Source organism: Microcaecilia unicolor, chromosome 7, assembly GCF_901765095.1.
Source record: "Microcaecilia unicolor chromosome 7, aMicUni1.1, whole genome shotgun sequence".
Lineage (NCBI taxonomy): Eukaryota > Metazoa > Chordata > Amphibia > Gymnophiona > Siphonopidae > Microcaecilia > Microcaecilia unicolor.
In genome coordinates, this window is record NC_044037.1 from 289,254,178 (window position 1) to 289,326,266 (window position 72,089).

Sequence of the window (72,089 nt, forward strand, 5' to 3'; positions counted from 1 at the left end):
CAATGTAACTATTTAATGACTAAAGAACTTTAAAAAAAAACCTTCTAAACACAGATTGATAATAGTGGAATTAGTGAATTAATGCTGTGGTAGAAGCCAAGAAAATAAGATACATTTACAGTTCATTTGGCTAGGCAACAGCCTACTCTGTCACCCATCATCATTATTTTATTTATTATTTCTGACATTTATATCCCACATTATCTCAAACAAGTTTCAGTTCAATGTGGCTTACAATAACAGTATAGGATACACAACAAGAATAATGCATAAGAAAGTAATTTTGTTGCAAGAATCCAATTTTACAATACAGTATCATAAACATACTGGGATACCTAGAGCGGGGTAAGCAAATGTGGCCAGCTGTCCTGCATTCGAAAGGCCGGCTTTGCACTGAATAATAAATGAGCATCTCTTCATTCACATTAAGCCAGTCCGGTGCATTTAAATGAAGCTTTAAAACACATCACCTCTTTTTCAGCATGCATGACCCAAAACGTCCTTCAAAGCTGCATTTAAAACTGGCTAGTCAAGATTTATACTGTCGGGCATCCAGTATAAAAGTAATTGGGTGTCTGAAAATTAAAATAACCACCAGAGCAAGCAGCCGCTTAAGTCCATTATGAGGAAGCGGATGGCGTCTTGTGGGGCCAGATGTTGTATAAAAGTGTCCAAATGGACTCCCAAATATTTGCAAATACATAACTTGCCAATCAAATATTGTTTATTTAAAAAAAAGCACCATTTCCTTTTCCTTGTAAGCTTTTTTTTGTCCCTGGCTGAAAATGGACGTGCGGCAAAATAAAAATTGTTGAGGAAGGCTGAAGCAGTGGCGTTCCGAGGGGCGCTGACACCCGGGCGGATCGCCGATGCACCCCGCCCCCCGGGTGCAGCGCCCCCCCCCCATGCAGCATGACCCCCCCTACGAAGGGACACCCCCCCACCCCGGCGAAAGACCCCCCCCCCCGGGTGCATGCCGCTGGGGGGGGGTGCCGTGCACCGTCAGCGTTGTTGTTTCCATGCTCCCTCTGCCCCGGAACAGGTTACATGCACCCGGGCGGACCGCCCCACCGCCCCCCCTTGGTACGCCACTGGGCTGAAGAGGCTGGGGCTCTTCAGCTTGGAGAGGAGGCGGTTGAGGGGAGATATGATAGAGGTCTATAATATAATGGAGTGGAATGGAATGGGTTGCCGGATAAGGTGGTTGGGGCAGTTGGCTTAGCAAGTTTAAAAAAAAGGTTAGACGGCTTCCTGCAGGAAAAAGGACATAGAATGGCGCCATTTTTCAGGGAAGAATCACTATTAGGAAATCAAAAAGTATAAAAGTATGGAAAAGTGAACGAGCAGTATTTGCAACGCTAGTCCCTGAGGAAGCCACAGAACGGTGAAACGGTGGCACCGTAGGACTAAAAGCTAAGTGTGCACTTTACCTGATGGACGCTTTCCTTGATATTTAGTGATTCCAGTCAAAAATCAAAATGTATTTTTTCTGATCAAAATCAAAATGTATTTTTTTCTGATTTAAGCACTTTAGCACTTTAAATTAAGCACTTTTATAAAAGAGAAGAGTGTAAAATTCCTATGATAGAAACATGTCAGCGGCTAACATTGTGTCCGTTGCTAACCTAGGACTTAAGGTCCGATAGGTTTCTGAGGGATTCTCTTCACAAAAAAAAATATTTATTTGAGCTATACAGCCACGTGTACAGTGTCTTTGCTTGTTTTGTATTAGTTTACCGGTATAGTAGACACTGGTTTTACTGCATTTATTTGAGGAGTGTTGGGCACAAATTTTCTCTGCTCCGCCCTACCTCCACCTCAAAATATAAATACTTTAGCTAATGAGGATCCTCAAGCTCAGTCAGCTGAAGACTTCTCTGAAGGTGGCCAGAACTCTCTTTTACCAAGCTTGCAGGCAGCAGCAATGACCCTAAGCCACTGATGCCAGCACCCCACACGTACTTAGCTGTCGATGGCTCAAGGATGCTGTTGCCAGAGCTTGGTAGAAGGGAGTTCTGGCCGCCTGTGGAGGAGGTCCTTAGCTGGGGATGTCTGGGAATCCTCACCAGCTATACAGCAAGGGGTTAGGACTGGTGTTAGACCTGCTTGGGCCCAGGCCAGAAAATAAAGGAGGGCTCCCCTCCCCGATTCCCTCTCCTCTTTGCCTCCCTTCCAATTTCCCACCTGCCATTACTATCACACCAACAGACCCTCACCAAATACAGATCAACGGATCACAAATTAGAAATAAAGATATTTAGACAAAAATTGAAAAGGAACCCCAAAAAGTTAAACATAGCATTACTGCAACACTGTAGACATAAACAGAGATGCATTTCCTTTTCTACAGAACACAATACAAAGACATTTCCTATGCACATTTCCAAAAGCTAACATATTCCATTTAAAACATTCAAAATAAAATGCTTTGTTTCTTCCTTTGTTGTCTGGACATTTTATTTTTCCATCTTGCTGGTTCCAATTTCTCTTTTCTGCTTTCCTCTCTGTCGTCTGCTAATTCTTCTTCAAGCGGCTGCAGCCCATTTGTCTTTTTTCCTCTCTCCTGTCTGTTCCCTCACTATTCCTGCCTCTGACATATTGATCATTCCTTTGTAGCTCTTTTCTGCCTCTCTCTCACCCTTCTTCGTCTCCTTTTACTTTTCAACTACCTATCAAATTTCCATCTCTTCTTTCACCCACTAGCTCTCCCATTCCCCATCTTACTCCTCCCCATCTCTACTTTCTCTTTTATCTTTAATCTACTTCCCATTACCATATTTCTACCCTCAGTAATCACTATCACTTATTAATTTCCTTGCCACCACCCTCCTCCCCCTCTTGGCCTCTCCCACAGGGTTCCACCATTCCCATCGGCTTCCTCCCTCTACCCTGCTAACCAGCATCTGATGTCCTCCCCCACCCCACCCTGGTACCTTATATTTTCCTGCCCCTTCTCTCTTCATTCCTGTCCTCTCCCCCATGGCCAAGCATTTCCCCCCCTCACCACCTACTGTGTACCTCTCCCATCCTCTCATCCACCCCCATGTCCTCTTCCCTCTCTCATTCCCACTGTCCACCATCTCTCCTCTCCCTCTCCTTTGTGATCTGGGTCCAACATCTCTATCCCTTCCATACAACAGTCTCTACTTCCTCCTCTCTAACCATTATGTCCAACATTTCTCTCTCCCTCTCCCTGTGTGTTCTGGTCCAACATCTCTCGCCCTTCCCATGCAGCATCTCTCCCTTTCCGCCCCTTTGCCATCATATCTAACATTTCTCCCTTCCCTCCACCCCTATGCCCACCATTTCTCCCTCCTCTCCACCCCTATGTTCAAAATTTCTCCCCCTCTCACCATCTATCCCCTCTCTATACAGCATGTCTCCCTCCCCTCCACCTCATATGCAGCCAAGACTTCTCCCTTCCTCACCCCTCCACCCCTTTGCTGCATCTCTCCCTTCTTCCCCGTGCAGCATCTCCCCCACCCACCATGCCTCATCTTTCCATCTTCCCTCCTCCCTGTGCAGCATCCTTCCTTCCATCTTCCCTCCCCCCTGTGCAGCTGCTGTCCCAGTCTTTCCTCCCCCGTGCAACATCTTTTCCCCATCATCCCTTCCCCCGTGCAGCAACTTTCACCCCATCTTCCCTCACCCTCCTTGTTGGCCCGCCCAGCAGCGATTCCGGTCGCAGGCTCGGCTCGCAGCTGGGCGGGCCGCTCAACAATCTCCTTGCAGCTACTAAGCGCTAACCCGGAAGCCTCTTCTCTATTTTCTCATTCCATGGTAAATCTTCTACCATTCTATCTTCCGGCTCCCTATGCTTGTATTGTAAAAGAAGATCCCAGTTAGCAAATTAACTTGCCAAACTGTGGGTCGGGGCCACAGATGGGGCCATAAAAGTGCTCTCAATATGTGCAGACAAAACACAGTGGAGACAACAAACAGTCAATGGTGCACCGAAATCCTTAAGGGGCCCTTTTACTAAGCATTTACTGTGTGGGTAGCATGCACCAAATCAACCCTACCACCGGGGCAGCGCGGGCACCCAGCTTTTAATGTTAGCGTACAGCCATTTACTGCCCCTTTTAACAAAACGGCCTTTTTACCTGCCACGGTAAAAAATAGCCCAGTGCACGCTAATTTCATGTGTCCACACTAGTGTAGGCCACTTTTTGCCACAGCTTAGTAAAAAGGGCCCCTTAATGAGTAGTTTAAAGGAAAACACAACTACTTGACATGGGTCGTGTTTCGGCTCAATAGGGCTTCCTCAGAAGTCTATATAAAAACATTACATATGTACATAAATAACTGCAAACATTGTATGAAATAATACAGAAATATCACACAACTGGAGAACTAATATATATATACTAGTAAAAAAAAGTCCCATTTCTGACACAAATGAAACGGGTGCTAGCAAGGTTTTCCTCGGAGTGTGTATGTTTGAGGGAGTGTGTGTGAAAGTGACTGTGTGTGAGAGAGAGAGTGAATGTGCAAGTGTGTGTGTGTGTGACAGAGAGAGAGTGAGACTGGGTGCGAGTGTGTCTGTGAGAGAGAGTGTGTGTGTGTGTGTGAGAATGAGAGTGTGTGCCATGGGCCCCCCTCCCTCCCTCCCTCTGAGTTCCAGGGTCGTCCCCCTCCCTCCCTCCCAGTTCCAGGGTCGTCCGTCCCCTCCCTCCATCCCTCAATGATAAATGAAGCCCTATGAAATGGTCACAACAATAAAGCAATATAAAATTACACATAATTAAAAATATAAAAGAATTAAAACTCTAAATCCGAAATACCTAAGGGTCTCTTTTACAGTGCTGCGCTACCGATTCCCGGTGCAGCAAATGAGGTAGCCCATTCAAATTCTATGGGCTTCCTCTCATTTGCCACGTGGGAATCGGTAGCACGCCTTGGTAAAAGAGGCCCTGAGAGAGAGAAAGAGATGTTAAAAATCAAATAATTCACAGCAATTCTCACAAACATTGACTCAAATGAAAACAGTATGAATCAATCTACTACAACACAAAAAATAAACGCTAACTTATAAAAGGTGAATTAAAACATTAAATAAAGAAATGATCCCTTTCCATAGGAGCATCATTATTCTGCACCTCCAGGGGGCTCACACAATTTTATTTGGCTTCAATCATGGGGTCACAGCCACAAAAAAAATTGGGAAGCACTAGTCTAACAGCTATTTGTATGAAAAATCCATTGTGCATCCAGAAACAAATTCTAAAGTACAGCAGGAAAAAAATGTTCTTTGTTAGTTATTTGTATTTTGACTGAGTTCCACCTTCCTTCTCTGTGATGGTGAAGGTTCTTCTAAACCCCCTTCTCTTAAGGAATGATGGGGCCCTGCGGTAGTTGGACGTGTGTATTGGATGCGCGCTGGACCATTTGTCCGCCGCGTCTGGAAAACCTGTTCAATAAGGCATACCACAACGATATAGCCTAACTACCAGACAACGCATCTCAAGCCTGAACTAGATAAAACCCAACTCTCTATACTTGACTACCAAAGTTTACTCTACCACGAATGAACTTTAAATCGGCCTGCAAATTCCTTAATCTACACTTCCCCAGCTGCAAAGGACTAAAATACAGACTAACACACGCATCCAGCTTTTCTTACATGAGCACGCAACTGTGGAATGCATTACCAGTTAGCTTAAAAACAAATTATGAAGCAATCAGTTTCCGCAAATCTCTGAAGACTTATCTATTCAACATAGCATACCACACCGAGCAATAACTTAATGATTACACAATACCACTTCAACTACACTCTTAACACTCTCTCACTATACCCGTATGCTTAATTCTATATTGTTATCCATGTACTCCTTGCAACCCTAATGTATCACTTACTCCAGAATGGCGAATGCCATAACGGAACTTTGTAAGCTAATTCGATATTGTCATCCATGTATTTCATGTAACACCAATTGTTTCTTTGACTCTGGAATGGCGAATGCCATAACGGACTATTGTAAGCCACAAATAAATAATAAAAAAGGGTATTTTGTTTTCGGCTGGGAAATGGACATGCGGCAAAATTAAAACCAGCGTGTGTCTATTTACGGCCTGAGCTCTTAACACCATCCATTGACTTAGCGGTAAGGGCTCACGCGTTACCCGCGCTTAACTATCCAGTGCATGTCAACTGCCGATTACCACCAAGAACGCCCCTGCAGTAGAAAATAAGAAATTATTTTCTACTGCGGGTTTTCAGCACGCGCCAAACTTGGAATTACCGCCAGGCAAATGCGCTAGCTAGGCGGTAATGCCAATTTGACGCATGTGCCCTTATGTGCTTTTGTAAAAGGGTCCCTTCCATCTTAAGTAGAGAGGTGTGGTAGCCGTGTTAGTCCACTCTTAAAGGTTATCAATAGAAATCAAACAAAATAAAACATGGAAAAGAAAATAAGATGATACCTTTTTTATTGGACATAACTTAATACATTTCTTGATTAGCTTTCGAAGGTTGACCTTCTTCGTCAGATCGGAAATGAAGAAGGGCAACCTTCGAAAGCTAATCAAGAAATGTATTAAGTTATGTCCAATAAAAAAAGTATCATCTTATTTTCTTTTCCATGTATTATTTTGTTTGATTTCTATTGATAACCTAAAAGTGTCTCAAAATAGACCTCAGTAACATCTCTTTGGAAACTTAAACGTATACAACCTTATTTCCCTAGAGAAGTATTCCGCAACTTAGCCTTGATTACTGCAATGGAATTTATGGGGGGTGCACAGATATGCTCCTAAAAAAGCTACAAACTGCCCAGAACACAGCGGCCAGGCTCATCTTTGGTAAATCGAGATTCGATAGTTCAAGACCACTGCGTGAGAAGCTGCACTGGCTTCCTGGGGGAGTATGAGGTCTGACAATTTTGATAAAAACATTGTTCTTCATTATTAAACGGCTTTGAAATGTGTGGTATGGTTATTGTTAAGCAATGTGACTAATAAAAATGACTTTAAACATAAATTTGTTTGAAAATGGACGTGCGGCAACGCATGTCCATTTTGGGTCTGAGACCTTACCGCCATCTATTGACATAGCGGTAAAGTCTCATGCAGTAACTGGGAGGTAATGGTCTACGTGTACCAAATGCCACTTGGCATGAGTAGCTGATGCGCGCCAGAAAATATTTTTCAGGCGCGCGTAGTGGATGCGCACCAAAAGTGAAATTACTGCAAGAGCCGCACGGTAGCTGGGCAGTAACTCCATTTTGGTGCGCATTGGGGGCAAGCAAATGCTTACGCGGCTTAGTAAAAGAGCCCCTTAACCCTCCATTGCCTCAGGCACTAACTTAGGGGCCCTTTTACTAAGTTGTGTAAGCGTCTACGTGCCCCCAACCTACGCCAAAATGGAGTTACTGCCCAGCTACCGCGTGGCCCTTGTGGTAATTTCATTTTTGGCACGAGTCCGCCACGCACGCCCCCAAAATATTTTTTTTCTGGCGCGCGTTAGCTACTCATGCCAAGTGGCATTTGATGCACGTAGGTCATTACTGCCCAGATTCTTTACTGCTAGGTCAATGGCTGGCGGTAAGATCTCAGACCGAAAATGGACGCGCGGCAATTTTCAATTTGCCGCACATCCATTTTCAATTTGCCACACGTCCATTTTTGGCATTTTTTTGCAGGTGCGCTGAAAAATGATTCTGCGCATGCCCAAAACACGCGTCTACACTACCGCAGGCCATTTTTCAGTGCACCTTAGAAAAAGGACCCCTTAGGGCCCTGTTTATTAAGGCGCACTAACATTTTTAGCATGCGCACTAAAAATGCTAGCGCGCCTATAGTGTGGCTTAGCGAACAGGGCCCTGATTGTGAGCCCTCCAGGGACAGGGAAATACCCAGTGTACCCAAATGTAACTCACCTTGAACTACTACTGGAAACATAGAAACATGACGGCAGATAAAGGCCATATGACCTATCCAATCTGCCCATCCTCTGCTTCTCCTGCTAACCTACAAATGCACTCGATCTGCAGCCCCTCCCTACCTCTCTACCCTCATCTCCCCCTACGTTCCTACCCGTAACCTCCGCTCTCAAGACAAATCCCTCCTTTCAATACCCTTCTCCACCATCGCCAACTCCAGGCTCCGCCCTTTCTGCCTCGCCTTACCCCATGCTTGGAATAAACTCCCTGAGCCCATACGCCAGGCCCCCTCCCTGCCCATCTTCAAATCCTTGCTCAAAGCCCACCTCTTCAATGTCGCCTTCAGCACCTAACCACCATACCTCTATTCAGGAAATCTAGACTGCCCCAACTTGACATTTTGTCCTTTAGATTGTAAGCTCCTTTGAGCAGGGACTGTCCTTCTTTGCCAAATTGTACAGTGCTGCGTAATCCTAGTAGCGCTCTAGAAATGTTAAGTGGTAGTAGTAGTAGTAGTGTAACCCCTAATTCTTCCTGTTTCTAAGGTGATCCCACATGCTTTCTATGTTTGTGCAGCGCTGCGTACGCCTTGTAGCGCTATAGAAATGCTAAATAGTAGTAGTAGTAGTAGTAGTCTCTTGTAATCAGAGGTGATATTGTGATGTCATAATGCCTCAGTCCACCAATAAGAGCCAACCTCATCAGTGATGTCACAATGGCTTGATTGTCCTATACTTGGCTAACTTTTATTACATAGCTCTTTGAGCAGGGACTGTCTTTCTTCTATGTTTGTGCAGCGCTGCGTACGCCTTGTAGCGCTATAGAAATGCTACATAGTAGTAGTAGTAGTTATCCCATGCCTTTTTAAATTCTGGAACAGTGTGAGCAAAGGTGTGAGCAAAATCTAAATAAATAATAATAATCAGTACATTCCTATTTTCCTCCCAGGACCATCTTTTTTCTATAACGTCATTAGTACGTGTCAAGTTGTCTGCATGTGTCTTAGTTCTTCTCTTTCGCTTCTGTTTTATTTTCTTTTATGAGCTGTTTTATATTCATGTTTATCAGGATGTTTCTTGATTATGGACGTTGGAATTTTAATTAGCTTAGCTATGGGCAGAATATAAATGTGGCTAAATACACAAAACAATAACCTGGCACTATATCAAAATAAGCCCAGTACCCTGAAGCTCAGTGGAGGAAAATGGCCCACGCTGTATTCTAACCTCGGAAGTCACACTGAATTTCAAGACTGCCAGGAGGACATGAGAGACATTTTCCCCCCAAGCCTGACCGCACTTAACTGAGGGCAGTCTGATGAGTTATATTATGGGCAGGAGAATGGATGCCAGCAGTCAGTGATCAATATGCCAAGCATCCAACCTGAAAGGAGAATATTTTCATCTGTCTTTAAATGCTCCACTGAGATTTTAATTTGAAAACTGCTCCCTCTTCTCTCTCCCATCCCAGTTTGTGCATCTTTTCCCCAAGGACAGTTTAAAAAAACCAAAAACACTTCTTGGGAGTTGGGAAAGGTTTGTTTTTGCTTGCTTTTCATAGTAACATAGTAGATGACGGCAGAAAAAGACCCGCACGGTCCATCTAGTCTGCCCAACAAGATAAACTCATATGTGTATACCTTACCTTGATTTGTACCTGTCTTTTTCAGGGCACAGACCGTATAAATCTGCCCAGCAGTATTCCCCGCCTCCCAACCACCAGTCCCACCTCCATCACAGACCGTATAAGTCTGCCCTTGATTTGTACCTGTCTTTTTCAGGGCATAGACCGTATAAGTCTGCCCAGCAGTATTCCCCGCCTCCCAACCACCGGTCCCGCCTCCCATCTCCATCTCAGACCGTATAATCTGCCCAGCAGTATTCCCTGCCTCCCAACCACCAGACCCGCCTCCCATCATTGGCTCTGGTACAGACCGTATAAGTCTGCCATCTACTATCCTCGCCTCGCAACCACCAACCCCTCTTCCCCCCACCTGCTCCTCAATCCAATTTTGGCTAAGCTTCTGAGGATCTATTTCTTCTGCACAGGATTCCTTTATGTATATCCCACGCATGTTTCAATTCCGTTACCGTTTTCATCTCCACCACCTCCCGCGGGAGGGCATTCCAAGCATCTACCACCCTCTCTGTGAAAAAATACTTCCTGACATCTTTCCTGAGTCTGCCCCCCTTCAATCTCATTTCATGTCCTCTCGTTCTACCACCTTCCCATCTCCGGAAAAGATTCGTTTGCGGATTAATACCTTTCATTTTGTTGTTGTCATCTCGTTTTAAATACAAAAAGACGGGAATATTATTGATGTATAAGACGAAGCCACTTTTGTAGGGCTCCTCAGCTGTAATGAATCTGTACACCCTGTGGTTTTCCACTGTTAATATTTGCTACTGTATGTCCTGTGGATTCATTCAATAAAGCTTCCTGTTAAAAATTTTAACCCAACCCAAAACCACTTTTCATTGTAGAAGTTAAAGAAATTGCCAGGTACAGGTCATGTGTAATATTTTATTTATTTTTTTATTTATTTATTGCATTTCTATCCCACATTATCCCACCTCTTTGCAGGCTCAATGTGGCTTACAATACATCATGGATAGTGGAAATGAGAAGAGGTTAAGCATTTGGAGTTACAGCAGGGTTTGTGTTGGATGGTAATGGAAAGCATAAAAGTAGGAGACAGAAGGCATTGATTTACATTCATGGTATAAGTGTGAGTTTCACATGACTTGGTCTTTGTGATAAGTCTTGTCGAAGAGATGGGTCTTTAGTAGTTTCCGGAAGTTGGTTAGTTCATGGACCGCTTTCAGGTTCCGTGGTAATGCGTTCCAGAGCTGTGCGCTCATATAAGAATATAATACTGATACCAAAATGTATGTAAGGCTGATATTGAGACACTGGGAGGAAATATCGCCTCTGGTACTTACAGCAATAAGACAGGCAACATTAAAAAAAATAAATACATTTGTAGTTAAAATAGGCACAATTTTTCACACCTCCTTTGATTCTGATTTGTGTTTTCAAGCTTGATAAGAAGTGTTGGAAGTCTGTGAAAGCTCCTCTTGCTCATTCCCGTTATTACAAATGCTGAAAGGTGTGGTCCAGCTATGCTGATCCTTATCCAAAATCGGTGGAAAGTCAGCCAGGTAGCTCAGGGCATTTTGATTCCCATGCCAGATGTCATAGTTTTCACACATTGGCGACACCTAGTGGCTGGATGTAGGTACAAACTTTTACCCGTACAACCTTATATTTTAACACTTAAAACTTTACTCCTGGGGGAAAATTCTGCACACAATTTTTGAAAATTCTGTGCACAATATTTAAAAATTCTGCATCATTTATTTGTAGTGTTTTTGCACTGAATTTTCCTATCGTAAGGCCTGAAATTCGCTCCTGCCTTTTCCCTCCTCAGACACCGGCCACCCCAGTTCCATCTCTCACTCCAGCTGCAGTTCTCTTTCCCTCAAACTCCCAGCAAGACCTATAATTCTGCCCCTAAAGTCTTCTCCTTCATGCAATGCCCCCACCTCTCATTCTTTCTTTTCCTCTCCATCCTGTGCAGAAGGAATGGATCCACAGAAACTTAGCTGAAATTGGGTGGCAGGGGGAAGAGGGGTTGGTGGTTGAGAGGCTAGGATAGGGGAGGGCAGACTTATACAGGGTCTGTGCCAGAGCTGGTGATGGGAGGCGGGACTGGTGGTTGGGAGGCAGGAAATACTGCTAGACAGACTTATACGGTCTGTGCCCTGAAAAAGACAGGTATAAATCAAGGTAAGGTATACACATATGAGTTTATCGTGGGCAGACTAGATGGACCGTGCAGGTCTTTTTCTGCCATCATCTACTATGTTACTATGTTACTATGTATCTTTCCCATGGTACACCCTCAAACTTGATTTTTCCCCAACACCATGGCACACTCTCAGCTTTCTCTTCCCCCACCCCCAAAATCTCCCTGTGGTACACTCTCAGTTTTTCCTGCTCCCTCCCATCCTTGGTATCCCCCACCCCTGTGACACAAACTCACCTTGCTCTGCCCTCCCACCCACCAACCTCCTGGCACAGTCATCTTGCTCTGCCCTCTTCCCACTTCCTCCTCCTCCTGCCACATGGTCTCTGCAGGTGAGGGGGAGAGAACAGCTGATGCCGGAAGCTTCACAGAATTCTATATGTTCTGCGGGGTGGGGGGGTGGGGTATTCTGTGCAAATTCTGTTGCTGCGCAGTCACGTCGAATTTCCCCAGGAGTCAAAATAATGATGGAAACATTAGAATTCTGTGAAGCTGCTTGCATCAGCTGTTCTCTTCCCCTCCCCTGCAGAGACCATGAGGCAGAAGGAAGAGGGTGGGGAGAGGGCAGAGCAAGATGGAGACAAAATAGCAGAGCTCCATGCCCTCCCCTCCCTCATCCATTTTCTACTACTACTATTTAACATTTCTAAAGCGCTACCAGGGTTGCGCAGCGCTGTACAATTAACAAAGAAGGACAGTCCCTGCTCAAAGGAGCTTACAATCTAAAGGACAAAAAGTGCAGTCAATCAAGATTGAGGCAGTCTAGATTTCCTGAATAGAGGTATAATGGTTAGGTGCCGAAAGCGACATTGAAGAGGTGGGCTTTGAGCAAGGATTTGAAGATGGGCAGGGAGGGGGTTTGGCTTATGGGCTCAGGGAGTTCATTCCAAGCATAGGGTGAGGCGAGGCAGAAAGGGCGGAGCCTGGAGTTGGCAGTGGTGGAGAAGGGTACTGAGAGGAGGGATTTGTCCTGTGAGCGGAGGTTCTGAACGGATTGAAGGGGGGATAGATGGTTAAGTGGGAGGCCAGTGAGGAGTAGGTTGCAGTAGTCAAGGCGAGAGGTAATGAGAGAGTGGATGAGAGTTCGGGTGGTGTGCTCAGAGAGGAAAGGGCGAATTTTGCTAATGTTATAGAGAAAGAAGCGACAGGTCTTGGCTGTCTGCTGGATATGGGCAGAGAAGGAGAGGGAGGAGTCGAAGATGACTCCGAGGTTGCGGGCAAATGAGACGGGGAGGATGAGGGTGTTATCGACTGAAATAGAGAGTGGAGGGAGAGGAGACAGCAGCAATAGCAGTGGTGGTAATAGCAGCAACAGTCAGCTTAGGACTCTGTGTAGTATGAGCAGTGCTTTTTTTGTGCCGATACGCAATGGTTCTCCTCCTCCCCTCCCCTCCCATTATTTCCAGTGATTCTCCGCCTCTCTCCTGCCCTCCCATCGACGTGCAGTGATTTTTCCGTCCCTCCCCTGCCCTCACCTCTCCCATATCCAGCGATTCTTCGTCCCCCAGCGTCCTCCTTCACTGACTGCCAGCCAGCATCGGACTCAGAAGCGAACGGTGCAGGCAGCGATTGGCTGGCAGCGTCGTAGCTTCCCTCTGCAAGTCCCGCCCACAACTTCCTGTTTACGCATAGGTGGGACATGCAGAGGGAAGCTACGACGCTGCCAGCCAATCGCTGCCTGCACCGTTCGCATCTGAGTCCGACGCTGGCTGGCAGGCAGTGAAGGAGGACGCTGGGGGACGAAGAATCGCTGGATATGGGAGAGGTGAGGGCAGGGGAGGGACGGAAAAATCGCTGCACGTCGATGGGAGGGCAGGAGAGAGGCGGAGAATCACTGGAAATAATGGGAGGGAAGGGCAGGAGAGAGAGAATTGCTGGACATGGGATGGGATGGGAGGGCAAGGGAGAGAGAATTGCTGGACATGGGAAGGGCAGGGGAGAGAGAATTGCTGGACATTTGATGGGAGGGAAGGGCAAGGGAGAGAGAATTGCTGGACATGGGAAGGGCAGGGGAGAGAGAATTGCTGGACATGGGATGAGATGGGAGGGAAGGGCAAGGGAGAATTGCTGGACATGGGAAGGGCAGGGGAGAGAGAATTGCTGGACATGGGATGGGAGGGAAGGGCAAGGGAGAGAGAATTGCTGGACATGGGATGGGAGGGAAGGACAGGGGAGAGAGAATTGCTGGACAAGGAGGGGAGGGCAAGGGAGAGAGAATTGCTGGACAAGGGATGGGAGGGAAAGGCAAGGGAGAGAGAATTGCTGGACATGGGATGGGAGGGCAAGGGAGAGAGAATTGCTGGACATGGGAAGGGCAGGGGAGAGAGAATTGCTGGACATGGGATGGGAGGGAAGGGCAAGGGAGAGAGAATTGCTGGACATGGGATGGGATGGGAGAGAGAATTGCTGGACATGGGAAGGGCAGGGGAGAGAGAATTGCTGGACATGGGATGAGATGGGAGGGAAGGGCAAGGGAGATTGCTGGACATGGAAAGGGCAGGGGAGAGAGAATTGCTGGACATGGGATGGGAGGGAAGGGCAAGGGAGAGAGAATTGCTGGACATGGGATGGGAGGGAAGGACAGGGGAGAGAGAGAATTGCTGGACAAGGGATGGGAGGGAAAGGCAAGGGAGAGAGAATTGCTGGACATGGGATGGGAGGGCAAGGGAGAGAGAATTGCTGGACATGGGAAGGGCAGGGGAGAGAGAATTGCTGGACATTTGATGGGAGGGAAAGGCAAGGGAGAGAGAATTGCTGGACTTGGGAAGGGCAGGGGAGAGAGAATTGCTGGACATGGGATGGGAGGGAAGGGCAAGGGAGAGAGAATTGCTGGACATGGGATGAGATGGGAGGGAAGGGCAAGGGAGAATTGCTGGACATGGGAAGGGCAGGGGAGAGAGAATTGCTGGACATGGGATGGGAGGGAAGGGCAAGGGAGAGAGAATTGCTGGACATGGGATGGGAGGGAAGGACAGGGGAGAGAGAATTGCTGGACAAGGGATGGGAGGGAAAGGCAAGGCAAGGGAGAGAGAATTGCTGGACATGGGATGGGAGGGAAAGGCAAGGGAGAGAGAATTGCTGGACATGGGAAGGGCAGGGGAGAGAGAATTGCTGGACATGGGATGGGAGGGAAGGGCAAGGGAGAGAGAATTGCTGGACATGGGAAGAGCAGGGGAGAGAGAATTGCTGGACATGGGATGAGATGGGAGGGAAGGGCAAGGGAGAATTGCTGGACATGGGAAGGGCAGGGGAGAGAGAATTGCTGGACATGGGATGGGAGGGAAGGGCAGGGGAGAGAGAATTGCTGGACATGGGATGGGAGGGAAGGGCAGGGGAGAGAGAATTGCTGGACATGGGAAGGGCAGGGGAGAGAGAATTGCTGGACATGGGATGAGATGGGAGGGAAGGGCAAGGGAGAATTGCTGGACATGGGATGGGAGGGAAAGGCAAGGGAGAGAGAATTGCTGGACATGGGATGGGAGGGCAAGGGAGAGAGAATTGCTGGACATGGGATGGGAGGGAAGGGCAAGGGAGAGAGAATTGCTGGACATGGGATGGGAGGGAAGGACAGGGGAGAGAGAATTGCTGGACAAGGGATGGGAGGGAAAGGCAAGGGAGAGAGAATTGCTGGACATGGGATGGGAGGGCAAGGGAGAGAGAATTGCTGGACATGGGAAGGGCAGGGGAGAGAGAATTGCTGGACATGGGATGGGAGGGAAGGGCAAGGGAGAGAGAATTGCTGGACATGGGAAGGGCAGGGGAGAGAGAATTGCTGGACATGGGATAAGATGGGAGGGAAGGGCAAGGGAGAATTGCTGGACATGGGAAGGGCAGGGGAGAGAGAATTGCTGGACATGGGATGGGAGGGAAGGGCAAGGGAAAGAGAATTGCTGGACATGGGATGGGAGGGAAGGGCAGGGGAGAGAGAATTGCTGGACATGGGATGGGAGGGAAGGGCAGGGGAGAGAGAATTGCTGGACATTGATGGGAGGGCAGGGATGAGATAATTGCTGGACTTGGAGGGGAGGGCAGGGAAGAGAGAATTGCTGGACATGGATGAGAGGGGAGAGAGGAGAAATGCTAGAAATGGATGGAGAGGAGAGCAGGAGATAGAGGAGAATTGCTGGACATGGATGGACGGAGGAGTTGGCTAGGAGAGAGGAGAAATGCTGACTTGGATGGAGGAGAGGGGAGAGAGAATTATTGCTTTATATGGATACAGAGGAGGGAAGAGAGAGGAGAAGTGCTGGACATGAATGGAGGGGAGGAAAGAAAAAAGAAGATGCACATGGATGGAGATGAGGGAAAGGGAAGAGGAAAAAAAACTGCACATGGATGGAGAAAATAGGCAAAAGCTGGATCCATGTTATACCTCCTCCAGTCAATTCCATGGAGGAGGACCCAGCTTTACTTATGGATGCAGGGCAACAAAAGAAGAAGAAAGGAGGAAAGTAAAGAAATAAATGGAAAGGAAGCTCTGGAAATGGAGTTAAGAGAACAGATAGCAGCAGAATCAGAGACTGGGACCAATATGGATAGAAAAACAAAGTCACCAGACAACAAAGGTAGAAAAAATCATTTTATTTTCATTTTAGTGTTTGGAATTTGTCTTATTTTGCACTGGGTATACTGGAGCTGTAACAGCTTACAGAAATTATTTATAATGAAAAAAAATCACATTATTTTTTCTCCTATACTAGTATAATATTTTCAATGATGCCTGTTTATATGCGCCATGGCTGGTATAAGGGGTGTGGCTAATGTGGGTGTGGCTATAATAGGGGCGGTGCCATGTGTGGTGACCCCGCCCACAATGAGTACCGGCACCATTTTTTCTACAAAAAAAGCACTGAGTATGAGTGTGCTCGGACTCCAGTGTTCTGTATGGGTTTCCAGTCTAACAGGAAGTGTATGTAGGAGGAAGGGGCAGGGCTTGTGAACAGTCGCTAACTGATAGGCCCCATGCTGACTTCCACTGCTGAAAATAGGTCACAGGAGAGGTCCAAGGGAGGAGGAGCAGGTTTGAATATAGCGATAAGAGTGGAATGCTTTTTATTAAAGCTAGTCATCATTTTTTTTTAAAGAAAGAAATGGGAAGTTAGACTAATGGGAGGAGCTGAATCTGGACAGTAATGGTTATGTGCACAAGGGGGCCTGCGCTGGGCTGTGCGGCAAGTGAAGCACTTGCCGCTCGGCCATTTCAGGGGGGGGGGGGGGAGCAGTAACTGGGCAGAGCGCGGAACTGCCTGATTACCGCTGGGTACACACCGGCGCTACAAAAATAATTATATTTTGGGCTTACCGCTGCTAAAGGGGCCCTAAGCTCCCTTGGTGGGGGGGAGAGGGAAGTTATCAATGTGAACTACCCCAATCTATCCACCCTATCAGATTAACTGTTCACTCGTCCTCTAGATTGTTCACTTGTCTTTAGTTTGTTCTCTTGTCTTTTAGATTGTAAGCTCTTTGAGCAGGGACTGTCCTTCTATGTTTGAATTGTACAGCGCTGCGTAACCCTAGTAGCGCTTTAGAAATGGTTGTTGTTGTTGTTGTTGTTAAGATGGGTTATTTTATCACATTGTTAACGCCCCCATCCCCACCCCCTTAGTATTAGTGGCATAGCCAGACCTATTTTGGGTGAGCCCAGAGTTAACTTGAGTGGGCCCTGTAGCTCAGAATGTCTCCTGACTCCCCCCCCCCCATCTATACCTATATGTATCTATATTTATAAAGTACAGTTTTTATTTAAACCTTTCTCTCCACCTCTGCATCCAACATTCTCTCTCTTCCCTCTCATCCCCTCTGCCCCTGGCCCAACATATTTGCAACTCTCTCCCCACCACCCACAAACTAGCAACTCCCCCTCTCTCTGAGCCCTCCGTCCCTCCCTGGTGTATCTCCGAGGAGTTGCTGAAGGCAGCAACAGTTCATATTCTGTGTCCCATAGGCTTCTTTGTGCCATATCCTGCCAATGAGGAAACAGGAAGTGATGTCAGTGAGGGCAGGATGTGGCAGAGAAAAGTCTATGGGCCTTGGAGGTACCCTGGGGAGAGGGGGGGGGGGGATGGTTTCAGAGAGAGGGGTTGATGGTGGAGGAGAGGAGTGATGCATTGCTGCTGGGTAGGCCTGAGCCAGGAATGGGTGGGTCTCTTAGTTGTTCTGTCTGTTTGTCTGTCCTTTTTAGATTGTGAGCTCTTTGAGCAGGGACTGTCTTTTCATGTATGGTGTACAGCGCTGCGTATGCCTTGTAGCGCTATAGAAGTGATAAGTAGTAGTAGTAATGTAGAAGCCTGCCCTTGCAGATCAGCAACGCGGCCGCGAAGGCTTCTGTTTCTGTGAGTCTGACGTCCTGCGCGTACGTGCAGGACGTCAGACTCACAGAAACAGAAGCCTTCGCGGCCGCGTTGCTGATCTGCAAGGGCAGGCTTCTAGATGGAATGTTGCTAGTGGAGGAGTAGCCTAGTGGAATGTGGGATGTTGTTACTATTTGAGATTCTGGAATGTTGCTATTACTTCAGATTCTACATGGAATGTTGCTACTATTGGAGATTCTGTTGCTACTGATTGAGATTCTACATGGAATGTTGCTATTCCACTAGCAACATTCCATTTTTAGATTGTGAGCTCTTTGAGCAGGGACTGGCTCTTCATGTATGGTGTACAGCGCTGCGTATGCCTTGTAGCGCTATAGAAGTGATAAGTAGTAGTAGTAATGTAGAAGCCTGCCCTTGCAGATCAGCAACGCGGCCGCGAAGGCTTCTGTTTCTGTGAGTCTGACGTCCTGCACGTACGCGCAGGACGTCAGACTCACAGAAACAGAAGCCTGCGCGGCTGCGTTGCTGATCTGCAAGGGCAGGCTTCTAGATGGAATGTTGCTAGTGGAGGAGTAGCCTAGTGGAATGTGGGATGTTGTTACTATTGAGATTCTGGAATGTTGCTATTACTTCAGATTCTACATGGAATGTTGCTACTATTGGAGATTCTGTTGCTACTGTTGAGATTCTACATGGAATGTTGCTATTCCACTAGCAACATTCCATTTTTAGATTGTGAGCTCTTTGAGCAGGGACTGGCTCTTCATGTATGGTGTACAGCGCTGCGTATGCCTTGTAGCGCTATAGAAGTGATAAGTAGTAGTAGTAATGTAGAAGCCTGCCCTTGCAGATCAGCAACGCGGCCGCGAAGGCTTCTGTTTCTGTGAGTCTGACGTCCTGCGCGTACGTGCAGGACGTCAGACTCACAGAAACAGAAGCCTGCGCGGCTGCGTTGCTGATCTGCAAGGGCAGGCTTCTAGATGGAATGTTGCTAGTGGAGGAGTAGCCTAGTGGAATGTGGGATGTTGTTACTATTTGAGATTCTGGAATGTTGCTATTACTTCAGATTCTACATGGAATGTTGCTACTATTGGAGATTCTGTTGCTACTGTTTGAGATTCTACATGGAATGTTGCTATTCCACTAGCAACATTCCATTTTTAGATTGTGAGCTCTTTGAGCAGGGACTGGCTCTTCATGTATGGTGTACAGCGCTGCGTATGCCTTGTAGCGCTATAGAAGTGATAAGTAGTAGTAGTAGTCTGTGTCCACTCAGGTCCACCCATAGCTACACCACTCACCAGTATCCTGGGATCCAGTATCTCATCAGGTCCCGTGGCTTTGTCCACATTCAATTTTGCAGTGGTTCATAAACACCTTCTTCATGAAGTATCAATGCCATCCCCGTACATAACTCTGTCAAACATCAAATGTACTTCAGTGGATAAGAGAACTCTCATAGTTCAAATTAATGGCCAGCACAGGGTATTGTAAAAAAAACAACATAGGGGATAATTTTTAGCATTTGGTAACTGCCACCTGTTGCTGCTATCTGTTTAGTTTAGGCCCTACTAATTATCTGCAGGGCCACGGAGAGGGGGGGGGGCAAGATTCCCCACAGGCCCGGTCTCCAAGGGGGGCCCAGCGCCGGGGTCTGTCTCTCTCCTGGGGGTCTGTCTTTCTCCTGCTCCTGATGGGACCCTGGTGATAGTGTCCAGATAGAAGCAGGAGAGAGAAAACTCCATCTCCACGTCCCCCTTAGAGGCTGGGGAGGAACAGAAACAGGGCTTTGGGGTCTCTGGTTTGGCTGGGGGGTCCCTAGCTTCATCACGTGCCTCCTAGTCGTAGTATTTTTGGAAAGACTAAACAAGCGATTCACGTCTACCCGTTCCACTCCACTCATTATTTTATAGACCTCTATCATATCTCCCCTCAGCCGTCTTTTCTCCAAGCTAAAGAGTCCCAGCCACTTCAGCCTTTGCTCATAGGGAAGTCGTCCCATTCCCTTTATCATTTTTGTTGCCCTTCTCTGTACCTTTTCTAATTCTACTATATTTTTAACATTGCTTTTGACTTGTAACCACTCGCCTCCACCTACCCTCCTCTCCTCCTTCCCGTCCACATTCATTGATTTGATTTGCTTACTTTATTTATTTTTTGTCTATTAGATTGTAAGCTCTTTGAGCAGGGACTGTCTTTCTTCTATGTTTGTGCAGCGCTGCGTATGCCTTGTAGTGCTATAGAAGTGATAAATAGTAGTAGTAGTAGTCTCTTTTAACCAGAGCTAATATTGTGATGTCATAATGCCTCAGGCCACCAATAAGAACCAACCTCATCAGTGATGTCACAATGGCTTGATTGTCCTATACTTGGCTCACTTTTATTACATAGCTCTTTGAGCAGGGACTGTCTTTCTTCTATGTTTGTGCAGCGCTGCGTACGCCTTGTAGCGCTATAGAAATGCTAAATAGTAGTAGTAATAGTCCTGGATATGTGTATATTTTATAGGTATCCCCCGTGGGGCTCAATCTAGAGGTCGAGTAGATGACGTTGGTGTGAGCAAAGGCTTTGTGATTGGTTTCCCATCTTTATCACATGATTGGGGAGGAGGAATAATAAAATGTAGGGAGAACGCCGCCGCCATTTCAAAGCAATTTGTGCGAAGGGCTGAAATCCCTGTCTTTACTGTTGCAGGGGGGTGTTCCTTGAATCAGCTCCAGGGCGAAACATAGTCCATGTTGGATTAAGTCATCCCCTGATTGATCGTTGTGGTCTTCATCTTGAGATGAGTTTTTTTTGTTAAACTAACTTTATTGAAGTGTTAAAAAGAACAATATATTTATCCATACATATAAAAGAAGTTGAAAAAGTGTTGGAAAAATTTAATATGAAAGATGAAAATATTTGTACCGTTAGACCGATGAGGAGGTGGGTGTACAAATCTTACTGATTGAAAAGTCTTAGGGGCCCTTTTACTAAGCCGCGTAGGCGCCTATGCGTGCCCAATGTGCATCAATTTGGAGTTACCACCTGGCTACTGCGTGGTAATTTCATTTTTACACGCGTCTGCTATGCGCGCCAGAAAAAATATTTTATATTCTGGCGCGTGACGAAAATCGGTCGGTAAATCTGACTTGACGCATGTAGGCGATTACCACACGGTTAACGCGAGAAACCTTACCGCTAAGTCAATGGCTGACGGTAAGGTCTGAGACCCAAAATGGATGCTCGCCAATTTTATTTTGGCTGCATGTCCATTTTCGACAATAATAAAAAAAGGGCCTTTTTTTTTACAGGCACGCTGACAAATGGATCTGTGCATGCCCAAAACACGCGCCTACACTAGCGCAGCCCATTTTTCGGCGCACCTTAGTAAAAGGACTCCTTAGTTCAGTAAGTGACACCCAGGGCCGGTCAAACCCGGTAAGCAGGGTAAGCACCGCAGGGGGGCGCCTGCCTTCAAGGGCGCTGCTGCGGCGCTGCGCCACCATACTGCGCCACCCTTGGGGGTTTAAATCTTTTATTTACCTCCGTCCCAGCGGCCGTGTCATTTCAAAGCCCTGCCCCTCTCTAGCCTTCCCTCCCTTCGTGAGTTACGTTCCCGCAGTCCCGCCTTCTGATGTCATTTCCTCGAGGGCGGGACTCTGAGGGAACGAACTCATGAAGGGAGGGAAGGCTAGAGACGGGCAGGGCTTTGAAATGACGTGGCCGCTGGGACGGAGGTAAATTAAAAAAAACTTAAACCACACAGGGTGGCAAGAAGAAAAAGGGGATGTTGGGGGAAGAGAGGGCGGGCAGGTGGCCATAAATGGGAGGGGGATGGGGCGAAGGAGAATCGCTGGACAGGGGCAGGGTGGGAGAAGAGAGAAAGGAGATGCTGTGGGGGGGGGGCCGCCTACTCATAGTCTGCAGGGGGGCACCAGAGACCCTAGGACCGGCCCTGGTGACACAGCTGAGGTCTGTGGTAAATTTCATATGTATGGGAGGTAGTTTGTACATGGGATTAACAAGAACCTCCTAAAAGATTGTTGCTATTGGTGTTTGGTATTTTATGGGTATAGCATATCTGAGTATTGCTACTAAAATAATGAAGAAAATATATTTCCTCCATACTGTAATTGGTTTTCATGTATAATTGGCATGTAATGTGAGCATATCCTGTATGGACATCCCTGCTAGAGACTGGGCCTGGGAATCCACATTATACCCAATTGACTAATTCTCTCAGCTCTAACCCTCGTCGTCTCTTCACCACCCTTAACTCCCTCCTCAAAGTGCCCTCTGCTCCCCCCCCCCCCACTCTCTCCTCAATCACTGGCTGACTACTTCCGCGACAAGGTGCAGAAGATCAGCTTCGAATTCACCACCAAGCCTCCTCCTCCCCTTCACCCTTTAACCCACTCCCTCAACCAACCAACCCAGGCCTCCTTCTCCTCTTTCCCTGATATCACAGAGGAGGAAACCGCCCACCTTCTCTCCTCCTCGAAATGCACCATCTGTTCTTCTGACCCCATCCCCACCAGCCTACTTAACACCATCTCCCCTACTGTCACACCCTCCCATCTGTCATATCCTCAACTTCTCTCTCTCCACTGCAACTGTCCCTGACACCTTCAAGCATGCTGTAGTCACACCCCTCCTCAAAAAAACTTCACTTGACCCTACCTGTCCCTTCAATTACCGCCCCATTTCCCTCCTGCCCTTCCTCTTCAAGATACTTGAACATGCCGTTCACAGTCGTTGCCTTGATTTTCTCTCCTCTCATGCCATCCTTGATCCACTTCAATCCAGCTTTCGCCCTCTACACTCGACAGAAACGGCACTATCTAAAGTCTGTAATGACCTGTTTCTTGCCAAATCCAAAGGTCATTACTCCATCCTCATCCTCCTCGACCTATCCGCCGCTTTTGACACTGTCAACCACAACTTACTTCTTGCCACACTGTCCTCATTTGGGTTCCAGGGCTCTGTCCTCTCCTGGTTCTCCTCTTACCTCTCCCACCATACCTTCAGAGTACCATACCGCCAACTCCAGGCTCTGCCCTTTCTGCCTCGCCTCACCCTATGCTTGGAATAAACTCCCTGAGCCCATACGTCAAGACTCCTCCCTGCCCATCTTTAAATCCTTACTCAAAGCCCACCTCTTTGATGTCACCTTCGGCACATAACCATTATACCTCCACTGAGGAAATCTAGACTACCCCAACTTGACATTTCGTCCTTTAGATTGTAATAACTTTGAGCAGGGACTGTCCTTCTTTGTTAAACTGTACAGCACTGCGTAACCCTGGTAGCGCTCTAGAAATGTTAAGTAGTAGTAGTAGTAATAGAGCTAAGTTCTTAATCACTTGCTAAATACCATCACTGTACTTGCAGCAAGGAATTATTGGGGAGGGGGGAAATGATAAAAAGGGGCAAACCACCAGGTAGTTGTTAATGAAGGCTGTTGGCACCATAGCCCAATAGATCAGTGGCGTAGCCAAGGGTAGGCCCAGGAGGAGGACTGGAGAAGTGGCCTAGTGGTTAGGGTGGTGGACTTTGGTCCTGGGGAACTGAGGAACTGAGTTTGATTCCCATGTCAGGCACAGGCAGCTCCTTGTGACTCTGGCCAAGTCACTTAGCCCTCCATTGCCCCATGTAAGCCACATTGAGCCTGCCATGAGTGGGAAAGCGCAGGGTACAAACGTAACAAAAAAAGTCCTTCAAAACAGCATATAAATGGACCATTTTGGACTCTCTTACCTTTCCCCTTTTTCCCTTGTTCTTTCTATCCTCTCTGACTTCCACAATATATTGTAATTGTATAACTACTGGACTGGCGATAGCCTTTTCGGTTTATTGTAAGCCACATTGAGCCTGCAAACATGTGGGAAAATGTGGGGTATAAATGTGATAAATAAATAAGTGATTCTACTGGTCAGTGGCGTAGGAAGGGGGGGGCGGTGGGGCAGTCTGCCTCAGGTGCACGCCGCTGGGGGGGTGTCGGCTCCGCTGGTTCCCTGCTCCCTCTGCCCTGGAACAGGTTACTTCCTGTTCCGGGGCAGAGAGAGCAGGGAACCAGGGGAGCCGATGCAGCTCCCACTGACATGTCCTCGAGGTGGTTCAGCCTTCCCGCCCATCCCTCACTGCTTTCCCTCATCGCTTTCCCTTGTAAGTACGCGCTCCGGGGGTGTGCGCTCCGGAGGGGGAGGGTGCGCCGTGCTGCACCCAGGGGGGGGTGGGTGCGCAGGGGCGACCTGCCCCGGGTGTCAGCTGTCCTCGCTACAGCACTGCTACTGGTTGCTAAAAATCCTACTGGGGCAAATAATCAAACCTGGGCACCCCGGGGTAAATTTCATGGATATTTTTACCCACAGGGTTTGCACCAATAATCAGAGAGAAATGACATTGGTAGTTTTGCTTAGATTATTGCTCAAGAAAAATTAGACACAGATTTGCAGGTACTTTCTGTGTGCATTTTTTTTTTTTTTATAGTCAAAGCTATGTTTATTGTTCTGTTCTCTTCCCTTCCCCTACCCCCAGGATTGCCCCTGGAAAATACAGAGACAAGTATGTTCATTGCTTGTTAAATGTACATGTGTTTATGTGTATATAGGGATAGGCATAATCAAAGAGCCCAATAAGCAGGGGGAATTTCATGGGCACAGATGCTATTGATTATTGCTTTCCTTATGATCCAACCTTATTGGTTATTTAAAAAAAAAAAATCAGACTTAGACATTTGCATGCTTTCTTGTTCTGTGATTTTCAAAGCAAATCAAGCTACATCATAAAAGTCAGTTTCACTGTACTTTATAGAGAATAGAACAAAATCAAGCCATCAGAAACACACACTTGCATTTTAATATTCACAGACTGAAAAAAAAAGGGGAAATACAGAATGCTTCTTTGTGTTTCTGGCTTCTGAGTTATTCAACCAAAGCTCGCAAGGTCACTGAAAAGGACAGGCTTTAACTGAGTACAGGGAGTTGCTTGTAGTCACGTAAGAACAGGGTGATAGAGCTGGCGTGGGTCCAACTGCAGAACAGCCTTGCAGTATGTGGGATGGATTCCCGATGCCCAGATATTCCTTCAAACCCTTTCCTCCATGTCTCATTTAGTCTTCGCTCCATCCTTTGACCCTCCTTTCAGTGTTTCTGGCTTAGCTGTAGAGAGGTGCGGTAGCCGTGTTAGTCCACTCTTAAAGGTTATCAACAGAAATCAAACAAAATAAAACACGGAAAAGAAAATAAGATGATACCTTTTTTATTGGACATAACTTAATACATTTCTTAATTAGCTTTCGAAGGTTGCCCTTCTTCCTCAGATCGGAAATAAGCAAATGAGGTAGCAGATAGTATATATGAGAGAAACATCAAAGCATTACTTTGACAGTCTGACAGAGTGGGAGGGTGGGGGTGGGTAGGAGGTACGCATGGGGACATCAAAGCATTTCATTGATATTCTAACAGGATGGGTGTTGGTAGGTGAGAGGAGGGTGATAAACAGAGAAATAAACAGAGAAATACAGCTTTATGGTTTATAATGGGTTAGAAAACCCAGATCCTTATTAAGTCCTGTCTCTTGGGTGTTAAAATATGTGAATCAGCTCTGATCACCTTCCTTTTCATCCCACTGCCTCCATCTTCTGCAACCAACTTAGGTGTCAGCTCTGTGGGTGCCATGGATGCTTGAGCACCCCCCAGTATTAAGCAAACTCTATTATAGTGACCAGGGAACATTCACTATGATAAGTTTAGCACTCTTGATCATTTTGAAAAGTTGGCTCCTTTCCTGAGCCTGCTTGCCTCGGGACACGGTAGGGAAGCACAAATTTCTTGAATCATGTTGTGAAACCCCGAGCAGGGGTCGGGGGGGGGGGGGGGGGTCAGGTGTGGCCGGAGAAAATAATACAGCCAGACAAAAGGGTGGAATGCCAAAAATAAGTGTTTATTTACAGGAACAGAAATTCCTGGGCCTGTTTCTTCACAGGGTTGAGACGTAGCGAGGGTAAACCTCTGCAGTTCAGGAACACCGTTATAAGCAGGGGCGTAGCTACGTGGGGTCACGGGGGCATGGGCCCCCACAGATTACGCCTTGGCCCCCTCTACATTTGACCCCCACCACCCGCCTGCCCACCTGCCCCGCTGCCGCATCAGGTACCTTGTTTGCTGGCGGGGGTCCCCAATCCCCACCAGCCAAAGAGTCTTCTTCAGCGCCGGTCGACTCCAGCGCCTTCGTTGTGTGATCATCTGTTTCTGACGCCTTACGTCCTGCACGGGGATACATTCACGGTGCAAGACGTAAGGCATCAGAAACAGATGATCACACAACGAAGGTGCCAGAGTCGACCGGCACTGAAGAAGACTCTTTGGCTGGTGGGGTTTGGGGACGCCCGCCAGCAAATAAGGTACCTGATGTGGGAGCGGCGGCAGGGGGGAGGGTTGCGGTTGCGGCAGCAGGAGGGTCCAAAGTGGCGGGCAGCCAGCGGCGGGAGGGGGGGTTATGGTTGAGGCAGCGGGAGGGTCCAAAGTGGCAGGCGGCAGGAGGAGGCGGCTAAACAGTGCCCCCCACCTCGGGCTGTGGCCCCCCTCCCGACGAGTTCTGGCTACACCCCTGGTTATAAGTATTTATTTTCACGTACCCTCGGACCTGTTTCTTCACAGAGCACCAGGCATAGAATGGGGAAACCCCCTGCGGTTTGGGCACACAGCAGTAAGCCGCCTCTGGCAGTAGTTTCAAACACAGTCCGCGGCTGAGGGGTTGGCCTGCCCCAAACACAGCCTTTCAGTTCTATTTTACGTCTCACGTCTGGCAGGGCCGTGCCGATGCGGTAAGCGAGGTAAGCGCCGCAGGGGGGCGCCCACCTCTGGAGGGCGCCGCCGCGGTGCTTACCCTCGCCCCGGCGCCCCAGCCCAATCGTGGACTTCGGACTTCCCTGCTGCCCTCACAAGCGTAGCGCTTTTGCGAGGCAGCTCGGGCTCTCCCTCCTTCCTTCCTTGGTTCCCGCTCTGGCTCCCCGATCAGCAGCCCCCCCCCCTGCGTGTTTTAACCTTTACGCGATGTCAATCAATGAAGAACGCACAACAGACTCGTTTCCAGCTTCTCTCTTCACACAGTGTCCCGCCTTCAGCGTCAGCGATGATGCATTTCCTGTTCCCGCGAGGGCGGGACACTGTGTGAAGACAGAAGCTGGAAGCGAGTCTGTTGTACGTTCTTCATTGATTGACATCGCTGCCACGTCGGAGAGTAAAGGTTAGAACACGCGGGGGGGGGGGGGCTGCTGATCGGGGAGCCAGAGCGGGAACCAAGGAAGGAAGGAGGGAGAGCCAGAGCTGCCTCGCAAAAACGCTGCAGCCTGCCAAATGTAGGGGGGAGGGCAGGGGAGAGGAGAATTGTTGGCCATGTATGGATGCAGGGCAGGTAGAGAGAAGAAATCACTGGACAGGAGGGGAGAGGGCAGGGGAGAGAATTGCTGACATGGATGGAGGGGAGGGCAGGGAAGAGAGGAGAATTGCTGGGCATAGATCGAGGGGGACAGGGGAGAGAGGAAATTATCTGGAGATAGATGGAGGAGAGGGCAGGGGAGAACGGAGAGTTCCTGGACATGGATGGATGGATGGAGGGGAGGGCAAGGGAGAGAGGAGAATTCTGGACATGGATGATGGGAGATGGGAAGATGGGATCCGGAGATGGGAAGGCGGTAGAACAAGAGGACATGAAATGAGATTGAAGGGGGGCAGCCTCGAAAAAGATGTCAGGAAGTATTTTTTCACGGAGAGGGTGGTGGATGCTTGGAATGCCCTCCCGCGGGAGGTGGTGGAGATGAAAACGGTAACGGAATTCAAACATGCGTGGGATATGCATAAAGGAATCCTGTGCAGCAGGAATGGATCCTCAGAAGCTTAGCTGAAATTGGGTGGCGGAGCAGGTGGGGGAAAGAGGGGTTGGTGGTTGGGAGGCTAGGATAGGGGAGGGCAGACTTATACGGTCTGTACCAGAGCCGGTGATGGGAGACGGGACTGGTGGTTGGGAGGCGGGAAATACTGCTGGGCAGACTTATACGGTCTGTGCCCTGAAAAAGACAGGTACAAATTCAAGATAAACTCATATCTTGGGCAGACTAGATGGACCATGCAGGTCTTTTTCTGCCGTCATCTACTATGTTACTATGGATGGATGAATGGGGATAGGGGAGAGAGGAAATTTTCTGGAGATGGATGGAGGAGAGGGCAGGGGAGAACGGAGAGTTCCTGGACATGGATGGATGGATGGAGGGGAGGGCAAGGGAGAGAGGAGAATTCTGGACATGGATGGATGAATGGGGACAGGGGAGAGAGGAAATTTGCAGGATATGGGTGGATGGATGGAGGAGAGGGAAGGGGAGAATGGAGAGTTGTTGGACATGGATGGATGGAGGGGAGGGACGTCAGGAAGGAGATGCACATGGATGGAGGGGAGGGAAGAGAGGAGAAATGCTGGACATGGATGGAGTGGAGGGCAGGGAAGAGAGGAGAAATGTTGGACAAGGATGGGGGGGAAGGAAAGATAAAGGAAGGAGATGCACACGGATGGAGTGGAAGGGAGAGAGGAGAAATGCTGGACATGGATGGAGGGGAGAGAAGACAAAGGTTGTAGATGCACATGGATGGAGGGGAGGGGAGTGAGGAGAAATGCTTTATATGGATGGAGGGGAAATTGCTGAATTTAAAGGCTGGATTGGAACACTTTGAGGGCAGATGTTGAAACTGGAGAAAGGATAGGGTGGTAGACAGGACGCATAAGGACACAGAAAGATGGTGGACATGGTGAGAGAAAAAAATATCAAATGGAAAGAAGACACTGGGACCAAAGCTAATAGAAAAACTAAATGCTCTGACAGCAAAGGTAGAAAACATTTTTTATTCAAAATTTATTAATTGGAATATGTCAGCTTTTGGAAATGTACATCTGTGATATTTTGCATGTAAGTTTCAATGTTTCTAGTATTGCTGCATGCTGAGTCTGACTTCTTGTATTTTGCCTTCATATCTGTTAAGCCATGTGTTTTTCATGTGTGATCAAGATGCAGTATTCTGCTAGCGTGAAGTATTTGCAGCCCTTTTTGTTTTATTTTGGTTTCACTAGGTTGTGTACTGGTGTTTTAGAGCCCGGTGTAATTATAGTGCTGCCTTTCCATGCATAAGGTTGTAGCTCGTCCTGTCCTTGGAATTAGTGCTGTTATGGTTTGGTAAGGCTATGAGTGTGTTTTGCACAAGTTTGTATATAGTGTTTTGCAGTGGAGAGATTGTGTGTTGGCCTTACTGAGGTGGCACCAAAACACCAGAAAGGGTGTAGAGCCTAAATCATGACACACTACCTCTTGAAGGATCTACATATGGTCGTTAATAAAAGGAGCTCATTGTGAACACTAGCCACCCTAAAAGGGTGTTTTTTGGCTCTACACGTATCATGATATTATGATCCCTTGTTTCATATTGTTGACGGTCTGCATGTTCCGTATGGTGGTATATTGGTGTATTAGGGTCTTCCCAGTGTAATATTTATGGTACAGTAAGGTTCTGAGTGTGTTTTTGCACAAAGTTGTGCATAGTGTTTTGCAGTTGAGCGATTGTGTTTAGTATATGCTTTGAGCAACCACTTTATTCTTTGACATATGATACATATCTAATATCTAAATTTAATAAAAGGTATTAACTGTGACTTTTATTTTTACTTATTTTTTTTCTGTGTGTTGTCAAACACTTATGGAGGTAAGCTCCGCCCCTGGCCCACCCCTAACCCCGCCCCCTTTAGCCTCCCCAAACAGTTGGGCCACCGACCGCCTATGGCAGGCATGGATGGGAGGGCAGAGAGGCATGGATGGGAGGGCAGCAGCAGGGCCCAGGGAGAGGACAAATTGCTGGAAGGGGAGGGGAGAGAGGAGGATTGCTAGCTATGGATGGAGGAGGGAAGGGCAGAGAGGGACAAGGATGGACATGGGGGCCCAGGGAGAGGACAAATTGCTGGAAATGGAGGGGAGGGGAGAGAGGAGGATTGCTGGCTATGGATGGAGGAGGGAAGGGCAGAGAGGGACAAGGATGGACATGGGGACCCAGGGAGAGGACAAATTGCTGGAAATGGAGGGGAGGGGAGAGAGGAGGGTTGCTGGCTATGGATGGAGGAGGGAAGGGCAGAGAGGGTCAAGAATGGACATGGATGGGAGGGCAGGACCCAGGGGGAGAGAAGAAATTGCTGGAAATGGATATAGAGCAAGAAATGAAGAAGAAAGGAGGAAAGTAAAGAAATAAATGAAAAGGAAGCCCTGGAAATGGAGTTAAGAGGACAGATAGCAGCAGACTCAGATACTGGGCCAGCATGATCGGAAAAAGAAAGTCACCAGACAACAAAGGTAGAAAAAATCATTTTATTTTCATTTTAGCGTTTGGAATATGTCCACTTTGAGAATTTACATCTGCTATCTTATTTTGCAATGTATAGCAATTTGTTTCTAAGAATATTGCTGACAATTCCTGTCAATGTGGCAAGTGGTGAGCGATCATTTTCACCGGGGGGGGGGGGGGTGATCATTTTCACGGGGGGGGGGGGCGCCAACTGATAGTCTGCAGGGGGGCGCCAGAGACCCTAGGCATGGCCCTGACGTCTGGCTTGGACCAGACCTCCAGCAAACTTGCAAAAGTTCAATCAGTTAACAACGGCTTACCTCAACCTGATCACAGCATTGGGGTGCCTTCAGTCAATTCAGTCACCCCAAGAAAAATGTCAGGAAGTATTTCTTCACAGAGAGAGTGGTGGATGCTTGGAATGCCCTCCCATGGGAGGTGGTGGAGATGAAAACGGTAACGGAATTCAAACATGCGTGGGATAAACATAAAGGAATCCTGTTCAGAAGGAATAGATCCTCAGGAGCTTAACCAAGATTGGATAGCAGAGCCGGTAGTGGGAGGCGGGGCTGGAGGTTAGTAGGCGGGGATAGTGCGGGCAGACTTATACGGTCTGTGCCAGAGCCGGTGGTTGGGAGGCGGGGCTGGTGGTTGGGAGGCGGGGATAGTGCTGGGCAGACTTATACGGTCTGTGCCCTGAAGAGCATAGGTACAAATCAAAGTAGGGTATACACAAAAAGTAGCATACATGAGTTGTCTTGTTGGGCAGACTGGATGGACCGTGCAGGTCTTTTTCTGCCGTCATCTACTATGTTACTATGTTACTATATGCTGGGCCTTTTTCTCCTTCTCCCCTGGGCCTCTTTAACTTCTTCCTGGACCTGCCTTTTGAGCAAGGAGGTTAGATTGAGAACAGGAGATGGTACGAGGCTATCTAGCCCATTATATGAGTTGAAGCCAGAAGGCATAGCTTGCTGGCAAGTAGGCGGAGTCACAAGTACACCCAAAACAATAGCAAACGCTATTCAAAGCAATAGTAAAAGATTATTAGAAATAATGGACTGCCTATGCATGGTCCATCTGTAAAAAGTCAAAAGCTGTTCCACTTGGATAGGCAGTGCCTTAAAAGCTGGAGGACAAAAGATTTTAAAAAAAACTTTTAATTTATTTGAAAGCGTCACATACATAGATAAAAATATCATAAAATCAAAACTGAATATCACTAAAACAGCTTTAAAAATTATTGTATCTGGTGGAAACAGCACTAATAAAGGCTGAATTCTGTGCTCCTTTTTCTACACTGTTATATACAATCTAATATAATAAAACTCACCCTCAACGTTCTGAGGACATGGACGTCACTTCCGTAATGAAGGGTTCGTGGTGGTGAAGCCACCGAAAGCACCATGTCGCTGGGCCCCGCCCTCGCGTCAAACGTGATGACGTCGAGGGCGGAGCAATGGCATCACACATCGAGGGCGGGGCAATGGGGTCAGTGGCTTCACAACCAAGAAGCTGATCAAGGTGCGTTCATGAGGTGCGGACCTATGGCGTCAGTGGCTTCAGAACGACGAACCGGTGGGTAGGGAGGGAGGGGTGTTGGGGAGGAAAACCTTGCTAGCGCCTGTTTCATTTGATCCAGAAACGGGCCTTTTTACTAGTATAGTAATATACAGGGCTTTTTTTGAGGGGGTACTTGGGGGTACTGAGTAGCGGCACCTTTTCCATTGTCTGCTAAAATTGACCCATGGTCCCCAAGTTTTAATGAAAGAGCTCAGGCTCTACACACCAATTCTGCCTTGTTAGATTCTGTGACTGGTTGCAGGCATAGGAGCCAACTTTTCAAAATTATTGGGGGTGCTAAGCCCAATGGAAATGACCCCTCCCTGGACATATACAAGGAATTTTCTCAATATTGGGGGTGCTCAAGCACCTACAGCACCCACAGAGTCAGCTCCAGTGGTTGCAGGGGGCCTGGCTATTGTGGGGTGGGTCCCTCAGTGATCATTCCACCCCAGAAGAGTGGCCCGGTATTTGAGTACCAGTACATTTTTCGCTAGAAAAAATGCACTGGTAATATATGGCCAAATTTCAGTGAGGATATCCTGTTTGCTGCTGAGGTCATCTTAACTGTTGTAATCTGCCTTGGGAAGCCTGGCATTATAAAGATTGGAAGTAAAATTAAACTCTCCTTTCATTGGGGCATATGGAATCACATCTTCACCTCATCTCTTTTGTACAAATGGAGCATTCTGTTTCGAGCATGTTTCAGGGACAAGTGGTTTTCATAAGTCAAAATAATAAAAGAAAATATTTTCTTTCATGTAGATCTCTCATTTGTTTAAACATAATTAAATGGTCTATAAGCCCCTAATGCAGCCCACTGCTTTTCTTATATTTTGTCCTTGACTTATACTATGCCAAAACTGGAAATACAGTGAGACAGAATAGTAGAATTCAGTAACATCCAAAACTGAATAATTAGCATTATAATTGTTTTTGTTTTTGGGTAATAACTGAGTAGAGAGGAGTGGTAGCCGTGCCAGTCCACTTTTAAAGGTAATCAATAGAAATAAAACAAAATAAAACATGGAAAAGAAAATAAGATGATTCCTTTTTTATTGGACATAACTTAATACATTTCTTGATTAGCTTTCGAAGGTTGCCCTTCTTCGTCAGATCGGAAATAAGCAAATGTTGGTAGATGACAGTATATATAAGTGAAACATCAAAGCATTTCAGTGACAGTCTAACAGGATGTACAGCGCTGCGTATGCCTTGTAGCGCTATAGAAATGCTAAATAGTAGTAGTAGTAGTAGGATGGGGGTGGATAGGTGAGAGACAGGAAGTGGGTGAGGGACAGGGAGATATGCATGGAGACAGGAGGGTGAGAAAACAGTACAATTTTATGGTTTATAATGGGCTAGAAAACCCAGATCTTTGTTAAGTCCTGTCTGGTGGGTGTCAAAATATTTAATCATTCTGACTTCAAAGGTCTTACGTTCCTGTACTACTGGTACAGTGTTCTGGTTTTGTAAAGTGCTGCCCCAGCTTTTGTGTTAGTCCACTTTAAAGGTAATCAATAGAAATAAAACAAAATAAAACATGGAAAAGAAAATAAGATGATTCCTTTTTTATTGGACATAACTTAATACATTTCTTGATTAGCTTTCGAAGGTTGCCCTTCTTCGTCAGATCGGAAATAAGCAAATGTTGGTAGATGACAGTATATATAACTGAAACATCAAAGCATTTCAGTGATAATCTAACAGGATGGGGGTGGATAGGTAGAGACAGGAAGAGTCTGGCCTTCCGACAGCCACCCAACTTAAAACACAAGCTAATTAGAATGAAAAATGCTAGTACCAATTAGGATGTCACCTCTGTGGGGCAGCACTTTACAAAACCAGAACACTGTACCAGTGATTTCATGGTAAGAATCCTGAAAGGGAACTTTAAAACAATACAGGAACGTAAGACCTTTGAAGTCAGAATGATTAAATATTTTGACACCCACCAGACAGGACTTAACAAAGATCTGGGTTTTCTAGCCCATTATAAACCATAAAATTGTATTGTTTTGTCACCCTCCTGTCTCCATGCATATCTCCCTGTCCCTCACCCACTTCCTGTCTCTCACCTATCCACCCCCATCCTGTTAGACTGTCACTGAAATGCTTTGATGTTTCACTTACAGTGGGGGAAATAAGTATTTGATCCCTTGCTGATTTTGTAAGTTTGCCCACTGACAAAGACATGAGCAGCCCATAATTGAAGGGTAGGTTATTGGTAACAGTGAGAGATAGCACATCACAAATTAAATCCGGAAAATCACATTGTGGAAAGTATATGAATTTATTTGCATTCTGCAGAGGGAAATAAGTATTTAATCCCTCTGGCAAACAAGACCTAATACTTGGTGGCAAAACCCTTGTTGGCAAGCACAGCGGTCAGACGTCTTCTGTAGTTGATGATGAGGTTTGCACACATGTCAGGAGGAATTTTGGTCCACTCCTCTTTGCAGATCATCTCTAAATCATTAAGAGTTCTGGGCTGTCGCTTGGCAACTCGCAGCTTCAGCTCCCTCCATAAGTTTTCAATGGGATTAAGGTCTGGTGACTGGCTAGGCCACTCCATGACCCTAATGTGCTTCTTCCTGAGCCACTCCTTTGTTGCCTTGGCTGTATGTTTTGGGTCATTGTCATGCTGGAAGACCCAGCCATGACCCATTTTTAAGGCCCTGGCGGAGGGAAGGAGGTTGTCACTCAGAATTGTACGGTACATGGCCCCATCCATTCTCCCATTGATGCGGTGAAGTAGTCCTGTGCCCTTAGCAGAGAAACACCCCCAAAACATAACATTTCCACCTTCATGCTTGACAGTGGGGACGGTGTTCTTTGGGTCATAGGCAGCATTTCTCTTCCTCCAAACACGGCGAGTTGAGTTCATGCCAAAGAGCTCAATTTTTGTCTCATCTGACCACAGCACCTTCTCCCAATCACTCTCGGCATCATCCAGGTGTTCACTGGCAAACTTCAGACGGGCCGTCACATGTGCCTTCCGGAGCAGGGGGACCTTGCGGGCACTGCAGGATTGCAATCCGTTATGTCGTAATGTGTTACCAATGGTTTTCGTGGTGACAGTGGTCCCAGCTGCCTTGAGATCATTGACAAGTTCCCCCCTTGTAGTTGTAGGCTGATTTCTAACCTTCCTCATGATCAAGGATACCCCACGAGGTGAGATTTTGCGTGGAGCCCCAGATCTTTGTCGATTGACAGTCATTTTGTACTTCTTCCATTTTCTTACTATGGCACCAACAGTTGTCTCCTTCTCGCCCAGCGTCTTACTGATGGTTTTGTAGCCCATTCCAGCCTTGTGCAGGTGTATGATCTTGTCCCTGACATCCTTAGACAGCTCCTTGCTCTTGGCCATTTTGTAGAGGTTAGAGTCTGACTGATTCACTGAGTCTGTGGACAGGTGTCTTTCATACAGGTGACCATTGCCGACAGCTGTCTGTCATGCAGGTAACGAGTTGATTTGGAGCATCTACCTGGTCTGTAGGGGCCAGATCTCTTACTGGTTGGTGGGGGATCAAATACTTATTTCCCTCTGCAGAATGCAAATAAATTCATATACTTTCCACAATGTAATTTTCCGGATTTAATTTGTGATGTGCTATCTCTCACTGTTACCAATAACCTACCCTTCAATTATGGGCTGCTCATGTCTTTGTCAGTGGGCAAACTTACAAAATCAGCAAGGGATCAAATACTTATTTCCCCCACTGTATATATACTGTCATCTACCAACATTTGCTTATTTCCGATCTGACGAAGAAGGGCAACCTTCGAAAGCTAATCAATAAAAAAGGGTAATAACTGAGAAAATGCTGTTGAAAACTGACTTGAAGAAGTAATAAACATATATCACAGAACTGAGAAAATGTTGGCACATTTAGACTGGCTCTGGACATCTGCAGGAAGGTAGCTCTGCCCTCATTATTTAATATCTTTCTTTTAAATAGTAGCAATAAACAATATTACATGCATTTTTATAATATACCACTGCATTCCACAAAACAAAAGGAGCAAGTTCCCACAAACCATCTTTCTTTTTCGATCTAGGCACAAGAAAAAAAAAGATTTTAAATGCTCTCAGGTTTCAACCTAATTCATGTTTAATGTGGGATATAGGGGCCATAAATAAGTAAGTAAATAAATAGATAGACAGAAACTCCGAATGTTGAGCATCCGATTCTCATAACATGATGTCTGTTTTAGTGGTCCTTTACCAGGAGGAAAAGAAATCTCTGCATGAATATAATACATGCTAGGGTGTCCCTATATCAGCCCCTCCAAATAACACACTGATTATGATTTATAACAAACTACTCTACCTATGAAACGTTATTCCGTTATTATACTTCCTCTGTGTACACCCCTATGCTGCACAAGCCGGCATGGTTGAAAATGTAAGCGAGATTAAATAAAAATGCTGCAAACAATAAAGAACGACACCGTGGATGCAGCAGCTCATAGGTTTGTTTTGAGTGAACGCAGAATGACGGCCGCAAGGGGAAGGGAAACAGAGACTAACCTCAATGGCTTCAACTTTTTGACTTCATATCATCAGTGTTGGACATTGTTTGATGCTTGCAACGTTGTCACGTTAAAAGTTTATGGTGTGCTGCACGAAGACACGTGGGAACCCCTTTAAGATTGAGAAGGGGTTTTTTTAAAGCCAATGATGAAGAACAGAATATTGTGATAATTTTTAGCTCTATAGATCTGTTGATCTGGAGCTCTTTGAGACTTTTTCCTTCCTTTAATGTGCATCCCTGTCAGTCGGACATATTTCTGAAACGTAGTGGGTCATTATTTTGTTTTTTTGGGTTTAGATTTTTTGCCTTAATTGATCCCACACCCTGTTTGGAATTGATTTGTACTAGATATATTGACTCCAGAAACGGGCTGGCTCTGAAATCCTCCACTAGATGGCATAATATTTCTTTCTAAGCAATTTCTACGCTTTTTTAAATTCCTGCACAAAAGCTATACTCTATCTGAATGCTTGACTTTGGTCACCCATACAAAACACAGACAGACCCTGACCAAATACAGAATAATAACCACTGACTAGAAATAGGAAGAGACAGCAAGAAAAATGATCTGGAAACCCCTAGAAGCCAGATTCTGCAGGCAATGCAATACTGGAGAAGTAGAAACAGAAATGCATTTCTTATTGCACTGTGCAAAACACAAAGATATCAGAAGTACACATTTCTTAAAATGAATAAAATCAAAGATTTCCCAAAAATGAATGAGCAGGAAAAATTGTGAAATCCTGGGGGAAAGGGGAGAATCATCAGTTACAGCAGCAAAATATCTCCTACCACCAGGTAAGAAATGTGACTTGACTAGGGACAATGCAGGCCAGGACCAGAACCTGGGAATCGTTCTTACATAAGTAATGCCACACTGGGAAAAGACCAAGGGTCCATCGAGCCCAGCATCCTGTCAACGACAGCGGCCAATCCAGGCCAAGGGCACCTGGCGAGCTTCCCAAACGTACAAACATTCTATACATGTTATTCCTGGAATTGTGGATTTTTTCCCAAGTCCATTTAGTAGCGGTTTATGGACTTGTCCTTTAGGAAACCGTCTAACCCCCTTTTAAACTCTGCCAAACTAACCGCCTTCATCACGTTCTCCGGCAACAAATTCCAGAGTTTAATTACGCGCTGAATGAAGAAAAATTTTCTCCGATTTGTTTTAAATTTACTACACTGTAGTTTCATCGCATGCCCCCTAGTCCTAGTATTTTTGGAAAGCGTGAACAGAAGCTTCACATCCACCTGTTCCACTCCACTCATTATTTTATATACCTCTATCATGTCTCCCCTCAGCCGTCTCTTCTCCAAGCTGTATAGCCCTAGCCTCCTTAGTCTTTCTTCATAGAGAAGTCGTCCCATCCCCGCTATCATTTTTGTCGCCCTTCGCTGCACCTTGTTATTGACTACTCTGTATAAAACTTAGTTTCACTGTTGTTACTGTTTCTTTGCAAATTATCCCCTTCTGTTATATACCAATAAATGTCCCCCCAGGCCCCACCGGCAGAAGAGGTCTTCCTCCAACGCTGCTCTTCACTCTGCCGCACGGCCTGCCAAGTGGCTGCTTTTCTTCTCAGGCTGTGCATGCTCGGTTTGGAAACTGAGCACGCGCGACGTGAGAGAAAAAGCAGCTGCAGAGGCAGGCCATGCGGCAGAGTGAAGAGCAACGTTGGAGGAAGACCTCTTCGGCTGGCGGGGCCTCGGGATCCCCGCCAGCCAAGGTATTTGCAGTTGCGGCAGGGGGGGGGGGCGATGATGATCCTGTGGGGTGGGTGGCCCTGGCTCAGTCTCTCCACGGCCCTGTGGTGAGTCATCCCAAAAGGTGAGTTCTACCACTCCAAAGAGTGAGATTTAAGGATGTAGCGTGTTTGTGAAGACTGTCGTTTGCTGCTTGGAGAGTGAGTGGCTAGAGGGTGTGGCAGGAGAGTTTGTAGTGGCTCTGCTGTGTGTGACCGCATTGTTTGTCGGTGGTGGGAGAGTGAGTGTCAGCTTCTGTTTGTTGCTGCTGTGTTTCACCAAGTTGGTAGGGAGAGGTGAGCACTGGTGTCACTGCATTGCACCTGTAGTGTGGGGAAATGGAGGCACTCAATGCGCAGGTGGCTTACATGTTGGAGGAAGAGGGAAGGCACCACAGGAGGTACTCACGCCCCAGAGTTTTCAGGCCCCGTAGCAGTTTCCTAGACCTCACTGACCTGCAGTGTCTCACTATTTGTTCATTCCATAAACTGGCGAACGCCACTACTGTACTATGTACACATTGAGCCTGAAAATAGGTGGGAAAATGTGGGGTATAAACGCAACAAATAAAATAAATAAATAGGTACCGCTTTGCTAGGGCTGCCATTCAGCACCTTTGTGACCAGCTCCAACCCCTCCTGCAGCCACAGGACCCATAGGAACAACCCCATCCCTGTGCACCTAAAGATCACTATGTTTTCTGGCCACTGGGAGTTTCCAGTCTGTCCTATCTGTGAACAGGGGTCTCACCCAGGCTTCCATTTCTAACTGCCTCACCCAGTTCCTTGATGCCTTCCTTACCCACACCTCTGAGTACATCACCTACCCCACCACCCCCCAGGCCCTGCAGAACAACATGGCTGACTTCTACACCGTAGCTCGCTTCCCCTCGGTCATAGGTGCCATTGCACACATGTCGCACTCAGACCCCCCCCCCCCCCCGGGTACGAGAGGCCACTTATAGGAACAGGAAAGCATTCCACTCACTCAATATGCAAGTTGTGTGTGACGCCCAGGGGGAGATTTTAGACGTATGTGCCCGATACCCATGTTCCACCCATGACGCCTATATATTGCAGCACTCAGGAATCTTCCGCAGGTTTGACCGAGGGGAGATCACCGGCAGATGGCTCCTAGGTAAGTGCAGCATGGATGTGGCCAAACTATACCTCCTCCACCGGGCAACCCTCAGCACTGTCTCCCTCCAGCTCACTACACAACCCACTATTCCCCCCCCCCCCCACCTCCACAAGGTACCCACTCCAAACAATACGCACTCATATTTCTCATCCTGCTTCTCCACAAAGGTGACAGAGGCTACCGACAGCAGAGTTGGCTCATGACCCCCATAGTGCACCCACAAACAGGGTCAGAGGAGAACTACAACAGTAGACATTGGACCACACGTGGCATCATCGAGTGCACCTTCGGACAACTTAAGAACAGGTTCCGATGTCTGGAACATTCTGGAGGAGAGCTCCTGCACAGACCCCAAAAGGTGGCAAAGATATTCCTGGCCTGCTGCATGCTACATAATTTGGCAATGCGCAGAGGACAGGCCCTCCCAGAAGAGCCACAGCCACCACAGCAGCAGACCCCAGATGAACAGGATGAGGAGCCCCCTCTACCTCCCGCCCACAGAGCAGAGCAGAGTGCACACCAGCTGGGGTTCAGAGCCAGGCAAAGACTGATTGAGACAAGTTTTGTGTGAGAGTAAGTTGATATTTATTTCTATCACATAGTACTTTCACACCACCACCCCCATCACCCGCTCTGTGCATATTCCCCTCCCTCCAACCCTCACCCCCCACCCCCCAGCATGTCCCATCACTTTCCCCGCCCCCTCCCCTGGCCCCATCCCCTCCTACCCCTCCCACCATGTTCCGTTGCAGCTGGTGCTGCAGGGGAACTCTGTTGAGAGTCCTCCTCTGATGAGCTCCCACTCTCCTCCTCTGTGTCCAACAGGCAGCCTGCTGCCTCAGCTGCCCTGTGGAAGTCCGGCCATCTTGCAGTCTGTGGCTTGCCCTGCAACCTGGGTACAGGACCCAGAAGGGGAGCTGGTGTGGTGGCCGCTGGACCAGTGGCTGGGGAGGCTGAGGATCTCAAGCTCCTCTTCTTTGTGGGTGGTTGCTGTGCAGTAGTTGAAGCAGGGGCGTAGCCAGACACCTAAGTTTGGGTGGGCCTGGACCCAAGGTGGGTGGGCAGAACTCCGCCTTGTCCTACAAGTGATTTGGTTTCTCCCTCTCTCGCCTGCATGCCATATGGTCTTTCAAACATCCCCTCTCCCCCATATACCTTTTCAATAGCAGATTTTCACCGGCAGCAAACAGTTGTTGGGAGTTTTTGGCTGGTGAGGCTTGGGGTCCCTGCCAGCCACATTATAGGTGTGCTGCTACTTGGTGGGCCTGAACCTAAGGGTGACCAGCCCACCCTTGGCTACGCCACTGAGTTGAAGTAGATGCCACTTGTTGCTGCATCAGGGCTGTACTAGGTGCGTTCAGGTCATGGCATAGGCCCTCAATGCTGTGCTCCAGCTGTTGGAGCTGCTGTACCACTTCACGTTGGGCCTGTACCGCTTCCCGTTGCAACTGGAGTGCTTCCCGTTGCAGCTCCAATTTCTGGCGCCGGTAATCTTCCATGTGCACATTGTGGCCCAGCAATTGTGTGGATCAAGCTGCTAGTTTAGTGGGGTTTTAAAAAGGCTTGGATAGCTTCCTAAAAGAAATGACCTTAAGCCATTATTAAGATGGACTTGGGGAAAATCCACTGCTTATTTCTTGGATAAGCAGCATAAAATGTATTGTACTGTTTTGCAGTGGCGTTCCTGGCCTGGATGGCACCCGGGGCGGAGCGCAGATGCGCCCCCCCCCCAGGGTGCAGCGCGCCCCCCCCCGCTATATGACACCTCCCCCCTCCGGCAAAATGACACCCCCCCGGGTGCATGCCCCTGGGGGGGGGGGGGTGCTGCGGCGCGCGCCTGCTCCTCCGAGTCCGCTAAACTTCGTTCGTTCGCTGCAGCTCCCTCTGCCCCGGAACAGGAAGTAACCTGTTCCGGGGCAGAGGGAGCTGCAGCGAACGAACGAAGTTTAGCGAACTCGGAGGAGCAGGCGCGTGCCGCGGCACCCCCCCAGCGGCGTGCACCCGGGGCGGACCGCCCCCCACCCCCTTGGTACGCCACTGCTGTTTTGAGATCTTGCCAGGTACTTGTGACCTGGCTTGGTCACTGTTGGAAACAGGATGCAGGGCTCGATGGACCTTCAATCTGTCCCAGTATGGCAACCCTTATGTACTTAGCTCTGTGGAACTTCAGCCAACACAGATCTCCAGCTAAGCACCGTTTCTGGGTTGTAGAGTTTTCCTGCTACAACTAATTGCATTATTCTTTCCGTACATTCCCAACACAAAGTTTAGTAAATCAGGCCCCAAAACAGAATTATACTCAAAATGATGGACATTTTGAGCTTGGCCCTCAGAAATCAAAAAGCAACAGGTTCTAGATGATTTACTACACCTACATAATAAACATGCGAAAAACTTCCCCGCACTGAAATCTGGACCCAGTACAGATCCTGGAACGTGCTCCATTTTCCAACCTCACCCGGATACTGCTGAAATGAACTTTCCCATTCCTATCTGAAGGCTGTTCAGGAGCTATAATTGTGTTTGCATTCTGAACATCCTCTTATACAAACAGAAGTGTTTGCTGAGCTATTATAGATAGAGGATAAAGGAAGGATATCCAGACAAAACTCATTTGCCTTACACAGTGGCTCAAGTCTAGGTCCTGGATTCGAGGGCAAGTTGGAGCCAAGTAAGTTCTCAATGTTTCTACAAGTCTCAGCCCAGAAGATTACTACGGCTGTTATTCATGTTGGCATCCTAGTAAAACTTATTTTCTATAGGGTTTCGATGGCGTATTTTTGTACCTTCAGAGGGGGTGACTCTTTAGAAGCCCTGCACCTTCCCTCTGAAGCAATCAATCTCCAAATTTATATTTCCCCGAGGAAATGTATGCAAGGTTTCATGACCAATAGCTTCTTTTGTGGGTAGATTTGTCTGGGAACGTAACTGATACGTGAGTAGGATTTTTGCTTCTCGAGAGGTTGGATGGGTCTTCAGCTTGATGGTGCACCCAGCACTACTTTCTTTTCCCTTTCAAAGTGTGTTAGGGTGGGGTGGGAGGACTGTTTTCCATTTATTTCGTTCTGGTCTTCGTTGTGTTTCACTATTGGACATGGTGGTACTTTCATCATCGTGCTTTCCAACAGGTGGATGCAGTCAAGGTAGAAACATCACCAGAAATTTCCCGAGCAGATTTCCATCTGACATTCTCAAATTGTACAGACTAAGGGCCCTGTTTACAAAGGTGCGCTAAAACTTTACGCACACCAAGCGTATAGATGCCCATAGGAGTATTATGGGCATCTACACGGTTAACACACACTAAATTTGTAAACAGTGTTCTAATTAGCTTAAAAATAATACAGTTGTAATATGCTTTCTAATTTACTCACGTAAATGCACTTTTATTTTTTCATTTCCTAAATTGACTATATTCATTCATCTGTAGATTTATTTCCCATTATTGATAATGTAATGCATTTTGATCTAGCAGTACAATGTACAATTTAGGTCAGTATTAGAGGCTAGGATAGTTTTCTTGTTATAGTTGGGATTATTATTATTAATTGTGCAGAATACAGATTAACATTTTTTCTGTCTGTTCTTTATCCTTAAGTTTATTGCAGTTTTAACATATTTTTCCTATCAGTGTAAACATGTATTTTCTTTTAGATCACTAGGATGATTCTATATCGAGCCCTGTGCTTTCATTTTACTATCACCCTATCCCTCATGGCTTCAGGAAGCTCTGCATATATACCTTTAACCACGGAACAGCTGTATTCAAAAATTGCAAACCTCCACATGGTACCTGCAGACAAAATTTCTCAACTCTTAAATGTGCCAAGGGGTGATGTTTATGAAGGTAAGCTAATCGTTGGGATTCACGTGAAGAGAGAGGGGCCCCTACCTAGTGGGTTGAGAATTATATAGAGGCATCTCCTTCAGTCTGAAGAAGAGTTAACACAGCCCCAGCCCCACGGAGTAGAATCATGATCGCTGCACGGCCACTGAAACATCAGGCTAGAAATAGTATTTTAAGGTTAAGTTTCATAATCCATTGCTTTTGGTGGCCATAGTTTAAGATGAGAAAATGTGGCTAATAGGTACACAGTGGCCTAAAGGGGGAGATGGTTGAGGGGTACAGACAGGGACTTGCACTGTGCATGGTGTACTTTTCATTCCTAAGAACATAAGAATAGTCATACTGGATCAGACCAATGGTCCATCTAGCTCAGTATCCTGCTTCCAACAGTGGTCAATCCAGGTCACAAGTACCTGGCAGAAACCCAAATAGTAGCAAAATTCCATGTAGAACCCCAAAGAGTAGAAACATTCCATGTAGAATCTCAAATAGTAACAACATTCCATATAGAACTCTAAATAGTAGCAACATTCCATGTAGAATCTGAAATAGTAACAACATTCCATGTAGAACGCCAAAGAGTAGGAAGAGTCCATTCAGAATCTCAAAATAGCAACATTTCATGCCACCAATCCCGGGGCAAGCAGTGGCTTCCCTATGTCTAACTCAGTAACAGACTATGGACTTTCCTCCAGGAATTTGTCCAAATCTAGATATGCTGACCACTGTTATCACATCCCCCAGCCGCGAGTTCCCAAGCTTAACTATTATTTTGAGTGAAAAAGTATTTCCAAAAAGTATTCCTAATGTCACTAGCCAGTAGGAATGGGGAACATAGCAGTAGTGAATATTAACCGTGTCTTGTCTTCACTTGCATTTCCCTCTCTTATGTTTTTTTCACTCACAATATAACCTGTTTCATAAACAGATCAAAACCTACTTATTTAAAATATTTGTGTCAATAGAATATATAGCTTAGGGATATTTTGTCTCTGTTAGGTTATATTTTGTTATTCTGGAAATGTCCACTCTTCAATGTGTGATCTGCATTGAACCGAAAGCTATATGGCAGAATATAAATTTATGGTTAATGCTAATGTTAATAAACACACACCCTTCTCTCTGATATAGAAGGCGTAACAATCCAGATATATTTTTAGCCCTCTCTCTTCCAAATAGGGAACAATTTTATAACACGGTGTGCTACAATCGTGTGTCCAGAGGTTGTGCAGTGGTTGCCTATTATGTAAACTGCCCTGAAAGATAATTCTCTAGGACAGTATTTTAAGGTAATAAATAGACATAAAACAAAACATAGAAAAGAAAATAAGATGTAACCTTTTTTACTGGACATTTTTGATTAGCTTTTGAAGGCAATACCTTCGTCTTCAGATCAGAAGTCAGCAAATGTTTTATTCTATTTCTAGCTAGTCAGTTTATTTCTTGTTAGTCTCACTCACACACACAAGGATTGACTGGGGCTGCACATACTGCAACGGGACATGTTTGTCCACTCCTACCCTAGCTGAGATAATATTTAACCATCTCTCTGACCTCACGTGTAACTTTCTTCAAATCAATCATCTTACTTTCTAATTCTTCCTACTTTCTTATTCATCTAAATGTCACAACTTTGCCTTATCCTTCACTACCAATTATAATGTTCTAGTACATATTGAGGGGCATAATCGAACAGAAACGCCTATCTCCATGGGCGTTTATCTCCGAGAACGGGTCCGTGAAGGGGCGGACCCAAGCGTATTTTCGAAACAATTAGACGTCCATGTTTTATTCGCCAAGTTGTGAGCTGGGCGTTTTTGCTTTTCAGCGATAATGGACAATGAAATCGCCCAGCTCAAAAACGAATAAATCCAAGGCATTTGTTCGTGGGAGGGGCCAGGAGTCGTAGTGCACTGGTCCCCCTAACATGCCAGGACACCAACCAGGCACCCTAGGGGGCACTTTTACAAAAACAGAACAAAAGGTAAAAGAGCTCCCAGGTGCATAGCACCCTTCCCTTGTGTGTAGAGCCCCCCAAATCCCCCTCAAAACCCACTGCCCACAAGTCTACACCATTACTATAGCCCTAAGGAGTGAAGGGGGGCACCTACATGTGGGTACAGTGGGTTCGGGGGGGGTTGGACGACTAAGCATTAAGCAGCACAATTGTAACAGGTAGGGGGGGGATGGGCCTGGGTCCACCTGCCTGAAGTCCACTGCACCCCCTAACAACTGCTCCAGGGACCTGCATACTGCTGCCAGGGAGGTGGGTATGACATTTGAGGGTGAAAATAAAAAGTTGTGAAACATCATTTTTTGTGGTGGGAGGGGGTTTATGACCACTGGGGGAGTCAGGGGAGGTCATCCCCGATTCCCTCCAGTGGTCATCTGGTCATTTAGGGCACTTTTTGGGGCCTTATTCGTGAAAAAACAGGGTCCAGGAAAAGTGCCCTAAATTCTAGCTAAAAACGCATACTTTTGTCCCATTATCTGTGAAATGCGCCCATCTCTGTTCGGCAGATAACCACGCCCCAGTTCCGCCTTCGCCACACCTCTGACACGCCCCCATCAACTTTGTCCGCATCCGCGACGGAGTGCAGTTGAAAACGTCCAAAATCGGCTTTCGATTATACCGCTTTAATCGTTTTTGTGAGATAAACGCCCATCTCCCGATTTAGGTCGGAACTTGGGCGTTTTTCTCGTTCGATTATAAGCTGGATTGTGTTGTCATTGCAAGTACTATACCATAAATCACAATTGGGAAACACCCAAACCTAAATATTATAAATTCTATAAATCAAAATAGTTTGGAGAACTCACTAAAAAGAAGATGTGTCACCCCTTTGACTCTGAAATCATCAATCAAGATAGATCATCTATAATTACCAAAAGAACCTCAAACCACCTCCTGGAAACCAACTGCTCATAGAGCTTGATTCACCATTCAAATGAGGAGTAAATTACTATCACTGGTTCTGGTAGGGAGATGCGGAGAAAAACACCAGCTGAAAAAACTCAAACTAAATTGAGAAAACCAGCTGGTCCAAAAACTCCTCACCCCCTCCACTAACAAGAGTCAAAAGCGGTGCACCTCCCCCTATAAATCAGCACCCCACTAGTACTCCCCCATAGAAACCTAAGCATAAACACCTATCTTGTGATTGTTATTATATTATAATGCTCTTCCATAAGGAAACATGCCTTCTACTTGGTCTCCTGTTAATTTAAACAGTCCAACAATCACTTATCTGATTATTTGTGAATTCAGGACTCATAGGCGACATGCAGTTCTAGCTGATGGAAGTCCAGTGGAGCCGCTGCTTAAATGTTCAGTTCAGTTCAATAGTTAGAACATCCTTCATGTCCTACTTTCAGTTCCATGTCATATTAACAATACTGTATCTTGTTTTTCATTCCATATTACCAATACTGTAATACTGTAACAAGATACAGTATTGGTAATATGGAATGAAAAACAAGATACAGTATTGTTAATATGACATGGAACTGAAAGTAGGACATGAAGGATGTTCTAACTATTGAACTGAACTGAACATTTAAGCAGCGGCTCCACTGGACTTCCATCAGCTAGAACTGCATGTCGCCTATGAGTCCTGAATTCACAAATAATCAGATAAGTGATTGTTGGACTGTTTAAATTAACAGGAGACCAAGTAGAAGGCATGTTTCCTTATGGAAGAGCATTATAATATAATAACAATCACAAGATAGGTGTTTATGCTTAGGTTTCTATGGGGGAGTACTAGTGGGGTGCTGATTTATAGGGGGAGGTGCACCGCTTTTGACTCTTGTTAGTGGAGGGGGTGAGGAGTTTTTGGACCAGCTGGTTTTCTCAATTTAGTTTGAGTTTTTTCAGCTGGTGTTTTTCTCCGCATCTCCCTACCAGAACCAGTGATAGTAATTTACTCCTCATTTGAATGGTGAATCAAGCTCTATGAGCAGTTGGTTTCCAGGAGGTGGTTTGAGGTTCTTTTGGTAATTATAGATGATCTATCTTGATTGATGATTTCAGAGTCAAAGGGGTGACACATCTTCTTTTTAGTGAGTTCTCCAAACTATTTTGATTTATAGAAAGTACTACTACTACTACTACTATTTAACATTTCTATAGCGCTACAAGGCGTACGCAGCGCTGCACAAACATAGAAGAAAGACAGTCCCTGCTCAAGGAGCTTACAATCTAATAGACAAAAAATAAATAAAGTAAGCAAATCAAATCAATTAATGTGAACGGGAAGGAAGAGAGGAGGGTAGGTGGAGGCAAGTGGTTACAAGTCAAAAGCAATGTTAAAGAGGTGGGCTTTCAGTCTAGATTTAAAGGTGGCCAAGGATGGGGCAAGACGTAGGGGCTCAGGAAGTTTATTCCAGGCGTAGGGTGCAGCGAGACAGAAGGCGCGAAGTCTGGAGTTGGCAGTAGTGGAGAAGGGAACAGATAAGAAGGATTTATCCATGGAGCGGAGTGCACGGGAAGGGGTGTAGGGAAGGATGAGTGTGGAGAGATACTGGGGAGCAGCAGAGTGAGTACATTTATAGGTTAGTAGAAGAAGTTTGAACAGGATGCGAAAACAGATAGGGAGCCAGTGAAGGGTCTTGAGGAGAAGGGTAGTATGAGTAAAGCGACCCTGGCGGAAGATGAGACGGGCAGCAGAGTTTTGAACCGACTGGAGAGGGGAGAGGTGACTAAGTGGGAGGCCAGCAAGAAGAAGATTGCAGTAGTCTAAACGAGAGGTGACAAGGGTGTGGATGAGGGTTTTGGTAGAGTGCTCGGAAAGAAAGGGGCGGATTTTACGGATGTTGTAAAGAAAGAAACGACAGGTCTTGGCAGTCTGCTGGATATGAGCAGAGAAGGAGAGAGAAGAGTCAAAGATGACCCCAAGGTTTCGAGCTGAGGAGACGGGGAGAATGAGAGAGCCATCAACAGAAATAGAAAACGGGGGGAGTGGGGAGGTGGGTTTGGGGGGAAAAATGAGAAGCTCGGTTTTGGTCATATTTAATTTCAGGTGGCGTTGAGACATCCAGACAGCAATGTCAGACAAGCACGCTGAAACTTTGGTTTGGATGCAAGGTGAGATATCAGGGGTAGAGTTCAGCAATGAGTTCAACAGGGGACAGATCAACAAGGGTGGAGTCCGGGGGATGGACAATATTCCATACAGGTACAGGTGGTACGTCCTGGCAGGTATTGTCTGTGAGGGTTAGAAGCTCAGTCATATACCATGCCATACTTTGTATTGTTGTTCAAATATTTTTAATGCTCTAATTGCCTCCTGCTCGTGTTTGATCTATTCTTACTGTACACCGCCTTGAGTGAATTCCTTCAAAAAGGCGGTGAATAAATCCTAATAAATAAATAAATAAATATTTATTAGCTCTAAAAGTGGAGTAACATGTATATCACACCACTTTACTCAATTTTTTACTAAACATGAAACCTGATCTAGGGGTTGTGAAGTGGCAGCCTACTCTGTATCTGAAGACCTCCTGACTGGGTAGAGGTAGGGTTACCATATTTTGTCCCCCAAAAAGGAGGACACATGCCCCACCCCCACCACACACCCGCCCTGCCCCCTTTCACACCCTTGCTCCACCCGTCACATTTTCCCCTCCCCCGTCACATACCCTGTCGCCCCCCTCACCATCACCCCCCTCCCCTTACTACTGCCCTGGTGGTCTAGTGACCTCTTCGGGGCAGGAAAGAGCCCCCTCTTTTCTGCCTGGAGCGCTGCCCTGCATGCATCCTTCCTGTAGGTGATCTCGGCGCTGATTCAAAATGGCCGCCGACAGTTGAAGTCTCGCGAGGTCACTTCAACTCTCTGCGGCCATTTTGAATCGGCGCCGAGGATCACCAACAGGAAGGATGCATGCAGGGCAGTGCTACGGGCAGGAAAGAGGGGGCTCTTTCCTGCCCCGAAGGCGGAAGAGGTCATTAGACCACCAGGGCACTAGTAAGTAAGTAAGGGGAGGGGAGGCTAGCAATCTGCCCATTTGTGCGGATTTCTGGACAAACGGGCAGATTGGCAAAACCTGCCCGGTTGCCCGGACATGTCCTCAAAAAGAGAACATGTCCTGTTAAATACGGACATATGGTAACCCTAGGTAGAGGTGTTTCTAGGAGTGGCGTCGAGAAGGGGTTTGCACATATACATACTCTTGAAAATATGTGACTATCCCCCTCATTCTATAACAGGTCACCTAAATATGGAAGCACCAAGTGTGTGCTTAAATGTATAGAATATTGCCATTCATGTGAGTAAATGAGCATTTACGTATGTAAATGGTAAGTGTGCGTTTAGCAATATTTTATAATTTAAGCGAATCATGGCTCAGTGCATAAATGGAAGGGGGCATTCATAGCGAGCGAGCATGGACAGGGCCCACATTTACTGCCCGATATTCAGACTGCGGGAAATAGCACGGTCCCCGCTAAACCCGGATATTCAATGCCGGTCCATTTCCGGTCACCCGGCATTGAATATCTGGTTTAACTTTGGACGGTCGGATTTTAACCGGTCAAGCTGATATTCAGACAGGCTAAAGTTATTCTACCTACTGTGGTGGCCAAATATGGCTGCCAAACTTGACCAGTCTGCTTTTTAAAATTGGAGAATAGTTGGTCATATCGGGTGATATAACCGGCTATTTTTAAGCTGAATATCGCCGGATAAGTGCCAAAGTGCCATTAAAAAAAAAAAATACCGGGCTGCTAGTTTACCGAATACTTTAAGTGCATAAGTGGGCGGCCCTAAATGTAGGTGTGTTGATGCAGACTTATGCTAGCATTCTATAACAGCAATTATTTTATAGAATAGGTTCACAGCCTCCATAGAGCGGGCACCTCAATTATGGCACCCAGTTATAGAATTGCCTCCTAAGAGGGGAAGTTTTCAACGTGGGCCACTGTTAAGATGTGTTAATTTTACCACTAACTCATGCTATTTTAGCACAGAATCCATTTTATTCAATGATACCTAGTTACTAATAACTGGGGTTAATAGTAAAATAGCACATCTTAGAATTCAAAATCACTGCTATATGTAATAAAAGTGAGCCAAGTATACACCATTCAAGCCATTGTGACATCACTGATGAGGTTGGCTCTTAGGCATTGGTGGAATCAGGCACTATGACATCACAATATCAGCTCTGGTTACCAGAGACTGAAACTCTTTTCACTAAGGGGGGAAGTTATCAATTTGGGTTACAGTTAAGACAGTTTGTTTTACCTCTAACTCGTGCTGTTTTAGCACAGGTTCCATTTTATTCAGTGAGACCTGGTTACTAATAACTGGGATTAACAGTAAAATGATGTCTTAATGGTAACTCATGCAGATAACTTTATGTAATAAAAGTGAGCCAAGTACTGGACAATCAAGCCATTGTGACATCACTGATGAGGTTGGCTCTTAGGCTTTGGTGGAATCAGGCATTATGACATCACAATCTCAGCTCTAGCTACCAGAGACTGAAACTCTTCACGCTAAGGAGGAAAGTTATCAATGTGGACTACTGTTAGCATGAGTTAGAGGTAAAATAAACTGTCCTATTTTAGCACAGGTCCCATTTTAGGCAATGACACACAATTACTTATAAAGGTGATTAACAGTAAAATAACACGTATTAATGTTAGCCCACGTTGAGAACTTCCCCCCTAAGGGCCTCTTTTACAAAGCCGCGCTAGCAGAAGTGGAGCCAGGTTGATGGCATGGGGGGAGCGAAAGTGGCGCGAGAGCAAACTTCCGCTGGCGCACATTTTCAATGCAACATGATGAGAAAAAATAAGCGCCGTCAGAACTCTGTTTGGGGGAGCGGCCGCTCCCCTGTTGCCCCACCTAGCTAAGCCACTACGTGCTAGCGATTCCTGGTGCGGCAAATGAGAGGTAGCCCGTTCAATTCATATGGACTTCCTGTCATTTGCCGTGCGGGAATTGCTAGATTGGCTTAGTAAAAGAAGTCCTAAGTTTGAAATTTAACCTGGAAAATTTGTACATGCCAAACAGAAGGTATAAATGTAAGTGTACAAATTCCCTGGGCTAATTTTCAAAGTGGAGATATGAACTTTCATTCATTTTGAATATTTACAGATATGTGTGTGCTGAATTGTAAAATTGTGGCTGAGTTGAGTGAAAAATCATGGTTGCCATATTAACCCATTTGGCTATATAGAAATAATGGTCATCCAACACGAGTTATAGGGGATACCCAGGTTGCATGCCTTAGCTGACAAGTTCTTTCTTTCTGGTCCTGAGTCCTTTGGTCCAAATGCTTTTGACTTTCTGCCATTCTCTCAAAGACCCTGTTAGGGAGATAAGGAGTGGGTGGCCACCCTACATGCACAGGGCTGGTGGCTGGGCAGAGTGAGAATGGGTCTTCCATACGCCAAACCCTCCATATAAGAGCATTCCACTGCTGCAGGTACACAGGGAGCCTTACAATCCTACCAACTTTTAAAAGTAATATTTATTTATTTATTTTATTTATTTATTGCATTTGTATCCCACATTTTCCCACCTTTTTGCGGGTTCAGTGTGGCTTACAATAGGAGTTAAATGTTGGAAATACAATTTGTTACATATTGGTTATGGATTATATCTTGCATAGTTATGCGAAACAATCGAAGTGTCGTTGAGAGTGTAACAATGGAGCACAAACATTGAAACATTGGAAGGAAACAATGGGAGCTTAGAGGGCGATAAGGAGGCATAAAGACATATAATATATATCTTTCTGTGATTGAAGGTATGAATGATGTGATATTACGGGAATGAGAGTTCCGAGGTGAATGTGTGTTGCATTCGTGGATAGTAGGTGTGGACTTTGTGTTTTGGTTCTTTCCGTAAATCTTTTCGAAAAGATGGGTCTATCTGCCGGATGCTTATTTCAAAAGTTAAACAGAGCAGAGACTTGCTCCAGAGTTTTTGCAGCACTTCCCCTAAGGGTGTGTTCTTCATCTTTCAAAAACAGAATGTAACTCTGCTTCTCTCAAACCGAAACGGGACAAATCATTTTAAGGGCAGTTCTTAACAGAGTGCTTAGTAGGCAGTGCATTTTTTCTAGTATAAAAGGTGTCGGTACTCAAATGCTAGGCCACCCTTCAGGGATGGGGTGATCACTGAGGAACCCACCCAGTGGTGTGCTGCAACTGGCTCGCTCCGGCTCGCAAGAGCCGGTTGTTAAATTTTGCTCGGACTTGCGAGCCGGTTGTTAGAAAGGGCGAGCCGGCTCCCCCTCCCTCCGCCCTCCGGATCTGGTCCCTCACCGACCCTGCCTTGGCCATCAAATTCTTTGGGGCAGGCAGTGTTGCCTGCCCGCTGCCATCGCCGACTCTCCCCCGCTGCCGGTTCGCGCTTTAAAAATGGCCGCCGAGACTTCCAGAGGCGGCCTCGCAAGACTTCTGCTGAAGTCTTGGAGGCTGCCCTGTAAGCCTCGGCGGCCATTTTGAAGCGTGATCGGGCGGTGGGGGAGAGTCGGCAATGGCAGCGGGCAGGCAACACTGCCTGCCCCAAAGAATTCGATGGCTAAGGCAGGATCAGTGAGGGAGCGGATCTGGAGGGAGGGAGGGAGGAAGGAGAATTTGCTGAACAACTCGGGAGGGGGTGGCAGGGGAGAGAAGGGAGTCGCTGGGCATGGGTGGATGGAGGGGAGAGAAGGGTCGCTGGTGCATACAGGGCAGGAGAGAGGAGGGTCACTGCTGGACATGGGTGGATCATGGAGGGCAGGGCAGGGGAGGGTCACTGCTGGACATGGGTGGATGGAGGGGAGGGGAGGGTCACTGGGTATGGGTGCATGGAGGAAAGGGCAGGGGAGAGGAGGGTCACTGCTGGACATGGGTTGATGGAGGGCAGGGGAGAGAAGGGTCGCTGGACATGGGTGCACACAGGGCAGGGGAGAGGAGGGTCACTGCTGGACATGGGTGGATGGAGGGCAGGGGAGAGAAGGGTCGCTGGGCATGGGTGCACACAGGGCAGGGGAGAGGAGGGGAGAGAGAAGAAATGCTGGACATGGATGGAGGGGAGGGAAGAGTGAGGAAGGAGATGAGATGAGGGAAAAGGAAGAGAGGAGAAAAACTGCACATGGATGAAGAAAATAGGCAGAAGCTGAGGACCAGAAATGAAGAAGAAAGGAGGAAAGGAAAGAAATAAATGGAAAGGAAGCCCTGGAAATGGAGTTAAGAGGACAGATAGCAGCAGAATCGGATACTGGGCCAGCATGATCAGAAAAACAGTCACCAGACAACAAAGGTAGAAAAAAATCATTTTATTTTCATTATAGTGTTTGGAATATGTTCATTTTGAGAATCAGGTGCTCAACATTAAATGTTTATATTTATTTACTTATTTATGGCATTTTATCCCACATTAAACATGAATTAGATTGGAACCTGGGATCATTTAATTTTTTTCCCCTGGAGTAATGCATTGCCACCCCCCACCAGGCTCTCTCCCCGGCCATAGCCAGCTGTGCAATTTGGGGGGGGGGGGGGCGCAGAGGGGGACCGGGGAGAGAGCCTGTTGTTAAACATTTACGAGCAGACCACTGAACCCACCCTACAACAGCCAGGCCCCCTGCAACCAGTCACAGAATCTATGGCAAGGCAGAATTGGTTGTGTAGAGCCTGAGCTCTTTCATTAAAACCTGGGGTCCATGGGTCAATTTTAGCAGACAATGGAAAAAGTGCCGGTACTCAGTACCCCCAAGCACCCCCTCAAAAAAAGCCCTGTTGGTAGTAGCCTATTTTCCTTTATTGAATACTAGCCTAACCATAAGTACATAAGTAATGCCATACTGGGAAAAGACCAAGGGTCCATCGAGCCCAGCATTCTGTCCACGGCAGCAGCCAATCCAGGCCAAGGGCACCTGGCAAGCTTCCCAAACGTACAAACATTCTATACCAGGTGTATCTGTGCCTAGAAGTTAAACATGGTCAATACCACAATCAAACATATAAACGGCGAGTGACCGTACTCACTTGCAAATGCGCAGTAGAGACTTCCGTCTCTGCCCCGCCCCCGCTTCAATACGGGGCGGGACAGAGAGGGAAGTCTCTACTGGCATGCTGCAGACGTCGGAACCGCTTCCCCTCCCCTCTCCCCCGGAGTCGCCGCCGCCCCTCCACCCGGCCCGAGCAGCACTGTAAACTTACATCAGCACGCAGCAGCAGGCACAGCAGCAAAGCTGCCGTCGGGCTTCCTTCTCTGCCTTTGTCCCGCCCTCGCCGACGTTACGTCACATGAGGGTGGGACACAGGCAGAGAAGGAAGCCCGCCCCGTCGGCAGCTTTGCTGATGTGCCTGCTGCTGCGTGCTGATGTAAGTTCACAGTGCTGCTCGGGCCGGGTGGAGGGGCGGTGGCGGCGACTCCGGGGGGGGGGGGGGGCTCAGAAACCCCCCCATTCCAAAAGTAGCCCGTTTTCATGGGCTCAACGGCTAGTAATAACAATATACTTTTCCGCCCATAAAAGAAATTACTACAGTAATACTGACAAAAAATAATCCTCCCCCACATTCCTCAATATTTTCTAATAACTTTCTTAAATGTTTTTGTGTGTGCTCATAAAGCTTGAGAGACAAACACAGACCTACAAGAGGTCTTACTTGTTTTTTTCAGTCCTTAATTTTCGAATCATCGCACACTTTTCATTTTTTATAAATTCTATTAATAGCGTCCATACATTCAAACATATATTCAAATCTTCAGACTTTCGAGTTGGGATGAAAAAAAAACAATGAGTGACTTGCGAATGCTCAGTTTCATTAAAATGAGCGCGAATGGTGCTGAAAGCAGGGCAGGGAGCCAAGCAATGTAAGAGCAGCGCGGGATAAACACTTTAGCCACGGTACCTTCCAGCGGCGGCAGGGAGGCAGAAGCGGCAGCAGGGGGAGGAGTGGTGGCCGCGGCAGCAGTGGGGAGGCATAAACGGTGGCGGGGGGGGGCAGAAGCGGTAGCAGGGGGGCAGAGGTGGTGGGGGAAGGCGGCAGAAGGGAGGCAGGCCAAAATGTGCCCTCCCCCACCTTGGGCTCTGTCCCCCCCCTTCCCGTCAAAGTCTGGCTACACCCCTGCTGTAGAGTACTCACACACATTTACAGAGAAGGCGTAAAGTTGTGCAAGGCCATCTGTTTGCTGTTGGGGTTGGTTCTGGACGCCTGTTTTCTAAAGGTACAATAAAGACCTATGTTGCTTTTTATGTAATAGGATTAAAATAGGCATCTTGTTATAACATTACACTGTACGCGCTTCTGAAACATTTAAGATGTGAAGTGAATATGGATTCTGTTGGGATAAAATCCATTATGTGCGTCCAAACTCTTATTATTAATAAGATTATTTGCAACAAAATAAATGCAAATGAAATTAAATGAGTTATTTTAATTGCAATTCCTTGGGATTGTCCATGTCTTCTTGTTTATAACCCGCATAGAACCTGATAGGTAATTGTGATCTATAACAATAGTAATAATAGTAATAGTTACAGAATTTGAAGTCCACCCTCCCCCCCCCCACCACCTTGTGTAGCTTTCATTACTTGTTAACATTCGATTAATATGCACTTTTCATCCATTTTTACTGTGGTTTCCCAGAGTTCTTTGCAAAAGACTGCCAGGCAGCCTATCTACGTGGGAGAAGGCAAAATGGACTGTACGTCATCTCGCCCAAGGAGGGGCCTCTGCTGGTGGTCTACTGCCTTTTTCTAGAAGATGGAGGCTGGACAGTCCTGCAGCGAAACACGGGGCAGGAGGATGGATTCTGGTTCCGAACTTGGAACGATTACAAAGTTGGTTTTGGTGACCTGGAGTCAAACCACTGGCTTGGCAATGAAAACATCTACCTGCTGACCCAGCAGAATGCCTTTGCTGTCAGGTTTTCACTTACGGACTCTGAGGGTCTTAATCACAATGCTGATTACTATAGCTTCAGGGTAGATGCTGAAAGCACTGAGTATACCCTACGGTTAGGAGCCTATCAGGGTCAAATAAGCGATGCTCTGACGGTGATGAATGAGACCGGTGTGCATGATAACAGGAAGTTTTCCACTAAGGACCGTGATAATGACAGATATAGACGCAACTGTGCTGTGATATACAAGGGTGGTTGGTGGTTTGACAAGTGTGGTTCTTCTGACCTAAATAGTGACAGGGGTATTTTCTGGCAGGGAGTGTGTGATATGGAAAATCCATGCCTGGAAGATACTATCATGATTAGACCAAATGGGAAAAACTGCAACGAAGGTAAACTCCCTAGCCCTGGTGCTGATATTCCCGTCCACCTACCCAGCTGATCATCCTTTCGGTGCCATCTCAGAATTGTGGCCATCCACAGATGCATTTCTTCACATATTGCATGACTCTCACATTTTATTTTCCATTCTAAAATGTTATGTAAACCATTTCCCCCTTCAAGTTGATATTTAAGATGTAGTCAAAGGAAGCCACTGTCAGAAAGGCAAGAGAAAATGGGTTAATATCCAACAACAAACTTCCCTGTTGATTTTCGTTGTAGGTACCTATAAATGTACAATAAACATGCAACCAAAATGGCCGCCTCCTGTTTCTTTTTGACCTTAGAAATAAACTGGTTTCCTTCTGCATTTCTGCAGTGGTTAGTTGGTGCAGGTACAGAGGCATCAGCACGTCAAGAATCTAATAAGTATAACCATCCCTAAGTAGAGTTATTGGGGTAACTTAAATGGAACAGCAGTTACAAGCATAAACCAAAGGAATGAGAAAGGGTAACCTGCACAGAGCGGCAGTCACAGCCCTAAATATTTTTTTTAATTTTTATTTTATCTTATTGTTTTGTCGTTTCTATATGTTTTCTTCTTTTGCAGAGGGGCAGTGTCTGGGGGTGGAGAGTGGGAATGTCTGCATGAGACAGCGCAGCTACATTGCCATGTGCGCTGATTAGCATGTGAAGGTTTTCACAGTGGAATCCAGATCAACAGTATCTTTACCTGGACTGATAGATGTTTTTATTGGAACATCACTATATGGAGCATCATTATAAGCATATTAGAAAACAGAAATTAGTGGGATTGGTGCTGGTCATCTATGCAAACAGAAGCAGACAGCATACAGCTAGTGCAAACCTGCATAATTAATTAGATGAAACTGAGCTAGCTAGCACAAACCCCCACCGTTGCTATAGTGATAGTAAACAAAGTTGCAGTTGGGCACAGGCCTAAGACATACTGCTGCTAAGATGTTCAGCTTCCTTTAGTCTTAAGTAAAAAGTATCCATTTGGGGCATACCCCCTCTCCACTGCCAGCAAACAAAGTTTCAATTTAAGATACACTCTCTGCCTTGTGAATATTTAGAAAAAAAGATGATTGCCATATAGGGACTTCCAGCTTCTTCAGTCTCAAGCAAAAGAATCTATTGATCACACACCACCTGTCTCTCATGCTGTTTCTAAAAGGCAACATTTTACACAAAAGAAAACAACAAATCAAGCGGAAGATATCCAGAAAGACCAGACTGAAGTCATTGATGTTAAAAGCCAAAATGATTTATTAGGACCCAACACGGTCCGTGTTTCGGCCAAAAAAGACCTTCTTCAGGGCTCTAAAACAAAAATATAACATGTATATAAATAAATGAAAACTTATAGAAACATATTTCATACTTAGTGCTATGTGTAATAAAAGTGACATTAAAAATGACATTAAAAATATAAAAATTTTTATATATATAATCGCAAGTCATTTATTCAAATGTATTATAAGAACATGTATGTGAACCATAGAAATGTGACATTTAAAATAATTTAGACAGCAATAAAAACAAGTTTACATGATAAAGGCAAGAGGACTTATAAAAGTGATATTATAGCCAAAAGTGTTTATATATATGAAAATAATGTATATTTGTTGAAAATTCAAAATTTTCTTTTTATATGCAAATTGGGAATATAAATACATCATAAAAATCCATGTTTTTGAAAATATATATGCTAATAAATTGACACTAAAAATTAAGAATTACAAACGGATATATAAAGACAAAATCTAAAAACTCAAACAAGGGCACTAGAAATGAAAAAAATTGAAAATTACAAACGAGAGGGGGGAGGCTGAAGAAGGCGAATGTTGAGCTGAATGGGGGGGGGGGGGGAGTATGACTGATGAGGCTTTGGATTGCGAGTTTGAGGGAGTACAAGGAAGTATGGCTGGGGGGAGTTTCTTGAATTATAATAAATACAATACAATGCAGACTGTTGTAGCAGCATACAGCTCGATATGGGTGCAGATTATTTTTATGGAATCGCTGTTTTTCCTTAAATTGTTTGTGGAGTTTTCAAACATGTAAAATGCGGTTACAACCTGTCATTGTGTGAATAAAAAAGAAAATCACAAACGGATACATGAAGGTGATAACACACTTAGTTGATAAATGATAACAACATGTACAATAAACATTTCATAGATGTCATTCAAAGTATATCATACCTTCAAATTGGCATATATGGATAATCCTTCCAAAAAGTATTTATGAAATGAGACGATCTGGACAAAACACATGCTAAAAATGGAAAAATGTGAAAAAATAAATAAATGAATATGAATCAGAATTGGGAAAGAAATAAAATGAAAAAATGGATGATGATTATGTTATGATAAAAATTACAAATAACAGATGATGACAGATGTGATATAAAAAAACTGAAAATAAAAATGGAAAAAATAATGTTCCAACCTTATCGCTAAAAAGAAACCCTAGCAATGCTAAGCTGAAAAATATCAATATAATATAAAGATATAATATGAAGCGGAGCAGAATCTTCCCCAACACTCTGGCAGCACTAGGAGCACTATAAGTTCTAGGTCCCTAAAGTCACACAGAACACGCCATACTAGCAGATCTACTACAAGCTCTCTTGCTCTTAAATTGCAAATGGATGTAGTGGCTACAAAGAATCTTTATAGCAAATGAGAAGCAGCTATTGAACTTGAAAAACTTAAAATAGAAGAAGAGGGAAAGAAAGCAGCAGCTGAGGCTGTTGCCACTACCAAGGCTAATGCTGCTGCTGCTGCTGCTGCTGCTGAGGCTAATGTTGCTGCTGCTTCCACTGACGCTGCCATTGCTGCCACCTCTGAATGCAACAAGACAGAGATAGACATCGCCTAGAAGCTGCTTCAGCAAGAGAAAGAAGCAGCTGTCCTTGAGGCCCAAGTAAAGGCTCTTGAAGAAGGTATAAGGTACGATGGTGGGGAGAGTCAGCTTAGCCACATCATCACAGAAGATTCTGACCAGCGAACAGCAGAATAAGTGAAGGCTCATACCCTGGCTCACAAACATGCACGGTCACAGTCTGACTCAGGCAGGGAACACAGGGACAGAACTAAGTAAAGCCAGAAGAGAAAACACTCAAACGGGCCTCAAGGCCAACCTAGAACCAATGCACACAGAGCTCTCTCATGCGGGCCGCAAGGCCGAATGGGAACCCAAACACAACAGCAGAAGAAAGAAGAAACTAGGCAGAGCTCTAGGCGAGGCAGACTAGGCAGAGTTCAAGGTTGGGCCACATGGAAACACAAACACACAACAGAACAAACAGGCAAAAACCAAGACAAACGTGCTAACATTAGCATACAGACAGGCTGAAGAACTAAGGCAGAAGTGAAACCTTAGCACACAGACAAACAGGAGAACTGAAGCAGAAGTGCTAACCCTAGCACACAGATAAACAGATAAGAACCTAGGCAGAAGTGCCACACAGGCACACTATCTAGGAAACAAGACAGAAGTGCTACACAAGCACACCGACAAACCTGGAGACCTTTGGCTTTGCAAAGGCCCTGAATGAATGTCCTCACCTTCCTTATGAGGGCCTTCACTGATGATGTCACGACTACAGGAAAGGGGTTTGAATCATACTGAACACCAGTGAGGCTTGAAACACATAGGAAGTGGAAACACTACCGAAAAGAAGCTTCAAACACACTGAACACCAGAGTGAGGCTTGGAACACACAGGAAGTGGCAGTAGAGGCAACAATGCAAAGAAAAGAATTGACTAGAGCCACCTCTGAAGCTCACAACTGGAAGACTGAAAGTGGAGTCACGACCACAGGAAGTGGCAGCAGAGGCAACAATGCAAAGAAAAGAATTGACTGGAGCCACCTCTGAAGCTCACAACTGGAAGACAAGGTGAGACTGAAAGTGGAGTCACGACCACAGTCGTGACAAGGGCAAAGCTTTTGGAGATCATTTTCGAAAGAGAAAAATGTCCAAAAAGTGTCATAAAGCAGCATTTGGACAAATTTCTTTTCAAAATGTCCAAATCGGTATTTTTGAAACTATTTTGCAGACGTTTAGCTATGCAAATCATCTGCAGTGCGTCCAAATCACAAGGGGGTATGTCGGGGGCATTTCAGGGGCGGGATTAGGGCAGGTTAAGGGCGTTCTCAACACTTGGACGTTTTATAGCCATAATGGAAGAAAACGAAAACGTCTAGGGCTAAAACTTCAACGTTTTGATCTAGATTTGTTTATGGAATGAATAAGGCACAAAAAGATGCCCTAAATGATCAGATGACCACTGGAGGGAATCAGGGATGACCCCTCCTTGCTCCCCCAGTAGTCACTGACCCCCTTCTACCCCCCCAAAGATGTGAATAAAAATAGTACTTACCAGCCTCTATGACAGCTTCAGATAGACAGACAGATGGACCAACAGACGTTCTCAACCCCTTTTGTATAATTCTTTCCAACCTCCATTGATTGCAAAGAATAAAAAGTGAATCTAACAGGTGGAAATTTGAATTGTTATGCCTCAGTTACACCAGTGTAGCACATCATATACCAACATTCACCTATATGGCAATATTCTCTAATGGATCAATTGAAACTTGAATTCTGATTGGATGACTCCTCTTGTCCCACTGGCATATCTGGGGGATCACAGGGGTCTTTACCTCTATCTGCATATGCTGAGCTCCTCACAACAGCAAGATATCCTTCCCTCTGACTTAGCAAATACATGGGGAACGGGATAAAGTGGACATCTGATAAAACGTACAGTAATGTCCTGAAATCTGAGGGATACATTACTGCCACCTTAAGCCCAGCAGACAGCAGATATACACCTAATTCTATGTAGTACACCATCTGACCTTCTGAAGCACAAGAGCAGGTTATGAGCCAGGACAATATTGTTATACCTACTTCACATACATGGAATACACGAAAGAATGGAAGTAAAACAGGTAGAGGGTAGGGAAGCCAAAAAAGCTCACTAGGGAAAGTTAGGTCTCAGTGGAGTGTAATGATAATAACTTGATATAGAGCAACATTTATATATAGAGGCTAGAATCATCATTAATACTAGTAAAAAAGGCCTGTTTCTGACACAAATGAAACGGGTGCTAGCAAGGTTTTCTTCGGAGTGTGTATGTTTGAGATAGTGTATGTGAGAGTGACTGTGTGTGTGAGAGAGAGAGTGAATGTGCGAGTGTGTGTGTGTGTGTGAGAGAGAGTGAGTCTGGGTGCGAGTGTGTCTGTGAGAGAGAGTGTGTATGTGTGAGAATGAGTGTGTGCAAGTGCGTATGTGAGACAGTGTGAGAGAGAGTGTTTTTCACACAGATACAGTGTGTGCGAGAGAGTGTGTGTGAGATACAGACTCTGTGAGACTGAGTGTATGAGACCAAGAGAGTGTGTGAGTGAATGTGATACAGTGTGAGACATAGTGTGAGAGACAGTGTGAGTGTGAGAGAGAGAAAGACATTGACTGTGAGAGAGAGAGAGAGAGTGTGTGAGAGAGAGAGAGTGTGTGTGTTTGATAGAGATACCTCCCCCCCTCTCTGGTGTCAGGCCCCCCTCCCTCCCTCTCTCTGGTGTCAGGCCCCCCCCTCTCTCTCTCTGGTGTCAGCCTCCCCCCCCCTCTCTCTCTCTGATGTCTGAGCGTTACTGTGCAGGACGCTGAGCTCTGGCTGTGCTTCAAGGAACTGACCAATCCTATTTAATAGAATGCACCTCCAATATTCTGAAGCCGAGAAACCTCGTGTGGTTGGTCACTTCTGCTTGTGACGAACCCGGAAGTACGTGATGTCAATTCAGGAGATGGATACAGAGAGCAGGAATGTCTCAGCCATGCAGTCAGCTTCAGAATGTTGGAGGTGCGTTTTATTATATAGGATAATATTCCATCACTCACTCACATATCACATAGCAGCAAAGCAAATTAAAATATTATAATACCAACATGACATAATAAACATTAAGAGGTCCTTTTACTAAGGTGTGCTGAAAAATAGCTTGCGGTAGTGTAGGCGCGGGTTGTGGGAGCGCGTTGATCCATTTTTTAGCACGCCTGTAAAAAAAGGCCTTTTAAAAATTTTTGTGAAAATGGACGTGCGGCAAAATTAAAATTGGAGCGTGCCCACTCTGGGTCTGAGACCTTACCGGCAACCATTGACCTAGTGGTAAAGTCTCACGCGGTAACCGGGCGGTAAGGACGTACGCGTGTCATATCACAAACAGGAAAAAACCTCTATGCCAGAAAAGCCAAACTACTACTATACTACTTAACATTTCTAAAGCGCTACTAGGGTTACGCAGCGCTGTACAATTTAACATAGAAGGACAGTCCCTGCTCAAAGAGCTTACAATCTAAAGGACACGTGAACAGTCAGTCTGATAGGGGCATTCAAATTGGGGCAGTCTGGATTTCCTGAAAGAGTTAGGTGCCGAACGCAGCATTGGGCTTTAAGCAAAGACTTGAAGATGGGCAGGGAGGGGGCTTGGTGTAAGGGAGAAAGTAGAGGCTGATCAAAGGACGAATCCAACTCAGGAGCTGTACCCTACCTCTTTAATTGACTCCTAGCCACTATTCACTTGCCCTATACCCTACCTTTAATTTCCTTACCTCTTAGTTGTTCCGTCTGTTTATCTGTCTTATTTAGATTGTGAGCTCTTTGAGCAGGGACTGCCTTTTTCGTGTATGGTGTATTGTGCTGCGTTTGCCTTGAAGCGCTATAGAAGTGATAAGTAGTAGTACATAAGTACATAAGTACATAAGTAGTGCCATACTGGGAAAGACCAAAGGTCCATCTAGCCCAGCATCCTGTCACCGACAGTGGCCAATCCAGGTCAAGGGCACCTGGCACGCTCCCCAAACGTAAAAACATTCCAGACAAGTTATACCTAAAAATGCGGAATTTTTCCAAGTCCATTTAATAGCGGTCTATGGACTTGTCCTTTAGGAATCTATCTAACCCCTTTTTAAACTCCGTCAAGCTAACCGCCCGTACCACGTTCTCCGGCAATGAATTCCAGAGTCTAATTACACGTTGGGTGAAGAAAAATTTTCTCCGATTCGTTTTAAATTTACCACACTGTAGCTTCAACTCATGCCCTCTAGTCCTAGTATTTTTGGATAGCGTGAACAGTCGCTTCACATCCACCCGATCCATTCCACTCATTATTTTATACACTTCTATCATATCTCCCCTCAGCCGTCTCTTCTCCAAGCTGAAAAGCCCTAGCCTTCTCAGCCTCTCTTCATAGGAAAGTCGTCCCATCCCCACTATCATTTTCGTCGCCCTTCGCTGTACCTTTTCCAATTCTACTATATCTTTTTTGAGATACGGAGACCAGTACTGAACACAATACTCCAGGTGCGGTCGCACCATGGAGCGATACAACGGCATTATAACATCCGCACACCTGGACTCCATACCCTTCCTAATAACACCCAACATTCTATTCGCTTTCCTAGCCGCAGCAGCACACTGAGCAGAAGGTTTCAGCGTATCATCGACGACGACACCCAGATCCCTTTCTTGATCCGTAACTCCTAACGCGGAACCTTGCAAGACGTAGCTATAATTCGGGTTCCTCTTACCCACATGCATCACTTTGCACTTGTCAAAGTAGTAGTAGCTGTAATCAAAACTTCCTTTATTGATGCAGATATTCAGGGACCCGAAACGGTCCGTGTTTCGGCATATCACAATGCCTACATCAGGGGCCAAATCAATAATTCTAAAGAAACAAAAATTTTACAAATATATAAAAACAAACTGAACATCTAAAAATATGAATAACGTGAAAACAAAAGTCAAATAAAACAATATTAATTGAGGGGTCCTTTTACTAAGCCACGATAAAAAGTGGCTTGTGGTATTGTAGCCACGGGTTTTGGACGCGCACAGAAATAGTTTTCAGTGCACGCACAAAAAATGCCTTTTTAAAATTTTTGCCAAAAATGGACATGCGGCAAAATCAAAATTGCCGTATGTCCGTTTTGGGTCTGCGACCTTACCACCAGCCATAGACCTAGCGATAAAAAATTTGGGCGGTAATGACCTACGTCCGTCAGATGCCACTTGGTGTGCGTCCGCTACGTGTGTCCGAAAATAAAAATTATGTTTCAGACGCGCGTAGCGGACACGTGCCAAAGTTTAAATTACCGCCAAAGGCATGGGGTAATCAGGCAATAAGTCCGTTTTGGCATGTGTTGGGTGCGCGTAGAGCCTACAGCGGCTTAGCAAAAGGGGCCCTGAATAAATAATGAATAAAATCAAATTGAACCGAAGACATGTAATAATGATTACTAAGTACTGTGGCTTAAAACATAAAAGGTTAGATAATATATAACTGATGTTGTAAGAGAATTAAATATAAACATATAAAAGTATAGAAAGTACCAGTATGTATTAAGAATGGGTTAATGAATTATATATAAACTAGTAAAAAAGGCCCGTTTCTGTATGAAATGAAACGGACGCTAGCAAGGTTTTCCTCGGAGTGTGTATGTTTGAGAGAGTGTGTGTGTGAGAGTGACTGTGTGAGTGTGTGTGTGTGACAGAGAAAGAGTGAGACTGGGTGCGAGTGTGTCTGTGAGAGAGAGTGTCACACAGATACAGTGTGTGTGAGTGTGTTTCACACAGATACAGTGTGTGTGTGAGAGTGTGTGTGAGAGAGAGCGAGTGTGAGAGTATGTTTGCAGAACCCCCCTCCCCCTTCTTCCCATGCTCCTCCCCCCTTTCCCCCCTGTCCGTGTTCCAGGACCCCCTCCCCCTTCTTCCCATCCCCCTCCCCCCTCTCGCTCCCCCCTGATCCAAGACCCCCCTCCCCTTCCAGTTCCAGGACCTGCCCCTCCCCTTCCAGTGGAGTTCCAGAAATCCCCTTCCCCATCTCGTTTCAGGACCCCCCCTCCCCCCTGTCATTTCAGGACCACCCTCTGTAGTTTCAGGACCCCCTTCCCCCCCGTGTCATTCAGGACCCCCTTCCCTCCCTGTCTTGCCCTCCCCCTCATAAGAGCCGGCTGTTGTTTAAAAGTTTTTACCTCCTGCATGCAGGACCCCCCTCCCCTTCTGTCGTTTCAGGACCCCCCTTCACCCACTCTGCCATTTCAGGACCTCCTTCCCCCCACCCCCTCCCCTTCGTAATAGCCAGCTGTTTAAAAGTTTTTACCTCCTGCACGCAGGGACGTCGCTTTAGACAGCCTTTTCTTTTGCTTCTGTTTCAGCTGTTCCTGTGGTCCCGCCCTTCCGCAAACAGGAAATGAGGGCGGGACCACAGGAACAGCTGAAACAGAAGCAAAAGAAAAGGCTGTCTAAAGCGACGTCCCTGCGTGCAGGAGGTAAAAACTTTTAAACAGCTGAGGTGAGCAGAATTGAACACAGTATTCGAGGTGCGGTCACACCCTGGAGCGATACATGTAGATATATTGATGTGTGTTTGGTGTAGGGGTTAGGGCTGTATGCCATGAATGTAGGGGGGGGGGGCATGGGTTTGATTCCCACTGTGGGTGTATGGGGTTACTCTTTTATTTCCCCTGCCACAGTGGCTGCAATGTGTTAGGTAGGTGTGTGTGACACACTGGGCACTTTTGTATTGGTAATTGGAGGGTGCTGTCCAAAGGGCTTCCTCCCCTCCTTTCCATTCATGTCATCTCATAGGTTGGAGGTTGGCTGCATTCTAGTAGATATGGAATTGGGGGTCTACTGTAACAAGGGTAGCTGTGTACTGTAAGAAGGAAGAGGCTGTCCTACCCTGGTTAGGCCCCTAGAGGGCGCTGACCCCCCTAAAATGTCTAGGGAGAAGGGCTAGGTGAGTCAAAGGAGAGGTATAGCTGGAGCTCGCTAGGACCGGGGAGAGTCCTGGGGGTGGAAACAGGTGCATCCGGTTATGGGCTGGGTCCTGTTTGCCATTAAACCCTTAATACCCCACCTGAGAAAGGGGGGAGAGCTGGCAGCTGAAGAAGAGAGCTGGTAGCTGGAGCTGGAGATCCCCAGGTGAAGTACTGAAGGAGTGGAACGCCGGTACTACCTGAATACTACTGAGCAACAGGACAACCTCATGTTTTGTGCCTACTGATGGACTTTTACTTATGCACTCTACCTCTGCTTTTGGCTGTTTGGCCACACCTTATTACTGCACTGGACATTTGTGCCTTATCCAGTTTTACTGTTTACTAACAAGACAAGTTTGCTGTTTACTAATGTACAGACAGAATGCAGGGCTATTAGATATATAGCTTGTAACAGTAGTTTGCAAGGCCTATACAAGACCAGCTTGCACGTAGCAACGCCATCTGAATAGGCGACCTTGGAGGGTGCTGACACCCCCCCCTGCATTCCTGAGCCGCACCTTATCTCCTGTGCTAGAAAGGAGCATTGTGTGTGTACAGAATAAGCTGCTAAGTTTCGTTTTTCTTGCCAGTATCATTTCAGTGTTATGACGTGTGTACGTACTGGGACTACAATTTTGTACTGTAAGAACTACAAATGTTTACTGCGCATGACAAGTATGACGTGTAAGGGGCCAAATGCGCAGGCCCAGTAGGGAAGTATAAATGTAAGCGTCAGATGATTTATGACACACAGTGTCCCGAGGCTACTCGGTGCTGTTCACTTGCTAGCAATAAAGTTGCCTTGTTTGGAACCAAAATTTGCCTTTCGTCTCCTGATTTCCCACCTGTTTCATTGGCGACCCAGATGGGACAGAAGTAGAAAGGGGAATCGGATTATATTCTTCCCCTCCCCCACTGCAGTCGGATCGGGTCATCGATTCCCACCCGAGGAGGTGGTGAGTGGCCACCGCTGATTTCAGCGTCCATCTCCCGGAGGAGGGCCGATCCACTCCGCCTGACTGTAGAGGGGGCTGTGTGGTTCCGACAAGGCACCTTTTTCCATTTCAGGGAGAAGCGCACGACGGCGCGGCCTGCGACCCCGGCGGACAGGCGAGTATACTCTACGTAGTGACCGGCCCAGTAAGGACCGAAGAAGAGGCGTGATCACCCTCTTTTAGCCAGTGACTAATACGGACTATTGGTATCCGACTAGGTCCCGAAACTCACTAGGCTCCGGCGACGAAACCGAGCGGCGAACGAACGGGGGGGTTTCTTGTGGCGTATGAAAGTGTGTGAGTGGGCTTGCAGTTCCAGGCCGGGCGACCGCGTCCTGGTCAGGCCGAGTGTTGACCCTTCTGTGTCTGGTGGAACGAGACCCCTTACTCCTCCACCTCCCTTTTCCCCCTTTGTCCGTCACCTGTCCTTTGGCACTCAGGTTAGGATGGGCGGGGGTGGGTCTTCACCGTTAGATTTAATGACGGAACACTTCAGCGAAGTGTTCGACCTAGATAAATGTAGCAGGGCCGGGATGATACAGAGATGTCAATTTATGTGGCCAGGGCTAGGAATTGCTGGATGGCCCCCGGAAGGGTCATTCGAGTATGAAAAAGTGGCGGCGGTCATGAATATTGTTATAATTGAGGGAAACCCCGGCTGTCCCGAGGACATTCCATACATAGAAGCGTGGTTGGATGTAGTCCGGGATCCGCCGGCTTGGGCCCAACGGAAGGTAGAAAAGGCCGCCCTTATGTTGGTAAAGCAGAGAAAAGGCCGGAAAACCAAGCTTAGCATCCCTGTGGACCAAAAACGCTTCCAGCCGATGCGCGACTTGTGCCCGGAACAACCCTCGAACGGGGCCCGGCCCTATGCCCGGACATGTTCTCCGAGGCACCAGCCCTTTCCACGTGTGCCAGATTGACTTCACACACATGCCCCCGGCGCGCGGTTACAAAGCTATCATCGTCGCCGTGTGTACCTACACCGGATGGATTGAAGCCCAGCCCACCAGAACGGAAATGGCTAAAGAAGTTACCTCCCTACTGCTTCATCAAATCCTACCCAGATACGGCCTCCCCAAGCAAATAAATTCTGACAACGGCCCCGCCTTCGCCAGTGAAGTAACACAACAGCTCAGTACCAGACTGGGCCTCGATTGGAAGTTGCATTGTGCCTGGAGACCCCAAAGCAGTGGAGTAGTAGAGAGGGCTAACCGATCCCTGAAGAACCAGCTTGCCAAGCTATGCCAAGAAGCAAAAGCCAAGTGGCCCGACCTGCTTCCACTGGCCTTGCTGCATCTTAGGTGTACCCCCAAGGCTACAGGCCTTACTCCTTACGAGATGATGTACGCTAGGCCACCACCACTGCCCTCCTTTCCCGACTCCTTGCAGATACAGGGTGAGAGTTCCTTAGTAAAACAGATGAGAGCCTTACACCAGGTAGTGCAAGACATCCAGCAGTACACTGAAAGAGTAGCTCCCTTGGTCCTCACCAATCCGACGCACAGGTTCAGGGTGGGAGACGAGGTATGGGTAAAAGAGTGGGATGAATCTGACTGCCTAAAGCCAAAATGGAAGGGGCCCTCCCTTGTTCTCCTAACGACCTCCACCGCTGTTAAAATTGCAGGAAGCCCAGTGTGGATACATTGGACCCGATTGAAGCCTGCTGCTCCCACTAGCAGCTCCCTGAAGCGTTGGACTGCGCACCAACATCCTGACGCTCCATTACGGCTGACTCTAAGAAAGACGTGAACCACCAGATTCATGCCTGCCCCGCAACAGGAACTCAGTTTCTGGACCCACTGCGTTTTTGGCTCTCTCTTTATCGCAGCCATAATCGTGGGCCTTATCATCTTCTTGCTGCAAAGGCTCGGATACCTTCCACCGCATATATGATGCTGAGCCTACTACTCCTCCTCTGCTCAGTCCCGAGCTATTACCCCTTGAGCCAGAACTGTACTGAATGTTTGCGCCTCGTGCGCCACCGTATAGAGGGAGGATATCACCTAGTCACTACCCTCATTCACCAGACGCAGCCCCCGGAAGGCGATTGCCAGTTTCTCCCGACTTGTGCCCTCATTACTCCGAATGGCCTCCAACAGTTCCACAGATGCCTCCAAGGAAATCTCACTATCTGCCACAGCCCTACCAAACCAAGATACTACAATGTCACCCTCAGCGTAGGACTCCCTGCGTATGTGGCCGGACCTCCGGGAGTCGAGGGAGATGGCATCCTGTATTACATTAATTCCACTCGTATCCTTGTCGGTGGCATCCAAACTGTGGCAACCCTCACCTTCGACGTCTGTGCCGCCATGGACAAGCACCCTTGGTCTCGCAAGTGTGGTAGCCAGAGCTGGCGAGAGGCATACGTTAAGGACCACAAGTATGTCTGCCCCTTCAGTCCAGACATGAGATGCTGCTCCCCGTGGGTGTGGCTCCCATGCGCCGGCGACACTCGAGCCTCCGGCTGGGACCGAGTATGTGCTTATACGGGAGGAGGATATGCCGGATGCGCCGGCCTGGGTGAATTTCGTCGAGGTTCTGGTAACTATGTGTCCCTAGACTGGCCCATCCGAGGACACGACATGCCCTGGAGAGGAACGTGGGGCCTCGGCATTGACGGCGGAGGAATGGATCCGTTGACATATATTACCATATATCAGAGTCTCGAAACGAAGCCTCCTACGCACTACCAGACTACTGTTGTCGGCTACCAAGACGTATTTGATGAAATTGCTCGTGCTGAGCAGACCGAGACTAAATTCCCCATTTCCCCAGAAGCCCGAAATATGTTCCTCAATTTGGCTGAAAACATCGCCCTCTCCCTCGGAATTGCCAACTGTTTCGTCTGTGGAGGCACCGACATGGGTGAACAATGGCCCTGGGAAGCGAGAGAGATCCGACAACACACATGGGATGCACTCAACACCACTAACATTACCTTTCCCCAACGGCCGAAGCCGTACGAATGGGCCCTGAGAACAAATATCATAGGTACCCTCTGCGCTAGTCGAGCGCCATCGAAGCGTTACTCTGTACCAGTGGGAGACTCTGCTTGTACGGGGGTTCTTCACTACAATGGCAGCCGGACGACCTGGTGGCAAACGGACAACCTGCCCGCCCCGGAGCCTATCTGGACAGAACCCACCTTGAACATGACATGGACCTACGGAGGGAACGCTTCCCTCAAGTGGGTAGCCCCGGCGGGCTACTACTATATCTGCGGACGCAGGGCCTATGAACAGCTCCCGACCCGCTGGTACGGTACCTGCCTCTTGGGCACGGTCCGACCTAGTTTTTTCCTTCTGCCCATACAAGTTGGCGAAACTTTGGGTATCCCCCTTTACGTGGAAAAGGGGCCTCATAATCCTACCCGACGACGACGGTCTTTCCCACCCGTCAAGCCCAAGGTCCAAATTGGAGACTGGAAAGACAATGAGTGGCCGCCTGAACGCATCATTCATTACTATGGACCGGCCACGTGGGCTGAAGATGGTACATGGGGGTACCGCACCCCTATCTACATGCTAAATCGCATTATTCGCCTACAGGCCGTACTCGAAATCCTCACTAACGATTCTGCCCTGGCCCTCAATATCCTAGCTCGACAGAACACTAAGCTCATTACCGCCGTCTACCAAAATCGCTTGGCTCTTGACTACCTCTTAGCCCAGGAGGGCGGGGTGTGTGGCAAGTTTAACCTCAGTAATTGCTGCTTACAGATTGATGACCAGAGCCATGTCATCAGGGAGATAACTGACCGGATGGTCAAACTAGCCCACGTCCCCGTCCAGACCTGGAACAGTGCGTGGGATTGGACTTCCTCCCTCACCAGCTGGCTCCCAACCTCCGGGAGCCTGCAAGGCCTCCTCGTCATGGGTGGCCTGTTCTTGCTGTCTTGCCTAATAATACCTTTGTCTCTCCCCTTAGTTTTCAGGTGCCTCCGCTCCACCATGGAAAGCATCGCTGACCGCCGTGCTGCTGCTCAACTTATGGCTCTCCAGATGTACTCCCCCATTCCCCAGTCTGATGAAGCTGACGATGAAGCACCTTGTGGCTGATGTGCACTTTGAACCCCCTGAGTCACTCAATGGGCCATCACCCTTGTGCCAGCAAAAGACCGGCTACAAAGGGGGGGGGATTCCACTAGGGGCCCTCCGTCTCAACCCCGGCGAAGCAACCAACGGCTGCGCAAGGGCTTAGGGCTCGCTTGTTGCCTCCCTCGCTAACTATCTTTGTCCTTTCTTTCCTTTTCAGGGTTCATGGAGGTGATACTCTCCACCAGAATGGATGTTCAAGTATCATAAGGGGGGAATGAAGGAGTGGAACGCCGGTACTACCTGAATACTACTGAGCAACAGGACAACCTCATGTTTTGTGCCTACTGATGGACTTTTACTTATGCACTCTACCTCTGCTTTTGGCTGTTTGGCCACACCTTATTACTGCACTGGACATTTGTGCCTTATCCAGTTTTACTGTTTACTAACAAGACAAGTTTGCTGTTTACTAATGTACAGACAGAATGCAGGGCTATTAGATATATAGCTTGTAACAGTAGTTTGCAAGGCCTATACAAGACCAGCTTGCACGTAGCAACGCCATCTGAATAGGCGACCTTGGAGGGTGCTGACACCCCCCCCTGCATTCCTGAGCCGCACCTTATCTCCTGTGCTAGAAAGGAGCATTGTGTGTGTACAGAATAAGCTGCTAAGTTTCGTTTTTCTTGCCAGTATCATTTCAGTGTTATGACGTGTGTACGTACTGGGACTACAATTTTGTACTGTAAGAACTACAAATGTT

The 72,089-nt window shown here is 46.7% G+C and overlaps 1 protein-coding gene and 2 long non-coding RNA genes across 3 annotated transcripts in view; all 3 read left to right on the forward strand.

Moving 5' to 3' along the window:
• Positions 1-40,318: 40,318 nt before the first annotated feature.
• Positions 40,319-40,782, forward strand: LOC115474758. Its single transcript, XR_003942901.1, has 3 exons — positions 40,319-40,348; positions 40,405-40,408; positions 40,661-40,782. It is a non-coding gene; the product is annotated as an uncharacterized LOC115474758 (long non-coding RNA).
• Positions 40,783-43,137: 2,355 nt separating this feature from the next.
• Positions 43,138-57,117, forward strand: LOC115475143 (fibrinogen-like protein 1-like protein). The gene is made up of 3 exons (XM_030210883.1): positions 43,138-43,198; positions 55,794-56,441; positions 57,041-57,117. The coding sequence occupies exons 1-3, from the start codon at positions 43,138-43,140 to the stop codon at positions 57,115-57,117; spliced, it is 786 nt and encodes a 261-aa protein (XP_030066743.1).
• A 9,072-nt stretch (positions 57,118-66,189) lies between these two features.
• The window catches only part of LOC115474549, a 7,966-nt gene continuing 2,066 nt past the window's right edge, over positions 66,190-72,089 (forward strand). The window contains exons 1-2 of the long non-coding RNA XR_003942871.1: positions 66,190-66,270; positions 69,825-69,830. This is a non-coding gene — a long non-coding RNA (uncharacterized LOC115474549). The remainder of the gene's footprint in view (positions 66,271-69,824; positions 69,831-72,089) is intronic.

Bases quoted from the DNA above. Each gene is read 5' to 3' on its own strand.
- LOC115475143 (XM_030210883.1), top strand. From the start codon at position 43,138: ATGGTACCTGCAGACAAAATTTCTCAACTCTTAAATGTGCCAAGGGGT. The intron at 43,199-55,793 runs GTAAGCTAATCG...GTGGTTTCCCAG, and splicing joins AAGGGGTGATGTTTATGAAG to AGTTCTTTGCAAAAGACTGC. The intron at 56,442-57,040 runs GTAAACTCCCTA...CTTCTTTTGCAG, and splicing joins TGGGAAAAACTGCAACGAAG to AGGGGCAGTGTCTGGGGGTG.